Source organism: Cyprinodon tularosa, unplaced genomic scaffold, assembly GCF_016077235.1.
Source record: "Cyprinodon tularosa strain WSP-4 unplaced genomic scaffold, ASM1607723v1 ctg1296, whole genome shotgun sequence".
Classification (NCBI taxonomy): domain Eukaryota; kingdom Metazoa; phylum Chordata; class Actinopteri; order Cyprinodontiformes; family Cyprinodontidae; genus Cyprinodon; species Cyprinodon tularosa.
Window position 1 is genome coordinate 1 of NW_024038110.1, and position 70,200 is coordinate 70,200.

At 44.1% G+C, this 70,200-nt stretch overlaps 5 protein-coding genes across 7 annotated transcripts; 3 read left to right on the forward strand and 2 right to left on the reverse strand.

The window, feature by feature from the left end:
- Window positions 1-408: 408 nt before the first annotated feature.
- Window positions 409-8,036, reverse strand: flvcr1 (FLVCR heme transporter 1). Its single transcript, XM_038276971.1, has 5 exons — window positions 7,129-8,036; window positions 6,262-6,334; window positions 5,957-6,028; window positions 812-952; window positions 409-515 (listed from the first exon to the last, which is right to left on the reverse strand). The coding sequence occupies exons 1-5, from the start codon at window positions 7,804-7,806 to the stop codon at window positions 409-411; spliced, it is 1,071 nt and encodes a 356-aa protein (XP_038132899.1). The 5' UTR covers window positions 7,807-8,036.
- A 2,735-nt stretch (window positions 8,037-10,771) lies between these two features.
- LOC119777978 (spermatogenesis-associated protein 45-like) lies at window positions 10,772-12,507 on the forward strand. Its single transcript, XM_038276985.1, has 2 exons — window positions 10,772-11,080; window positions 12,367-12,507. The coding sequence occupies exons 1-2, from the start codon at window positions 10,840-10,842 to the stop codon at window positions 12,384-12,386; spliced, it is 261 nt and encodes an 86-aa protein (XP_038132913.1). The 5' UTR covers window positions 10,772-10,839; the 3' UTR covers window positions 12,387-12,507.
- A 10,058-nt stretch (window positions 12,508-22,565) lies between these two features.
- Window positions 22,566-26,052, forward strand: nsl1 (NSL1 component of MIS12 kinetochore complex). Its single transcript, XM_038276972.1, has 6 exons — window positions 22,566-22,818; window positions 23,828-23,900; window positions 23,970-24,100; window positions 24,323-24,377; window positions 25,255-25,322; window positions 25,396-26,052. Exons 1-6 carry the CDS (start codon window positions 22,630-22,632, stop codon window positions 25,663-25,665), a joined length of 786 nt encoding a protein of 261 aa, XP_038132900.1. The 5' UTR covers window positions 22,566-22,629; the 3' UTR covers window positions 25,666-26,052.
- A 1,442-nt stretch (window positions 26,053-27,494) lies between these two features.
- On the forward strand, window positions 27,495-32,207 carry batf3 (basic leucine zipper transcription factor, ATF-like 3). Of its 3 annotated transcripts, none has more exons than XM_038276975.1 (4): window positions 27,512-27,821; window positions 27,901-28,005; window positions 31,596-31,628; window positions 31,912-32,207. In XM_038276975.1, the coding sequence occupies exons 1-4, from the start codon at window positions 27,753-27,755 to the stop codon at window positions 32,044-32,046; spliced, it is 342 nt and encodes a 113-aa protein (XP_038132903.1). In that variant the 5' UTR covers window positions 27,512-27,752; the 3' UTR covers window positions 32,047-32,207. The 3 variants fall into 3 exon arrangements, with proteins under 3 accessions (XP_038132904.1, XP_038132903.1, XP_038132901.1); XM_038276973.1 differs by having other exon boundaries at window positions 27,517-27,821; window positions 31,584-31,628; XM_038276976.1 differs by having other exon boundaries at window positions 27,495-28,005; window positions 31,912-31,990.
- Window positions 32,208-38,027: 5,820 nt separating this feature from the next.
- Window positions 38,028-40,508, reverse strand: atf3 (activating transcription factor 3). The gene is made up of 4 exons (XM_038276977.1): window positions 40,354-40,508; window positions 39,645-39,879; window positions 39,460-39,567; window positions 38,028-39,172 (listed from the first exon to the last, which is right to left on the reverse strand). The coding sequence occupies exons 1-4, from the start codon at window positions 40,443-40,445 to the stop codon at window positions 38,900-38,902; spliced, it is 708 nt and encodes a 235-aa protein (XP_038132905.1). The 5' UTR covers window positions 40,446-40,508; the 3' UTR covers window positions 38,028-38,899.
- Window positions 40,509-70,200: the final 29,692 nt, after the last annotated feature.

The window sequence follows — 70,200 nt, forward strand, 5'->3', positions numbered from 1 at the left end:
AGCAGGAGCTGCAGAACCCAAGCAAACATGGCAGCACAGGAGCAGCATAGAACGCAGCATAGAATGTAACATAGAGCGCAGCATAGAGCGTAGCATAGAGCGCAGCATAGAGCGCAGCATAGCGTGTAGCATAGAAAGTCGTCTCTGAAGGAGGAACAGAGTCTCCAGCTTACGGAAGACAAAGAGAAGAAAGCTGTCAGGTTCTGGATGCCCCGCCTCCGGGTCATAACGAGCGCCACGACGGTTCCTGGGATGAAGTCTGACGTTAGCTTCACCTCCCAGGAACATTCAGCCCTGTGGGAACCATTTATCCTAACATTCTGTATTTATCTCCACCAGGGGGCGCAACTCCTTTGATAATGTTGGAAGGGGGGTGGGGTTATTTAAGGTCAATCTGTTGAGGTGTTGCTAAATGTGTTTAAAATGTGTTGGTTTATTTTGCTCTACCTGATAGTAGGACATGATCATCTGGTTGAGCAGCGTGGAGACGGAGTAGAAGGAGCCGGTCAGGATTCCTGCGGGGATGAGAAGACAGCGGCGTAAACCCAGCAGAACATGGGAACGCTCTGGGATCTCCTGCGGAAGCTTGGGAAAGTGTCAGCTCCATGAAGCAGCAGCTTTGAAGGAATAATCCTTCCTTTCATGTGGAGCAGACGGCTTCACTAACGTCGCACTGCAGGTTTTCAGGAATTAATCTTCTACGCTTATCTCTGCCCGATATGTCGGATCCATCCGACCCGTTCAGCCATCAGCCGTTAATCCCTGCCTGAAAGATAAAACCACAGAAGAAGAAGAATGTTCTCCTGCTCACCGTAGCTGACCAGCAGCAGAACAAAGGCCTTGTTCTTTATCAGGTTGATGATGGAGCGTTTGTAGGAGTATGTGTCCAGCAGGGAGCCTGGGAGGACGGCCTGGGCCTGGCTGGGAGGGAGAGGAGGTCTGTCTTTTATCACTGCAGGACAAACACAGTCGGTTCAGAGAAGAAGAATCAGGGAAACCATTGATGGAGGCGAGGCCAAAACGTCCAGCTTAACAGGAGGAGGTATGGCTCCACCATGGGAGTAACTGTGTGATTAAAGCTGGTGGAGGCGCTCTAAGGGTGGAGGCGCTCTACCCTCTAAGGGTGGAGGCGGTCTAAGGGTGGAGGCGCTCTACCCTCTAAGGGTGGAGGCGCTCTAAGGGTGGAGGCGCTCTAAGGGTGGAGGCGCTCTACCCTCTAAGGGTGGAGGCGCTCTAAGGGTGGAGGCGCTCTACCCTCTAAGGGTGGAGGCGCTCTAAGGGTGGAGGCGCTCTACCCTCTAAGGGTGGAGGCGGTCTAAGGGTGGAGGCGCTCTACCCTCTAAGGGTGGAGGCGCTCTACCCTCTAAGGGTGGAGGCGCTGTAAGGGTGGAGGCGCTCTAAGGGTGGAGGTGCTCTAAGGGTGGAGGCGCTCTACCCTCTAAGGGTGGAGGCGCTCTAAGGGTGGAGGCGCTCTAAGGGTGGAGGCGCTCTAAGGGTGGAGGCGCTCTACCCTCTAAGGTTGGAGGCGCTCTAAGGGTGGAGGCGCTCTAAGGGTGGAGGCGCTCTAAGGGTGGAGGCCCTCTAAGGGTGGAGGCCCTCTAAGGGTGGAGGCGCTCTAAGGGTGGAGGCGCTCTAAGGGTGGAGGCGCTCTAAGGGTGGAGGCGCTCTACCCTCTAAGGGTGGAGGCGCTCTACCCTCTAAGGGTGGAGGCACTCTACCCTCTAAGGGTGGAGGCGCTCTACCCTCTAAGGGTGGAGGCGCTCTAAGGGTGGAGGCGCTCTACCCTCTAAGGGTGGAGGCACTCTACCCTCTAAGGGTGGAGGCACTCTACCCTCTAAGGGTTTAGGCGGTCTACGCTCTAAGGGTGGAGGCGCTCTAAGGGTGGAGGCGCTCTACCCTCTAAGGGTGGAGGCGCTCTAAGGGTGGAGGGCTCTACCCTCTAAGGGTGGAGGCACTCTACCCTCTAAGGGTGGAGGCACTCTACCCTCTAAGGGTGGAGGCGCTCTAAGGGTGGAGGCGCTCTAAGGGTGGAGGCGCTCTACCCTCTAAGGTTGGAGGCGCTCTAAGGGTGGAGGCGCTCTACTAAGGTTGGAGGCGCTCTAAGGGTGGAGGCCTCTAAGGGTGGAGGCGCTCTAAGGGTGGAGGCCCTCTAAGGGTGGAGGCCCTCTAAGGGTGGAGGCGCTCTAAGGGTGGAGGCGCTCTAAGGGTGGAGGCGCTCTAAGGGTGGAGGCGCTCTACCCTCTAAGGGTGGAGGCGCTCTACCCTCTAAGGGTGGAGGCACTCTACCCTCTAAGGGTGGAGGCGCTCTACCCTCTAAGGGTGGAGGCGCTCTAAGGGTGGAGGCGCTCTACCCTCTAAGGGTGGAGGCACTCTACCCTCTAAGGGTGGAGGCACTCTACCCTCTAAGGGTTTAGGCGGTCTACGCTCTAAGGGTGGAGGCGCTCTAAGGGTGGAGGCGGTCTACCCTCTAAGGGTGGAGGCGGTCTAAGGGTGGAGGCGCTCTAAGGGTGGAGGCGCTCTACCCTCTAAGGGTGGAGGCGGTCTAAGGGTGGAGGCGCTCTACCCTCTAAGGGTGGAGGCGCTCTAAGGGTGGAGGCGCTCTAAGGGTGGAGGCGCTCTAAGGGTGGAGGCCCTCTAAGGGTGGAGGCGCTCTAAGGGTGGAGGCGCTCTAAGGGTGGAGGCGCTCTACCCTCTAAGGGTGGAGGCGCTCTACCCTCTAAGGGTGGAGGCGCTCTACCCTCTAAGGGTGGAGGCGGTCTAAGGGTGGAGGCGCTCTACCCTCTAAGGGTGGAGGCGCTGTAAGGGTGGAGGCGCTCTAAGGGTGGAGGCGCTCTACCCTCTAAGGGTGGAGGCGCTCTAAGGGTGGAGGCGCTCTACCCTCTAAGGGTGGAGGCGCTCTACCCTCTAAGGGTGGAGGCGCTCTACCCTCTAAGGGTGGAGGCGCTGTAAGGGTGGAGGCGCTCTAAGGGTGGAGGTGCTCTAAGGGTGGAGGCGCTCTACCCTCTAAGGTTGGAGGCGCTCTAAGGGTGGAGGCGCTCTAAGGGTGGAGGCGCTCTAAGGGTGGAGGCGCTCTAAGGGTGGAGGCCCTCTAAGGGTGGAGGCGCTCTAAGGGTGGAGGCGCTCTAAGGGTGGAGGCGCTCTACCCTCTAAGGGTGGAGGCGCTCTAAGGGTGGAGGCGCTCTACCCTCTAAGGGTGGAGGTGCTCTAAGGGTGGAGGCGCTCTAAGGGTGGAGGCGCTCTAAGGGTGGAGGCGCTCTAAGGGTGGAGGCGCTCTAAGGGTGGAGGCCCTCTAAGGGTGGAGGCGCTCTAAGGGTGGAGGCGCTCTAAGGGTGGAGGCGCTCTAAGGGTGGAGGCGCTCTACCCTCTAAGGGTGGAGGCGCTCTAAGGGTGGAGGCGCTCTACCCTCTAAGGGTGGAGGCACTCTACCCTCTAAGGGTTTAGGCGGTCTACGCTCTAAGGGTGGAGGCGCTCTAAGGGTGGAGGCGGTCTACCCTCTAAGGGTGGAGGCGGTCTAAGGGTGGAGGCGCTCTAAGGGTGGAGGCGCTCTACCCTCTAAGGGTGGAGGCGGTCTAAGGGTGGAGGCGCTCTACCCTCTAAGGGTGGAGGCGCTCTAAGGGTGGAGGCGCTCTAAGGGTGGAGGCGCTCTACCCTCTAAGGGTGGAGGCGCTCTAAGGGTGGAGGCGCTCTAAGGGTGGAGGCCCTCTAAGGGTGGAGGCGCTCTAAGGGTGGAGGCGCTCTAAGGGTGGAGGCGCTCTACCCTCTAAGGGTGGAGGCGCTCTACCCTCTAAGGGTGGAGGCGCTCTAAGGGTGGAGGCGCTCTACCCTCTAAGGGTGGAGGCACTCTACCCTCTAAGGGTTTAGGCGGTCTACGCTCTAAGGGTGGAGGCGCTCTAAGGGTGGAGGCGGTCTAAGGGTGGAGGCGCTGTAAGGGTGGAGGTGCTCTACGCTCTAAGGGCGGAGGCGCTCTACACTCTAAGGGCGGAGGCGCTCTGAGCTCTAAGGGCGGAGGCGCTCTACACTCTAAGGGCGGAGGCGCTCTGAGCTCTAAGGGCGGAGGCGCTCTACACTCTAAGGGCGGAGGCGCTCTGAGCTCTAAGGGCGGAGGCGCTCTAAGGGTGGAGGCGCTCTAAGGGTGGAGGCGCTCTACGCTCTAAGGGTGGAGGCGCTCTACCCTCTAAGGGTGGAGGCGCTCTACCCTCTAAGGGCGGAGGCTTTCTAAGGGTGGAGGCGCTCTAAGGGTGGAGGCGCTCTAAGGGTGGAGGCGCTCTAAGGGTGGAGGCGCTCTAAGGGTGGAGGCGCTCTACGCTCTAACGGTGGAGGCGCTCTAAGGGTGGAGGCACTCTACGCTGTAAGGGTGGAGGCGCTCTAAGGGTGGAGGCGCTCTACGCTCTAAGGGTGGAGGCGCTCTAAGGGTGGAGGCGCTCTAAGGGTGGAGGCGCTCTAAGGGTGGAGGCACTCTACGCTGTAAGGGTGGAGGCGCTCTAAGGGTGGAGGCGCTCTACGCTCTAACGGTGGAGGCGCTCTAAGGGTGGAGGCGCTCTAAGGGTGGAGGCGCTCTAAGGGTGGAGGCACTCTACGCTCTAAGGGTGGAGGCGCTCTAAGGGTGGAGGCGCTCTAAGGGTGGAGGCGCTCTAAGGGTGGAGGCACTCTACGCTGTAAGGGTGGAGGCGCTCTACGGGTGGAGGCGCTCTACGCTGTAAGGGTGGAGGCGCTCTACGGGTGGAGGCGCTCTACGCTCTAACGGTGGAGGCACTCTACGCTGTAAGGGTGGAGGCGCTCTAAGGGTGGAGGCACTCTACGCTGTAAGGGTGGAGGCGCTCTACGGGTGGAGGCGCTCTACGCTGTAAGGGTGGAGGCGCTCTACGGGTGGAGGCGCTCTACGCTGTAAGGGTGGAGGCGCTCTACGGGTGGTGCCTGGAGTTTCTCCACCTCTATAGGAAGCTTTCTCAGTTCTAACGTCTGGATCTGCAGTGAGTTTGGTCTCTATAGAGACAAAGCCTGGAATCGCTGGGAAACAAATTGATTGTTTACCGGCTGAAGAGAGGAGGTACTCTGTTCCTCTGTGATGGGGGGGGGGGGGGGGGGGGGGGGGGGATACCTATTATAGGAGACAACCCCCCCCCCTTAACGACCTTCAGAATCATTGACAGGTTTCAGGTATTACAGGCTAACGATGGAACCAAACTACCCATTCATTGGTTTTATTTGCATGTTTCCCAGCGATTCCAGGCTTTGTCTCTATAGAGACCAAACTCACTGCGGATCCAGACATTAGAACTGAGAAAGCTTCCTGGATGGGAAGCGAAACGTCTTCAAATCTTGGAAACCAAGTCCAGTGGATTGATTTTTTTTCTTCTTAAACTTTATTAGAGAAACATCTATTCATTGAATTCTTTCCTGTTGTTGAAAACACGATAGAACCACGATACACTGATATTTAGAGTTATAGATGCAGTCTGATTCTGTCTGATCAGTAAGAAAACATTTGAACCGTTTTTGCTTGAAACGAGTTAAACCCTGCGTGTCAGCGGCGTGGAAACGTTTAGAAGGTTCTGTGCATCAGGAATGTTCTCCATGCTGGATCAGGAAGCAGCACTAACTCAGTGAAAGTGGAGCAGCTGTGCTGCAGCGTTTTCCCTGTTGGTAGCTTTTCCCCTGATACAGAGTGGCGCCTGGAGACCAAAGGAAGGATCCTGGTTTCCAGGGACCACAGAGGCCCTCAGTCTGTCTTTGCATAGCGCCTCCATCCTATTCAAATCAGCCCGGCGCCACCCGCGCCCTCCCTTCTTCCTGTTTAAGAACCAAACATGGAGGATCTCTGGAATATCTGTGTCACCCTGAACACCCAGGATCCTCAGCAGCAGTAAACACCACTTTCCCTGAGTGCAAAGGTCAGCCAGGGGTCAGGAGTTCCAGGCGCCCAGCGTTAGCGCTGCTAGCCTGGGTGCGTGTTTACCTAGAAGGGCGAGGATGAAGAGGCCCGTGGAGACGGCAGCTGTTCCATAGAACATGATGCTGATGTGGTGACCTGCGGGACAGAAAAAATAAAAACATCCAGAAATCTGCAGCTGCTGCTGGAGACGCAGAGGAGCAACTTTATATAAGGAACCACATGACCCTGCAGCTGACTGCATGTCAAACACGCCAACACCTGGTTCATTACTATATTACACGTTAAAAAGACACGAGCTTCACTTCATCGATTTAAACCGTCTGCATGTTTCCCTGCAGACTGGATTCTAATGGGAACCAGTTCATCACCTGTTAGTTCTGGATCATCAGGAGTGGTGGGAACCAGAACCGGCGGCAGGAGGAAGCCGATGGCCGTGCCCAGCTGCATGGAGGAGAGACGGAGAGGAGAACGTTAGAGAACGGCATCTTTTAAAGCCGGAAATTCATTCCTCAACCTTTCCCTGTTTTCCCAATTCAGAATCGGAATGTTCCCCAGTTTCATCTTCTTCCAGGAATTTAAGGAGTTACAGCTGATTTTTATTTTTACTATAATAAATAATGGATGGCAGCATGATGAGTAGAAGACTAAGAAACTCTCAGTAGTTTAAATAAAACCAAAGACTTTAGTGTAGCCAGGGGCGGATTTAGGAAATGTGGGGCCCTAGGCAAAGACAGGCAATGGCCACTAGGCTGCCATTCCCCCCCCTGTTTATAGCTCATATTCGTCATGGGGAGCAGTTTTACAGAAGCTCAGAGTTTCATCACACAGATCAGTCATTTTTAACATCTAAACTACTTCATTATAAAATAATCTAAATAATTTTCATCCTAAAATAAGTTTTTACTGCAGGAAATACAATCTAAGAGCCCCCCCTCCCATAGGCGGTTGTAGGCAGGGGCCAACAGGGGCCAGCGCCCCATGAGAACTGATCCTGGCCCCTCTACACTACAAAAAACTGAAACCTAAGTCTATTTTCTTTAAAATAAGTTTATTTTGTCTCATTTTGAGATTGTAGGTGAGACAATTTACTGATAAGATGATTTCAAGTTAAATTTCTCTATTTCAAGTAGTTTATATGTAATTATCTTATTTTGCTCAAAACAAGTCAGATGATGAGCAGTAGGTAGGTCTGCTGCCTTGCAGCCGGAAGGTTCTGGGTTCAATTCTGGGCTGACCTGGTTCCCCAGCACCGCCGTGGCGCACGCCGTGGACACCTCCCGCGGTCCGAACCACACCGAGGCGATGCGGGACGGCAGGCCGAGGATGAAGACCTGCGCCACGGAGCAGATGACCTGCGCGGTGACGGTGACCCAGAAGCGCGTCGGACTGACGCTCGCGCACTTCAGCCAGGCGCCTGCGCAGTTGAGGCCGGAGCCCAGCAGCCCGGTGAGCCGCAGACCTCTGCGCTCCAGCAGCCAGGTGGCCGGGAAGATGAGCGGGATGTAGGCCACCATGTAGACGATGGACAGCCAGTCCACCCTGTCGTTGGTGACGTTGTAGTAGCGCGTGAAGACGTTGGCGATGATGCTGTAATGGATCCACTGGAAGGCGTTCATCAGGGAGTAAAGGCTGAACACCATCAGCACCGCGAAGCGCCGCCGGTACAGCCTGGTCTGCAGCGCCCTGCCTTCATCCTCCTCCTCCTCTCCTCTTCCTCCTCCGGCGCTCGGAAGCATCGCGGCTCTTTCATCCGGCGGCCCCTCCTGCGCCCCGGGTTCCGGGTCCGGATCCGGGCAGGGATCGGCTGCCGGCCGCGCGCCCTGCGGCTGGGGGCTCTTCTTTTCCGCTATGATGTCGTCAGGTGCGCCGGTGTCCGCGCGCACGTGCTCCTGCACGAGCTCCCCGGCCACCATGACGCTCAGCGCTTCCTGTGAGGCGCCGACAGGTTATCGGCCAATCTCCTCATCGGGGTTCTGCTCCGGTTTCACTCCGGTTCTGCTCCGGCTGGGTTCCTGAGCCGCATGCTGCCGTCCTCCGCCCAGCTGACTCAGCCTTCCGATGCTGAGGAGCCAATAGCAGAGCAGCAGCCAGAGCCGCTCATCTGCTGCAGAAAGCAGATCCTGATAACAACGACCTCCAGCTGCACAGAATAAAGTTCACTGACACTTTTCAAAATAAAAGCTGCATTATTTCACCGGGTTGACCAGGGTGGGGGGGCAAAATGCGACCTAGGGGCCACAGTCAGGGGCGGATCTAGGAAATGTGGGGCCCTAGGCAAATACAGGCAAGGGGCCCCCAATGGAGAGCACATCAAACATAAAACAGCCCCATTCTCCAGATGTAGAAATGTTAATAGAATAGACATCCATTATCTGTTCTAGGTTGTGTCCCTCTCTTCTTGTCCCTTTTCTTCTTGTTTTCCTCTCTATGTTTTGTACTCAGCTGACTTTTCATGCTGTCTCTAAAGGAATGAAAGATTTTTTCCAAGCACTAAGCTCACTTAGCTGATTGCTCCTTCCTGTGTTTCCAAAAAGGCCAAAGTAAATAACCCAGTCCTTCTTTTCACTGTAGACAAGCCATGATCTGCTTATCTGTTCTCCATTTTTCATTTGGATGAAATAATAGCTGCATGAATCATGACAGCAGACAAGATAGAGGAGAGCAGGAGGCGGGGTTACCAATCTACTCGCTCTGGAGAGCAGAGTTCGCTGCTTTTAGATGTTGTCTCCAAAGTCTCCAGTAGCAGAAAAAAGTCTCTAGATTTGGCGCTAGGAGCTTTTAAGAAATCAAAGTGCTAGAGGGGTCTGAAAAGTGGCTAAATATAGCGACTAAAGCGCTAAGTTGGCAACACTGCTCTTTGCACCCTAACCCCAGGAACTTGGGGCCTGCCTAGTATTGCCTAATGGCGGCATTCTGTGGCCCCTGGGGCAGTTTTCCTAAAATATTATCAAACATGGTTTCTTTTTGATGCTCTATTAAACTCTCTGAATGAAACAATCTTTAATGTAGAAACAGTTTTTTTGGCAAATAAGAACATTTTGATATGTCATAATTTAAGACCAGTTTCTATCAGAAGGGAGAAATCAGCCTGTTTCCATTTTTCAATTGATTCTTTTTTTCCAGAGATACGATAAATTCCCCAGATTTGGACCTTAAATGTATTCAGTTCAAATCCAGACTGACTCTAAAGGCTGAAATGCTTCTCCTCCATATGTTCCGCTCATTATCTGCTCTAATCCTAATCACACAGTGACCCAGAGAGGCTGCGCTGCAGCTTACACCCAGACTCACCGCCATAATTAGTCTGTTCATGTTTCTGACTGTCAGCTCTCAGGAAAACGTTAGCATTAATGCTACGTTCAGACCCGACGCTGCTTCATCTCTGATCCACATTCAGGTCAGACGTCCAGTAAAGTGAGTCCAGATGCTTCTGCTGCTCCTGTGTTCGATGCCAGAGAGCAGCTTTGCTATATTAGCTGTGATCAGCGGGTAGAAAGTAGTTAGAATCTATGTTGAAGTGAGAAAGTCCTCCTGAAAACATGGTCTGTGCAGTCAGTTCATCCAGATTACCATCCTGCCTTCAAAGATTATTTCTCTGTGGGAGCCGCTCAGACCCCCACATACCGGCGCTGCGCTGTCACTGGGAATCCCCAGCAGCAGCTGCCTCAGGCCCGCTCGCCTCTCCAGGGTTTTCCCCTCCTGTTGGTGGCGGCTGGAAGTAGATGTTAGCGTTTTTCAGGTCTGTGCTACAAACTGCAGGCAGCAGGATAATAAAAGCCAACATATTCTGCCGGCAGGTTTCTACATTTGAAGTTAATTTAGGCGTTAATAAACTGTTTCAGAGGAGTGATCATAGCGCTCTGCATCAGCAGTGCTGCGTCTGACTCCCTGCCAGCTCCCAGATCAGCTTCTCTCATTGGTTGATGCGGCGCATCCAGCAGGTAAAGTTACATTTTTCCACCTCCAGCAGCTGCTGCTCCTGAAGCGCCTCAGATGCTCCTCAGATGGACCTTTTGCTGCGCCTTGATGCGCGTCAACCATCGCCTTTGCATGTAAACCTGCTGCTTCAATAGCGTGCCGTCAGAATGTAGCACGCCACAGCAGACTGAGTGAAGAGCTGCATTTCTTCTAGAAACAGAAAACCCCCCGATTCTTGTCAGGCATTCATTAGAGAGATAAAAGGCATAGTTTATGTCGTTACCTCAGCAGTGGATTAAATCATCTTCTGATTAATTGTCAGGCTGGTTTTGAAGAAGCAACATCATCCTGTAGATTCTTGACTGTTAAGCAGGTTGGAGCTTTTAATCAGCTGCAGTTTATCTGGAGTAAAAAGATTCATTTTTTAGTCTGGAAGTCATTTAAATACAGAAAGCAGTGATTAGGAGGATGGCCTCCAGCTTGATGATGCTTTCACTCATTCTTTGTTAAAATCAGATTTAGATGCACTGATGAGCCTCAGATCAGATCCTTTAAAAGTTATTTAAAGTATTTAGTTTCAAGACATTTTAGCTGAAATTATAGAAAAGATGATTTATTCCAAACAGCGGTAGTTTGGTAGGAAAAGTAAATCTGTTATTCTCTCTCTACTTCTACCAGAGTGGCTCAGGAACTCATTAATTAAACAGAGTGAGTCAGCACACGGCAATAGAAGATCTCTGGTGAGAGGCTGACATGTGGAAACTTCGTCTGTAAAAAGCATCAAAATTGTCTCACAAGTCATAAAACATATTTTAAAGATGTTTATTAGCATTCTTTGGTGAGCTAAGGATAGAAATAGTACTTTTAGTAACATTATTACATTATTTATGGACGGATATCTGTTCGCGCATGCGCAGGACGGATCGGGTAGCGACAAAGAGTGAATTCTCTGCCTGAATATAGGATCTTTGGACAGCAACTGTTACCATGCCAACGCAGTGGCGACACAATCTAAGCGGCAGCAGAGGATGTCCGGATCAGAGGAGCGGGTTCTGCTGGAGCTCAACATGCGGAGGGAGACCTGGTGCCGCGTGGAAACGGACCCGCGTGGGTTCTGGGAGAGACCCGAACGGAGGCACTACCGGAACCACCTGAGGAGCAGCGCGGTGCTGCTGAGCGCTCTGACCGGCGGAGAGCAGCGCAGCGCGGCCCGCAGCGAGCGGCTGATCCCGGTGAAACTCCCGGAGAGGAAACACTTTGACCAGAGCTGTACGCGTCATCACGTGACGTCACTGACCATATATGGTTGGATGAGTAGTTTTGACATAAACCTACGGAAGAGGATTAGGCCCAATAGAAAAAATAAAAATTTTTTAACTGATTTTTAAATTTTATTTCAGTATAATATGAGAAAAAAGTCAGAATTCTGACTTTAATCTCAGAATATTGGATCTTAATGTAGATGGGCACCATGAAGGTAGAGATGTGGAGCACTCATCTTCACTGACAAAGATCTGAGTTATTTGGGAGGAACAGGAACACATTGGTGGAAAATGACGGAATGAGGCGAGTTTTCCGTCCCTGAGGCTATTTTATTAATGGAAGAACAGTGATTAAAACAAGAGTCTCTAAAAGAGACATGGCTACGGCTTGAATAAGGATAAATAAATTGGCCCATCACATTACATAGCCATTTTAAGGTCAATGAAGTCTATAAATAATGTGATACAACATATTCCATCACAATAAAAGTTAATGTGTTAATGGAGCAGAATAATACAGATGAGCCAAAAGTGATAAATTGATGATGTACATGCAATATACATGGATTTATTACATGTTACATATTAGTCTGAATTACAAGTACATGTCTGTTAATGACACGACATTCATATATATATATATATATATATATATATGAATGAGTCAGATCAGCACATTCTCAAATGAAAAATATACCAAACACTGCAGCCTCGCCGTATTTATGGATTTCTTGGTTAATTCATCCACTGACTGTGAAATTAGCTGTGGAACTTCTTCCTGCAGCCAGAAAGCTGCTGGTTCTTGGAGCCAAATGTTGCACACTGTGTTGGTCTCTGAGGGAGTGGGGAGTACCAAGATGGCAGCAGGTGACTTCACTTTTTTCGGCCAATCAGGAATCCAGGGAATATATATAGATCAGTGATCACAACACTGGAAATATGTAGAACCAACATTAGCAGCGTTATTTCTAACTAATGGAAGAAATATAATCTGACTTTTTTAGGCAATCATTTATAATAAATGCATTTTTATTATGTTCAGTTATGGATGTATGCAAATCTGTTGACCTCCTGGTGACTCAGAGCGTCAGCAGCAGATCCAGTCCAGCTGGTATTTTTCCATCCAACCAAAGTGGGTTAATAATTCAGAGCCTCCAGCTAAATATGGTGATACTGCATCATCTGGTGCTGATTGCTCTGGCCTGGATCACCAGGACGTCAACAAGCTGAGGGTAGAACACAGGTACGTAGAAACTCTAAACATTTATCCGTTTGCTGCTTCCTCTTTTTCAGACACATCTCACCTGCAGTGAAGCAGACGACCAGGAGATAAAGGCAGAACTTTCTGGGTTCGGTCAGAACCGCGGCTCTGACCACAGGTTCTTCTGTGTTTGTTGGCTGGCAGAATAAAGCGACTTCCTGAAACCATCTGCAGACATGTGGAGATGTTTCATTAGATGGCCTGATCCAGGTTCTCCTCTGATGTTCTCCTGGCTGCTCTGGTCCAGCATCAATGGTCTGGTGATTCTAATCAAACAGGTGTGATGAAGGAGCGCGGCGTTCCTCAGGGTCCAACACTCACTAGAAATGTCGGAAGTTATTGGGTTTTACTTTTCATCCAACGCTGGAAACAAAGCTGCTCATAAACGTCACATTTAATCTCTCTGAGAGGAAGATTGTAGATTCAAGGCAGAATAATGAATTAAAACAAAGTTCTGGAAACATGAGGATTTACTGGGAGTCAGGCGATGGTTAGAAGGCGTGAGGATCTCTGTGGCTGGTTCTGAGGCACCAGGTGGAGAACGTCTGCTTCTGGTTTGGTTTAAGGCAGAAATATGAAGAAGAGAAACTCACGTTTGTGGAGGCGGAGCGCAGGAGGGTTGGTTTGCAGACAGATGTGTTCCAGAGGGAGCTGCTGGATCAGCCTGTCCGTCTGTGAGGAAACATCAGAGCATCATCAGCATAGAGAAAACAGGAACCAAACTCATTCCACCCAAAGGGCAGACCTCACACTGGCTGCTCGGTGCATGAAACACGGCGGCCATCTTGGCTAAAATAGCAGAGAATGCCTCAGCTCTGTGCAGAAGGTCTTTGTTCAAACCAGCGGATTGTTCATATGATGTAACAGTGAAGTAAAGTTAAGATATTATTATTACTATACTGTGATTAGAGGATTACTGTATTACTAATGTAGATTGGGTGCAGGTACACCTGAGTTTCTAAAGGTAACTCAGCATTACTAAAGTCTGTATAAACTGATAAAGATGTTTATAGAAATCTGGATCCAAACAGAAAACATCTAATTATGGCAGAACTGGAGGGTCCATCAGAGCAGAACCTGGATCCATATCTACTGAAGAACCAGAACGTTCTACAGAACCTGGGCTGAGGGTCAACAGGATGGATGGATGATGGATGGATGGATGGATGGATGGATGGATGGATGGATGGATGGATGATGGATGGATGGATGGATGGATGGATGGATGGATGATGGATGATGGATGGATGGATGGATGGATGATGGATGATGGATGGATGGATGATGGATGGATGATGGATGGATGGATGATGGATGGATGGATGATGGATGATGGATGGATGATGGATGGATGGATGGATGGATGATGGATGGATGGATGGATGGATGGATGATGGATGGATGGATGATGGATGATGGATGGATGATGGATGGATGGATGGATGGATGGATGATGGATGATGGATGGATGGATGGATGATGGATGGATGGATGGATGATTGATGGATGGATGGATGATGGATGGATGATGGATGGATGGATGGATGGATGGATGGATGATGGATGGATGGATGATGGATGGATGATGGATGGATGGATGATGGATGATGGATGGATGATGGATGGATGGATGGATGGATGATGGATGGATGGATGGATGGATGATGGATGGATGATGGATGGATGGATGATGGATGATGGATGATGGATGATGGATGGATGGATGGATGATGGATGGATGGATGATGGATGATGGATGGATGATGGATGGATGATGGATGATGGATGGATGGATGGATGATGGATGATGGATGGATGATGGATGGATGATGGATGATGGATGGATGATGGATGGATGATGGATGGATGATGGATGGATGGATGGATGAGGATCAGCAGCTCCACAGATCAGAGGGTTAACCTCTTGTTTGGCTCTCATCAAACGCTGCCTGAAGCTCCGCCCCTTTCACCTTCTTCCTCTTCCTCTCTACGCCGTGCAGTGATGATGCAATCAGCGTGTGTTTTTCTTCATCTGTGGATTGTTGGTTTATCAGAGACCAAAGCAGCTCTAAGTTTCTGGGGCCCATCAGGGGCCTCCAGAGCAGGTAACCTGCTCCATGGCTCACGCAGGCAGGTCCATCTGGCGGTCTCTGTCCCGCTGAGAGGAGGCGGACCTCAGATTGAAATCTAACCCCATCTGAAAGCAGAAGACATGAGAACCTTCAGGTTTCTCACCGGGTCCTGGAACACCAGCAGCTGGAGAAAAGCGTGGGAAAGAACGGAGGAACCGTCAGAGCATCAGGTTCTCAGTGGGAACTGATGATCCACTGTGAGTCCATGATGATGACTTTAACCTTCATCTCCCTGGAGGTCAAACTAACATCTGGATCTGGGACCTGTGGACAGGAACACCTCCGTCTGAGTTCCCCGTCAGCACTGAGACGGGGGCACATTTCTGTGGGAAGTGAAACCAGTAAGACTGAACGAATTCTGAACTGGAAACTGGTCTCTGGTTACTCTGGTAGAAACGTTGACGGGTTCACTTCCTGCTTCATCAACACATCGTTAAATCAGACGAGGTGGAGAAATCTGCTCCAACTTTTCCTGTCTGTGAAATCTGAACTGGTTTATAGTGAACACAGACCAGTTTAACAATCAATGCTGGACCTCAGGTCCAGTTTAAAACCCTGATCTAAGACGGTCTGCTTTATTTCTAGGAATTATGCGTCTGGTTTATTATTTAGTAACTGAAAAAACAGCAATATGGTCCAAAAATCAAATAAAAGATTAAACTTAAGCTCTGAAAAAGTCCTGCTGTGTTCAGACTGGCTGCGTTCAGACTGGCTGCGTTCAGACTGGCTGCGTTCAGACTGGCTGCGTTCCGGCGTCAAAGAGTCTGATTTATGTGCAGAGTTTATGGGGGATGGCGAAGAGAGGAACTTCTGCCGCTGGACGCCGGAGCATCAACCAATCAGAAAAGCTGATCCAGGTGTTTTTGGGGCAGAGACACGCGACCTGCAGGCTGTCATCGCTTCTGCAGACTTTCTGCATATGAAAAATAAATAAATATCAGAGTTAAAAAGCTTAAAATAAAGCAGGTAGAATGGATTGTTTTGTAGAAGGATCAGAGAGCAGCTCTGATCATTATTGCTGCACTAAAACATGTTTTATGAATGATGGAGAAACAGTTTATAAAGACCCAAACTAACCAGACATGTTAAAACCTGCAGAATAAAAATATTGGATTACATATTCAGGTTCTGGGAGTTTCTGACCCCTCGGGGTCAGAAACCCCCCGCTGGGTTGCAGGTGGTGGAGGCCAAACATGGAGCCACTAGATCCAGATATCTGTGAGGAAAGAACGCTCTGAATGTTTATGTTCTGATGAGCTATCTCTATAGTTCTGCTGCTATAGGCTTAGACTGCTGGAGGACATAGGGACCCCTTTTTCATCATTCTGCTTCATTCTATCTCTATTCTCCCACTCTGCAGAATCTGTTAGTTCAATCTCTAACGTTCTGCTCTCTCTGCTTTTTCTCATAGTAGCTTCATCTGGTCTGTTCCTGTTTGGCTGTGACTCCATCCTGGAGAGAAATATCAGCTGTGCTGCTGCCATCAACACCTTTGTTTCTAGATGTTGGAGCTTGGCCTGTTTTCCAGTGTTGTCTTGTATCTCGCCCAGAACTTCTGGGGATGTGAAAATTTAAATAGCTTGAAGGAGTTGCCTCATTTATGCTCACATAATCCTCTTGCTGCAGCCAGGTTTCTGTAAATCAACATAAATCAATGTGATTATCACAAATCAAGTCATTAACTAGCAGACTTTTAGAGGAAAGAGATCTTATGTTAAATAAACCACATTTAATCGTTTTAACTTTTTCCCCAATTGGAGTTATTTTAATTTTAATTAGATTATCTGTCACATTTTGGTTGGTGTTTGTGGACCCAAAAGCAGACGCAGGGAGGCAGAGGTGAGGTCTTGTAGGCAGGAATCCAAAAATCCAACTACAAATATAAAGCAAACCAGAGCCATGGAGACTGTATGATCTGGTTGAACTGTAAAGTGCCTTAAGATGACTTGTGTTGTGAATTGGCTCTATATAAATAAACTGAATCGAATTAAATCAGTGGAAACCAAACACGAGGAGCCAGGGAGAGACGAGGCAGGAAGACAACAACATGAAAAGCCAGTAACGACAAGGAGTGACAGCATAGGGAGAGAATATGTAGCTGACTGAGACAAAGGCAGGGTTAACGAGCTGATAAGGAGCAGGTATGAGAGGAGACAATGAGGAAGCCAAGGGGAAACTACAACAAAACAGGAATAAAACCAATAAAACTAGGAAACATGGAGCAAAGTAAAGCACAACAGAACCAAAACCATGACATCATCATGATTTACTGCTTTGGGAATCTTTGCTAATTTATTACATTTTGGTGGTGGTCGTAACAGGGACGTCTGACCAGCTCCACCAATCAGCAACCTGAGTCCCTGAGTCCATAATGAATATATATATATATATATATATATATATATATATATATATATATATATATATATATATATATATATATATATATATATATATATATATATATATATATATATATATATATATATATATATATATATATATATGCTGTGAATTCAATGGCCGTCATATTGGTTCTCAAATTCATCACTTTGACACAGACTGGCTGTTCCATAGCATCAGTAGATTAACTTTAACTTGGAATAAATAAATAGGAACATCACATTGAATAGTCATTATATGTTAATGGAGCAGAACAATAAAAACTGAATGTTAGAACTGTAACTAAACAGTCATATTTTTACATCATTGTTTTTCATTTTAATGTTTTTATCACTGCTGCTTAGCTGCACTTTAAAAAATGAAATAGTCTAGAGAGCTGTTCTAAAGGACATTTCTTTGTTTACACCTGCGTACAAAATAAAATCTAAGTCTAATAATACAGATGTGCTAAAAATGCTAAATTTATGATTTAAATTAAATAAAAATGTATTGATGACATTGTTTTTGTGATTTCATTACATTTCAGGCCTTTTAATGGTGCGTCTCCGTGACAGTGGGGAGTACCAAGATGGCGGCAGCTGTCTTTTTTTTTTTTTTTTTTTCTGTTTGAATCAGAAATACTTTAATGATCCAAGGGGGGAAATAATCTTAGCTTCAAGTTTACAAGCAACATATTGCACACATTCATTATCTAAGGAATAAAATACAACATAAAGAAATACAATAAAACTTTCCACACTAAAAATAAACATAAATATATACACACGTAACTATAAATATATGCTTATATATATTTACAGATCTAAAAATAAGAAGTGATGAGAGCAATGTGCAAAAGAAAGAAAGTTTGCTGACATAAAAACCTATTTTACCAGAAATTAAATCCTTTCAATATTTGGAAATGAGGAAAATGTTTGTGGTGATTGACGCCGCCCGCCGGCAGCTCTCTGCGCCGCCAAACGCGGCGGTGCTGTAACGGAGCAGAGCCCGCAGCAGCCAACCAGGACGCTGACAGCAGGTCACGTGACGCAGAGTGAGTTTTTTTTTTTTTTTTTTCAATGAACTTTATTTAAATGAAATTAGTATACAACAAACAGCATAATGAACAATACAACATTCAAGCAATACAACCAGGGGTGATTAGATAAGAACATGCAAAGACGTACATATCGAGATTGTCCTTTGAGCCTTTTGATTTGTAGAGTCTGTTATTGATTTGACATATAGAGCCATATCTTTAATGAAAAAAGAAAAACAAGGTGTCCTATTAGCAAACTTGCATTTATGAATATAATATTTAGCAAAAAGTATTAGTAAGTTTATTATAAAGAAATGATCAGCAACCTTTCTATGAAATCTATAGAAACAAAATAAAAAATTTTCCCAGCATAAAGAAAAATTGTTTAAAATATGGTCAATAATAAACCTGCTAAATTCAGACCAAAACCTTTGTATAACAGGGCAGAGCCAAAAAAGATGTGTCACAGTTTCTGGATGGCCCTCACAGAAAGTGCAATTAGTGTTTATGTCGCGTTTATATTTTATCATATAATGTTTAGCAGGGTAAATTTTATGGAGAATCTTAAATGACACTTCCTTCACCTTGTTTATAATTAAATATTTATGGGGGATCATCCAAACAGTTTTCCAGTGAATATTTGGGATATAACGGCTCCAATAAAATGTTATGGCTGGATGAGAAACAGTAAGTTCTTGGAACAATCTGCGTATTCTCTCATTGCTTTTCCTAAACTCCATTGAAAAACAGCTTTTTCCCACAGATGATTCGGTTAGAGCAGGGATAAAAGGTGGAACAGACAGAGTATAATTAGTGTTTTTAAACAACATTAAGGTGCCCAAAGGTACAGCCTTAACCACCATGGAGAATTCCTGGATACTAACTGGAAAATTATATATCGAGCAGAATTCATTGTAATTGATTAATCGTCCTTCTTTATTAATCAGCTGAGCCACCAGTAAAATTCCATTTTGAACCCAGGTTTCAAGATAGAGTGACCTGTTTTTAAATAGAATATCTCTGTTGTTCCAGATGGCGGCAGCTGTCTATCAGCAGCCCATTGAATAAGTAGAGCTCACTAATCCTGTTCTTCTTCTTCTTCTTATGGGATTTTATGGCGGTTGGCAGACTTGTGAATTGTGCATTACCGCCACCAACTGATATGGAGTAAAGCAAGAAAACAGGAAACGATTCACCCCCCCCAAAAAAAAAAAAAAAAAAAACCTGTGTAACTTAAACCAACATAATACTAAATCACATTTGCCCATATAATTTTAATTTACTCTAAGTCATCTTAACTCTGCCAGTTTCTGATGGTCCCATCGGTCCTCCCATCATACTTCCAACCATCTCCCAGTTCAAATCTTTAATGTCCAGATATTTTTCTGCAGCCTTCACTATTATTTTGATTTTTTCAGTTTTTTTTGTTGTCTGTGCAGTACAATTAATCACTTCTACCATGAAAAGAACAAAATTTGTCTTTTTAACAATTAGTGAGTCTTCATCAATTTTTAGAGATTTCTCTAGAGGTTTGGAATTTGCTGTGTGTTGACTGTAGGTTTGGGTTTTTCTGACTGAGATGGGATCCTTTTTGCAGCTTCAGCGTAGGTTATTCCGAGCTCAAATTTCATTTTTTTTATTTCCTCAGACCTTTTGCTTGCTTCACAGCCGCGATAAGCAGCAGTATGTTCTCCACCACAATTACAGCATTTTATTTTAGCTTCTTTTCCACATTTTCCGTACTCATGTTCTCCTGCACACCTTCCACACCTCTGTTTCCCTTTACAAACTGCTGCAATGTGACCGAATTTTTGGCATTTGAAACATCTCAATGGTGGAGGATTGTAGATTTTGACATTATAGCTTATGTAACCGATGAATACTTTGCTTGGTAATTGCTCTTCTTCGAATTTAATTAACACCGATAAACTGTCAGATCTTTCTCCGTTTCTTGTTGTTTTTAACCGTTTTACTTCTTTTACTTTTGCACCGCTTATGTTTTCCAGAATCTCTTTTTCAGAAATTTTTAGAGGAACTCCTCCAATGACTCCCCTGCTGATCTTTTTGTTCTCCATTAGGCTGCACTGAACTCTTATCCCGTCAATTTTGTTGATACGTATTGCTTTGCCTTGCTGGGCGCTGTCTCTGCAGTTAATTAGCAGGTCTCCACTGTACAGAATTCTGGCACCTTTGACTTCTCCGACAAGTTTATTGATGGTTTTTGTTAAGTGAACCGGATTCCAATTTGTTAAAGAGTCTGCCTGATTAACGACTTTGAATATGACTTTGAATTCATTTTGTTGTGCTGTGGAATGTATGGAATGATCATCACTGGATTGTTCTGAACTAGATTCCCCTTGAACTGATCTCTGTTTTTTCCGCTTTTTCTCATTTTTTGATGTTGCTATCTTCCAACCTTCATTGTCACTATTTCCCTCTTCCATCCCACAAGAATCGCTTCCTGTTTCCTCACTACTCACGGCCCAAGGCATTTCTCCATAAGCAGCTTCAAAACACGCGCCATGCACCAAACGACCATCCACATGCCGGCCCGCAGCCTGTTCCCCCACACTAATCCTGTTATATTCGACGTATGTAATTATAGATATCTTTGATTTTCGATTTTTTTCTCTCTTTTTAAAGTGTATTGCATAAAGTTAACATCTGTTTACCTCGTGTTAAGGAAGAAAATATTCTAAATAGTTAACTTTGGAAAAAGGTTGGGTGTTTCTCTTCCTCTCCCAGGTGCGCTCAGCGAGCTGCGTGTGGCCCCCAAGGAAAACCAGCAAGATATGCGAACGTCACAGAATCACAGAATTTAATCCAACAAAAAACAGCTTATGAATTAACAACAAAACTGCAGAACAACAGAGACATACATTCAGTTACCTGAGGTAGAGAAAAATAGAAAAGAGAGGCAAAGACGCGTCTTTGGAGAGAGCTGGTGCAAAAGCAAAAAAGTGGCAGCTATCTGAATTTTTGCCCCTGTGCCCAAAATTTTATAATGTAGATAAGTCCTTCCCTTTAGTATAAGGTCGTCCAGCTTGACCAATTGAAAGCTACTTTGGACACTCAGAAAAACTAATTTACGGCCGGGCCCCCACTGGATTCTAAGGTCATCTGGCTGTCATGAGATAAAGTTTAACAGAATCGATGTGGAATGTTGAGGGCCCCTTTCCTGCCATAAATCTCAAGAACAAACTTAAATTCAGTATTTTGGTTCAGGGAAAGGTTATCTTCACAGCTCAATCTTGCTCTTCAATTCAATTTCAATTCAGTTTATTTCTATAGCGCCAAATTCACAACACATGTCATCTCAAGGCACTTTACAGTTCAACCAGATCATACAGTCAAATTGATACAAAGTTTTCTATCTAAGGAAAACCAGCTGATTGCATCGACTCATTGACTCTTCAGCAATCCCTCACACTAAGCATGCTTGTAGCGACAGTGGAGAGGAAAAACTCCCTTTTAACAGGAAGAAACCTCCAGCAGAACCAGGCTCAGTGTGAGCGGCCATCTGCCGAGGCCGACTGGGGTTCAAGGAGACAGAAGCAGAGATACAAAAAGCAGCTGTAAAAGGCGGCCCCGTCCAGGAAACACACAGCCAGGCAGACGAGCTCCAAGGCAGCTCCCATGCCAGAGGACGAAGAAAGCACATCCACTCAGTCACGGTCAGAGAAACAGGACCACACTGGAAAACAGGCCGATCTCCAACATCTATAAACAAGGGTGTTGATAGAAGCAGCACAGCTGATGTTTCTTTCCAGGATGACGTCACAGCCAAACAGGAACAGACGAGGCAAAGCTACTCTGAGGAAAAGCAGAGAGAGCAGAAGGTTAGAGATTGAACTAACAGATTCTGCAGAATAGGAGAACAGAGAGAGAATGAAGCAGAATGATGAACTTGGGGTCACCTATGTCCACCCAAAAGTCTAAGCCTATAGCAGCATAAACTATAGATAGCTCAGATCAACAGAACATAAGATACAATTCCTTTTTCTCACATATAAAACATAATATTCAATCTAACATATTCAATTACCCCATTAAACCTATATCCTGAGCAATTTTCTAATAGTAAACAAAACATTTTCATTCAAACAATTTCAATTTGATTCTGATATTCACACAGATAGTACACTTTCAATAAAAAAAAACATGATATTAATACTTAGAAAAATGTCTTAAAAACTAAATGTTAATGTTTTAACATTCTACATTTTATTCAGTATTACAGCATCTCAGATGTTTATTCTGGAAGACCTTTGATCTTCTGTAAACCAAGGAGACCTCTCCCCTGAGGCTCAACTGTTATTCACCCCCCAGGAGATACTCATTTTAAGGCCTCCTGTGCTTTGAATACTTACCCATTAGTAGTTTTAAATCATTAACACAGCCTTGTTCAAAATTCAGAAATATGGTCAAAATGAAAGTGTTCAACATACCTTTTACACACGCCATAAGATTAACTGTTTTAAAAACTAAAATAATCATTTTTCTTTAACACTCGAAACTTTAAAGAAAAGAAAATAATATTAAGAAAAGTGTTATGATTAACTATATGATTGAGTTTGTCATTGTTACTGTTCCAAATAAAGTTATTTAGAAAATAATAAATAAGTAGCGCTCAATGCTAAGCTAACAGCTAACCGGAAGCTAAACATAGCCACTTCCTGTTGGCGGTGGAAATCAGGCAGAGACCCGGAAGTAGAGGAGAATCCAAACACAGCGGCGCTAAAATGGAGCTAGAACCGAGGCAGAGTTCCCGGGATAAAGACCCGGACTCGGAGCACCGAGTCCGGCTGACATCCAAGCGGAGAGCCACCGAGCTGCTGGATAAAGGCTCCGAGGTTCTGCGGAGCGCTTTGGACGGACAGCCGGAGCTTCCGGAGGAGAGCAGGCGGGCTGCGCTGCAGCAGCTGCGGGCGGTGAGTCCTCATCCCGCCACTGGCTGCAGCCTTAATCCCTGGGATTACCTCCACTCTGCTTCCACTAGATTATAGAGAGAACAGAGAGTTAAAGCAAGATGCTATTAAAGATTAAAAAATATAGCACAAAAAACAAAGAATTGTAATGTCCTGGAATATGTTTCCCTTAGATATAGAAGCACAGTAGAAAGTTAAGGGAAGGATACACTGCAGTTCTATTCAGTTTATTTCTATAGCTCCAATTCACATCATGTCATCTCAGGTCACTTTATAGATCCAGATCAACCAGATCATCCAGTCAGATTGATTCAAAGTTTTCTATCTAAGGAAAACCAGCTGATTGCATCGACTCATTGACTCTTCAGCAATCCCTCACACTAAGCATGCTTGTAGCGACAGTGGAGAGGAAAAACTCCCTTTGAACAGGAAGAAACCTCCAGCAGAACCAGGCTCAGTGTGAGCGGCCATCTGCTGAGGCCCACTGGGGTTCAAGGAGACAGAAGCAGACATAGAAAAAGAAGCATAGATACAAAAGGCAACTGTCAACCAGCTCCACAGGCGGCCCCGTCCAGGAAACACACAGCCAGGCAGACGAGCTCCGAGCCAGCTCCCATGTCAGAGGAAGAAGAGAGCACATCCAGTTAGTCACAGTCAGAGAAACAGGACTACACTGGAAAACAGGCCAAGCTCCCATGCCAGAGGATGAAGAGAGGATATATATACATAAATCATTCATCCCTAGAAGAACAATTTCAATTCCATCATCCAGAAAAATCTGGATATGCTGCTTTTTAATTATAACATAGCAGAATTTTTTTCTGGTAAACTTTTATTTCCCCTTTAAATCTGCAGCTCTTCCTGCTTCTCTCTGTTTAACAAGATGAATGAACCTTAAGATAAATTAGATCTTAAAATGTTTTATTTAAACCAAGCAGCTGCATCCTGATGTTCCTTCACGGCGGGTTTTCTCCAGAACATGGTGACCTTTGTCTCACCTGGATCTTTGCAGAACTTTGAAGCTGCGGTCAAGCTGAACGTGTTGGTGGACGGACAGCCGTGGGACGACGCTCCGGACCTACAAGGTGAGTTCTGTCCCTCCCGGGTTGGACAGACGGGTGAGGACGTCCGTTTAACGCTGGTGTCCTCGACAGACGAAGAGGATCTGGATCTGGAAAGCCTTCTGGACGACACCATCCTGGAGACCACCAAGAGGCGGCGCCTCTACCCCAGAAGGATCCTTCCTCATGTGGTTCAGGCCCTGAAGGCCGAACGGAAAATCCTGGTTGGTTCATATTTCTTCTTTCCTCTGATTGGTTGATGTTTTCTAGAAGGTGAGCAGTCAGTCTGGGCCGGATCCCCAGGAGAACCGGAGGTTTCAGCTTCACATGAAGTGACATTTGGGAGGAATGTGATGGTTCATTCCCAGTAACCCACTGGGTGCAGAAATAAAGGCTGATTTCTGCCTCTTAGTTCTGAAATCTAAGTTCTGCTGTTTGTCTTTCAGGGCTTTTATAAAACCTCCATCCAACCTGAAGACATCCAGAGAGATCCGGATCAAGGTCAGCTCCGCCTCTCGTGTTTCTGATCTTTAAAGAACCTCTAAAATAAATCTTCCACGCAGAGATTCAGAGGAAAGTTTTCTTCTTAGATGTACCTGCAGTGCACACTGCCACCAGCAGAGGGCGCCCTTTACTCTGTTGGAAAACAATTTCTAATTTCTGCTTCATGACCTAAAATAGATCACATTTTTCATAGTTTTTGCTCAAAGTTTAAAGATAAATATTTGTTTTTTCTCTGGGCTCAAAATCCACCAGAGTTTCTCAGTTAGAAAAGTAAATAAAACGTTTCTTTAAAACCAAATGAAGAGAAGAATTTGGTAAATGATGGTCCTGCATTACATCTGGGAACCAGAACTGTTCCGGGTCTATTCCAGGTCTGGTCACGGTCATTCCGGGTCTGTTCCGGGACATTCCGGATCCGTTCCGGGTCTTTCTAAGTCCTCTGCAGGAGGAACTCGAGGAAGCAGACCAGTGAAGTTTCACTGTGGCTGAACTGAAATCCTGAAACGTTTCGGCTCTTTTCTGTTTCGTGACCGGAGCTCAGAAAGCAGCCGTGGCTGCAGGTTACCATGGTAACGGGGCTCAGCAGAGACGGTTGCCCTGATTGGCCGTTTCCTGGGTCACCCAGAACGTCTCTGTGAAGCAGCTGAGGCCTCTGATGTCACTCGCTTTCTGGACATGAAATCATCTGATGATTCTCCTCCGTTTTCCTGGAGGATGGAGGTGGATCTTCTCCTCGCTGCAGACGCAGCATCTAAGCAGAGTTTCCATCATTTCAGCTTTGGATCATTAAAGTCATGAACATCAGCAGAGTTCTGATGAAGCCAGATGGCCTTCAAATGAGGACGTTCCAACTCTTCTTCTGTTGATGTTGCAGAGAGCCTGAGGAGGCACCTGTCCGCTGCAGCTCCTGCCATGGTCAGACAGGCCTTCCAGGTGATGAAGGTGAGTCCTCCACATCCAGGCTGCCTCCATGCTGCAGCAGCAGCTGCTTCATAGTCTCCTTCTGTCCCTGCAGTCCATCAACACTCTGCAGAAGCAGGCTGAAGGTCTCTGCCAGGTCCTCAACATGAAGCCCAGCTCCACCTCCCTGCAGATCAACGGGGAGGTTCTGGGCTCCTCCTGCCAGGCCGGCGCTCTGCCTCCAGCAGGAGGCGCCACGAGGAGCAGGCGGCCCCTGAAGAGGGCCATGAGGGAAGCTGCGGTGGCTGAGGGCTACTGGCCCAGAACCACAGAACCAGAAGGCAGTGTGGGAGAAGATGAAGCGGAGGAACGCTTCCTGTCCTGAAGGCCACAGAACCACAGCCAGCAGGGGGCGCTGCAGGCAGACGGAACCCAGCAGAGTCCTTCATTTGATGGACAGGAGGAAGGTTTCTATGAGCTCCTCTGGTTCCTCCTCGCAGGTTCTGGTTCAGGTCTGCTGGGATCCTCCTCCTCTGTGGACAGATCCTCCTCTCCAGGGATCAGAACAGCTGCAGTCAGAGGAAAGGAGGTGAAATAAAACTGTTCAGATTCATTGTTGGACGAGATTCTATTTTAATGGTTTTAATTTATGGCTCAGTTTTAGTTTTCTCTGGTTTAGGCCAATATCCCATATTATTGCTATTACCCACAATCCTTTGCTGTATTACTCTCAAATGACCCCCCCCCTCCCTGTAATAAACATGTATTGTTATCATGGGCTCAGTTCTGATTGGACCGACCGTCTCAGGATGAAGAAAACATCCGTTCTGTCAGACAGATTCAGAGTTAGCATAATGCTACGACCGCTACATTGAAGCAGCTGCTTTACAGGCAAATTCTGGTTCCATCCTCATTAGAGCCTCATTAGGGCCTCATTAGCATTATTAGAGCCTCCTTAATGCCTCCTTGGACCCTCTAATCCAGCTGCTCTGATCTACTGAGGATTTTTGCAGCTGAATTATTCTTTCAATCTTTTGTTTCAGTGGAGCTAAAATCAGGACATTCACTGAATGACCGAATGTTTGCAGGTTGGCAGCTCTGCTGTGAACCCTCTGTAGGTCGATTCTTAAAGTTCTCCACCTCAGAGGTCCACCTCAGACATGGGCGTAGGTTTGCATAGGGACCATAGGGACATGTCCCTACCAAAGTTTTGAACCGACCTAATTGTCCCGACCAATAATTGGATGTGAGCAACATGTTTATAATTTACAGCAGTAGTTGTTGCAGCAGTGGCTTCTTTTCCTCTCGCAGCTCCTCTGCCTCGTCTCTCCTGTCCCTTTCATGTAGCAGCGCATGGAACTGCTGCGCTGTTTAACTCAACTCTCATTGGTTGTTCTGCCTTAGGTCCCGCCTTCTCTCTCCTTGATTGGCTGTTTTCTAGTCCTGGCGTGCTTGGAGCACAAAATTGAAAATTGATTCACACTAGAATGCTGCGGTTACTACAATAAATATTAGGCTACAAAACTAGTCCCAATAAAAGAAATGAATATCATGTTCACTAAAAAACAAAAACCTTTTTTTTCTTTTATAAAGCGAAATATTCTGAGTCAGCCAGGAGTTCTGAAGACTGCTGGAAAAATGGGCAAATAAAGGCTGTAAGCCATCAACATTTCTGATTCTTATCCACAGCCAACTAGAAAAACTGAGTGTTTCCTTTTTACCGATATTTAGTTGCTGTTACTGTTTTCATTTTTTTATGACTCTTTGAGGAAGTTCAGGTATAATTATTAGCAGGTGTTATTTCTCTTATAGAGTATAACAACAAGAAATGGTGGCTAATCATCTGCTGTTTTTCGTTTAAAAAACATAATTAGGGTTCCACATAATAATAGTTCTATTTTATTGACTATTTATACTTCTAGAAATAGGATAAAGACAAGAACAAACAAAGGAAGAATATAAACATTGATTTTATCAAATTTAGCAAATGAAACCATTTTCAAAGTGGAAAACAGTCCTAATTCCACATTCATCAGAGCCGCTGATACTTCAAACATTGATAAACAGCATCTAATGAGTGTAGAGCTTATAACATTTTTATTAATGGAGCAAAATGATGCTTTTCTCTTTTAACAATGAATTCGTCTTATCAGTACGGATGCTCACATCGAGCATAAAAAAGGGCATATTGCAGCACCAATGACACCCGACCAATAGTGTCCCTACCAAAGTTCAAATCAAACCTTCGCCCTTGACCTCAGAGGTCCAGGTAGGATGTGAGCCCACAGTCAGCTGACTTGTGGGAAGTGAAGAGGCCGCTTCTGGTAAAGATCATGGAAAGTGAAAGGTGATGTGAAACCCCCGCCTGGCCCGACCCGCCCCCCCCCCCCCCGTTCTCCACCTGATGTCCAGAGTCCCTCAGAGACGCGTTGACAGAGCGTCCTCCTGGGTCGTCCATCTGGAAGCTCTGTGATGTCCGGCTGGGATTCCTCCCCCCCCCGGGAGAACACGGGGACGGGTCAGCTCTGTGAGGGACGGACGGTAAGGAAGCCTGGGGGTGTTTGGGGACGGCGCTGCGGCTTGGGTCCAGTAAGCATTGCTGTGTTTGTGGTTGGATCAGTGTCTGAAGGACGAAGGACGGAGGCTGAAGAGGAGAGAGAAGAACCGAGTCGCTGCTCAGAAGAGTCGGAAGAGACAAACCCAGAGAGCCGACCAGCTGCACCAGGTGCTTGAACCCAGAACCAGAACCGGGTCTCGCTCTGCAGGTTTCTGATGGTCTGGATCAGCGGTTCTTTGGTCTCACTGCAGAAAACTGATCCAGGATCTTTGGGCTCCGGCTCTACAGGCGCCGAAACGATCTGCTGAAGATTAACAGCTAAAATAAGATCATGGAGAAGTTTATTTATTATTTTAATCAATTTCATCTCATTCTATCTACCTGCAGAAATCAAAGAATACATTTATTAATAAACATTTATTAATAAACGTTTATAAATAAACATTTATTCATAAAATAGTTAATTAGATTTCCAGTTTCTGTGGCGCTGCTCTGAATGTTTCCCTCAAAATTAAACGATTAAATCTTCTTTGCTTGAAATATGCTGCTGGAGATATTTGATGCTTTTTATAAACAGATCATTTCTGTCACCGACTCAAACAATTATTACAAATTTTATTAATTAATGTTTAATTTCTGCAGTGAGACGAACCTCTGAAGGTTCTTTGGTTTTATGGAAGAGAAGCAAACAGCAGCTCAGGTTCTCCTCATCTGAGGAACCTGGACTTTAAAACTATTTACCCGGAAAACAACATATATTTGACCAAAATGTAAAGTTTAAATCCCTTTTTAAAGGGAGCGTCCGTATCTGATGGTCCCTGAGAGTTTGAGCGAAGCCAATCAAATCATCGATTAATAATATCGGTACGTTTTCCAGGAATAATGTCGCTCTTTTGGTTTTAAAAGCCTTTTATGTTGGAAACGTCTTACGAAGTCCGAAAAAATGCCGTCAGAACTAAGAACGGGAACAGAAACCCAGATTAGCTTAAAAACGATAAAGTCGCGCCTCATTGGGCGCATCAAGTCCAGAGGAAGAAAGATTCTCACAAAAAAAAATTCTTAACATTTTCTGGTGAAACTTCCTGGAAAATATTTCCAGGCTCTTTTTGAATTTATGGGCTGTGTCCTCTGAAGGACGATGATGTCATAGCGCGGCGCCGAGGTCTGGTCGGATTCCAAGAGTCCTCGTTATGCGGCCTTAAAATGCATCCTTCTTTTTGCTCGATTTGAAGGACGGGTTCGATGTATCCTCTCTATCCTCGGTTTTCCCAGGATTCATTGCGAGTCCAAGCGAGCCGGCTGCTCCGTGATAAAAGGGAAAAAGGGAAATGGCGCCAAACAGTGGTGAATATTGGAAGTTCAGTTTAATATAATCCAGCCTGTGAATAGTTCCGTCTGAAATGAATGAAAATAGTTGTTTTAATGGTTATAGAGTCAGATATGTGGCGGTAATGTTTGGTTTATTTAAAGGTTTTAACCTGTTACTGATTAAATGGTTTTGGTTAGATTTACTTATATCTTTCTACCCATTTTATAGAATAGAAAATCCCTTTATTGTCCCACAATGAGCAAATTTACCCATTGACCTTAGAAAATGTCTAAGAATAACACAATAGGGAAGATTTAAAAGATAAACAATAAAATTCTGTAAAGTGTTTTAACAATATAAAACTGGGGAATAAATAACCAATATGCAGCTATGGACATTTTTACAGTAATGTTGAAAATAGCAGCAACATCAGAGATGTGCAGAATGACAGCAGCAGGTTATTTAACTGACTAAGGTTTCTATCATTACATTTGATTTTTATGGTTGGAACATTTATTCCTCTCTGGATTCAGTGAAGTCGTCCTGCAGAAGGATGGACCTGTTTGGATTCACAGCCAAAACTCTTCCAGTCTCCTGATTTTCAAGGACTTGGAAGGATCCAGTCCAGGTTAACCGAGTCCCTGGAGGATGCAGCCCATGAATTCATACACAGCCTGGCTGGTGAGGCTAATAATTGCGTCAATCAGTCTTTCCCAGTAGAAACAAGGTCACATGTGGAACAAAAAAATAGGTTCCTCCTTTTTAACCAAACTACATAAAAAACTTTTCTAAAAGTATTTATTTATGATTGAACTTTCATTTTATTACTAATATGAATTAACTCGTGTTTCTAACTAAATAATAAAATAATCAAATGAGTCAGAAGGCAGCTATAAGGTCAGACACTGATAACGAGCTAGCTTCCGTTAGCTACGTCTCATTAGTTAATGTTTAGCTTCCTCCTGTAAACCAGCACAGAGTTCCACTAAACAGGCTGAATGTTCACTTCAGACGGTGCTGGTAAAATAAGACATTTAATTAGAACATTTAGTGCTGAGAAAAAACACATTAACAGATTAATAGAAATAATGTTTGAAACAAATAAGCCAGTATAAAGAGAAAAGTGTAAGTAGGTCATTATATAAAAAAAAAGCTAAAATCAATCCCCTGGACTTTGTTTCCAGGTTTTATCCAGCAGCCCAACAAAGCCTGGTTTTAGTTTAGAAAACATGCAAATAGAAACGGATGAACGGGTCCCCCCCTTTGGTTAGCATCTGGGTGAACAGGAAATTCTGCAGGACAGGAAGTTCTGCGGGTCAGGACAGGAAGTTCCGACGGTCAGGACAGGAAGTTCAGACGGTCAGGAGAGGAAGTTCTGTAGTTCAGGACAGGAAGTTCTGCGGGTCAGGACAGGAAGTTCCGACGGTCAGATCAGGAAGTTCTGCGGGTTAGGACATGAAGTTCCGACGGTCAGGACAGGAAGTTCAGACGGTCAGGAGAGGAAGTTCTGTAGTTCAGGACAGGAAGTTCTGCGGGTCAGGACAGGAAGTTCCGATGGTCAGATCAGGAAGTTCTGCGGGTTAGGACATGAAGTTCCGACGGACAGGACAGGAAGTTCTGCGGGTCAGGACAGGAAGTTCAGACGGTCAGGAGAGGAAGTTCTGTAGTTCAGGACAGGAAGTTCTGCGGGTCAGGACAGGAAGTTCTGCGGGTCAGGACAGGAAGTTCCGATGGTCAGATCAGGAAGTTCTGCGGGTTAGGACATGAAGTTCCGACGGACAGTACAGGAAGTTCTGCGGGTCAGGACAGGAAGTTCAGACGGTCAGGAGAGGAAGTTCTGTAGTTCAGGACAGGAAGTTCTGCGGGTCAGGACAGGAAGTTCAGACGGTCAGGAGAGGAAGTTCTGTAGTTCAGGACAGGAAGTTCTGCGGGTCAGGACAGGAAGTTCCGACGGTCAGATCAGGAAGTTCTGCGGGTTAGGACATGAAGTTCCGACGGACAGGACAGGAAGTTCTGCGGGTCAGGACAGGAAGTTCCGATGGTCAGATCAGGAAGTTCTGCGGGTTAGGACATGAAGTTCCGACGGACAGGACAGGAAGTTCTGCGGGTCAGGACAGGAAGTTCAGACGGTCAGGAGAGGAAGTTCTGTAGTTCAGGACAGGATGTTTCGCTGGTCAGGACAGGAAGTTCTGCGAGTTAGGACAGGAAGTTCCGACGGTCAGGACAGGAAGTTCTGCAGGTCAGTACAGGAAGTTCTGCAGTGCCAGTAGTGAACGCGCTTCGATCCTGCCTCTAGTTGAGCAATAGGAGACCTTTGCAGTCTGAGACCCAACAGAACCCTTTAAGCTCAGCTCCTAATTTCTTTTTTTAAATGTTTTTTATTTTCTGTAAAAACTAAACTGGTCTGTTTTTGTTTTTCTCGGTTCTTCGCTGTGAGGCCTGTGAACAGCTGGAGCAAAGAAACAGGAAGCTGCAGAGAGAGGTACTCACTCTATCATTTCATTCAGCATTAATGGTTGCCATGGAGACGAACCGTTTGACTAGAATCAGGCCTAAATAAAGCTCAGCCTGAGATCAGCCTTCATCCTTTCCTTGGTCCAAAGTATTTATTCCCTCAACTGAAAAAATAATTAAAGGAATAAAATCTTTGATTTTATGTCAACATTTTTAAACTGAATTAAAGTAGGTTCCGTTTAGCTGATTAGTTTTTTTTAATTTAGAAATGAATCTGATTTAATAGCTGAAACATTGATACTGATTTCCAGGTGGATTCTCTCTCTGAGGAGCAGAACCTTCTCGCTGAAGCTCTCCGAGCTCACGAACCTTTCTGTCCCATCATGCACTGCGCCTTGGCGTCACCCAGCCTCCACCCTGACGGCGCTGCAGCTCCATCCCTGTGAGAACAGCAGCACCTCTGCACCCTGCTGGAGGATTACTGGCCGCTAGGGGGAGCTGTTCTCCTTCATCCATGCTGCCCCCTGCTGGCCGGAGAGGAGCATCACATCTCTGCTGTTTCTGTGACTGAATGTCATCAACAAATAAATGTTTTTATACTATTTAACTCTGAAATATTTCCTTTTTGTTCAATTTGAAAATATGTAACTTAATGACAAAAGAACCACAAAATTAAAAAACATGTCTGTAATTTTGACATAATAATGTTTGGGTTTTTCTCTCAGCTCTTATTGTCATTACTACGGAGGAGGATTAGGGCCACTGAAAAAATAAAAAAGTTAACTGATTTTTAAACATTATTTCAGTTAAAAATCAGAAAAAAAGTCAGAATTCTGACTTTAATCTCAGAATTATGGATCTTAAAGGGAAACTTTAATAATAATTTATTCTTAACGGTACGCCAGCATTCAGAACATGGAGGCCAATCACTGTCCCCCAGACATCCACCGTTAGATTTTTTATATTTTTATCTTTTTAAAACAAATGTTCTGAACATGTTCTGAATGCTGGCGTACCATAAAGAATAAATGATGAACAGTTTAGTTTGTGCCTTCAAGTCGTTGCCCATAGGAAGACGTTACTGGATATAACGGAATATCTTCAGAACGGCTCCAAATGACACTAAACTCATATGGGAGAGTAGAACATGATGGAATAACGGCGAATCAAGGAAACAATGGAAAAAAAAAACGGTGTTCCCATTTAATCTAGATGGGCGCCATGAAGGCAGAGATGTGGAGCTCTCAGCTTCAGTAGTTTGGGAGGAACAGGAAAACTTTGCTGGAAAATGATGGAATGAGTCGAGTTTTTCCGTCCCTGAAGATCCCTGCTGAGGCTGTTTGATTAATGGAAGAACAGAAGGAGATTAAAATCAGAACAGACGTGGCTACGGCTTCATGCTAACATGTTTGTTAGCTGTCAGAATTCAGACAGATATTTGACTTTTTTCTCATATTAAACTGAAATTAAATAAAAAAATCTGTTAACTTTTATAATTTTTTCAGTGGCTCTAATCCTGTTCCATATATTCCACCATCACCAGTTCAGAGGAACCTAATTCCCTCTCTGCATTTAACCCCTCCCCCTGGGGAGCAGCGGGCGGCCATGGTGCGGCGCCCAGGGAGCAGCGTGGGGTTAAGGGTCATTGCTCAGGGAGCCAGAGTGGAGGCAGTGGGACTCGAACCCAGAACCTGTGGAGTACATGGTCTATGCCTGACCGCTAGGCCGCCCCTCCCCTACTGTTTGCTATTAGATCCTGTTATTAAAAAGCAGTTTGCTGTAAACATAATAAAATTGGTTTAATTTATTAACATTATATATCAGAAAACCTTTAATTTCAGGCTTTAAGCAGCAGAGAAAAATTAAACTACTAAATGTTATAAAAAGAAAAATACCAAAAAAAAAAAAGAGAGAATAAAAGAGACAGGAAAGTTTAAGACATTTAAAAAAAGGCTGAGAAGAAGATTAAAATGTTTGAGTGAAACTAACAGAGAAACCAAACCATCATCATCATCATCATCATCATCCAGAGGTCAATCCTCGGTGACTCCGCTCTCTCCACTCGCCTGCAGTGAGAATGAAAAGTTTAGCTAATTCTGAAGAGGAAGACGCTGAAGTTCCTGAATCCAACCGCCGCATCATCTTCTTCTCTTTCACTTCCTCTTCCTCTTCCTGCTGACGTCGGTTTCTCTGAGACTGTGGCTCCGATCCCTGGAAGCAGCGCAGGAGGAGGGATTATCTAAAATGGTTTAATGAACTTTCTTAGAAGAAGTAAAAGCCTCTGCATTCCCATATCTGTCAGTTTTATCTGAAAAATAAACTTTCAACTACCTGAACGGGCGTCTCTCCCTTTAGTCATGTTCAAAAAACAACTGAATTACTGACTGTTTGGTGTTTTTTGAAGCGAATGGCGATCTGACCTTAAATAGTATTTTTGAACATGACTAAATGGATAGACGCCTGTTCAGGTAGTTTAAAGTTTATTTTTCAGATAAAACTAAAGGGATAAACAGGAATAATGTGTATTGATTATGGGTATACTGGTCTGATGGGGTACGCTGATCATAACCGCCACATCGAGAGAGATCCGATTTATGAAGCTAAATTTCCACAGATTGAGCAAAATATCAAAAGTGTTTTTTTTTTATGTAGAGGAAAGAATCACATTCCAGCCACAACATTTCACTGTTTTCATTGTGATTTTAACTCTTCTTCCCACTGTGCCCGCGTACTTGCCAAGGTTGGATTGAAGTGGTTTGACCTTCCCAACATGGCGGATCCAAACACAAACAGATGCTGACAGCAAAAGAAAAAAAAAACTTTTAAATTAGTACTTTAATGTCTTTAAACATGTCTGAATTCTATCGTTCTTTAATTTATTTTAGTCTCAGTTGGTTTATTTTATTGGATTAAACCATGAATTGATCATAAGTATGTTGGCAGCATGTTGGGATTAGCCCCATAATCTGAGTTTGATCAATTATTATTATTATTAAAATCTAGATGTTTGACTGAAGGAGTCCTAGAACGGGACCCTGAAGAACCTCACATCATCTCTAATTTATATCAGGTTAGTTTTCATTTTGCTCCGATTCACATCGAATATAATCTCAAAGTAGATTAGACGATTAATCCGACCATCCAGACCGTTTTCATTTAAGCTCAATAAATTAGAAATTTCACCAACCGTTTGCTCTATGATGCTGAACCGACCCAGCTGCCATTGGAAGATGGTCGCCATGGAAACCAAGGTTTAAATGGATGATAGCTGAGCCTCATCCTGGTTTTAAGAGAGATCCAAGCTTAGATCTGATAAAACCCGCCTTTAATCTGGATTAAGGAAATTATTTCAGTTTGAAACCAAAGTTTTACTGAAGCTGGAATCCTTCAAGCTTTTGATTATTATCAGAGCGGGAAGAAGAAGAAGGTAATCAATAAAGTTTATTATTTGTTTTTAAACAGAAACCAACCATGAAAAAAATAAGATTTGTTTTATAGAATAATACATTAAAGCTTTTTTTAATTTCCACCATTAAATCAGATATGAAGAAAACAGATAAGGATTGTCTGAATTATTATTTTGGGTTTTTAATTAATAAACATTATCAGCTGTTGATCTACTATTAGATCATAAATCCTCTTTGATCTGATTTGATGATTTTTCAATTAAACGTTTATGTCGTTTTCTACAGTAAAAGTTAGTAAAATGTTCTGATTTAGTGGCTTTAAAGTCTGTCTGGGTGGGCGGGGCTGCTTTGATTGTCAGCTGTTGGTTCTGCTTCATCATGAGGCTCCAGGTCAGCAGATGCTTCCTGCTGTCATGATGAACGTTTGCTTCAGTTTCCTCCTTTTCCTCCTGCTGGGTGCATCTTACTGCCGAGGCGTCGCCATCCCTCCCTAACCCTGACTTAGAAGGTCTGAGAAGGTTTGAGCTCAGACTGACCCCCCCATGATGACCACCTGGACCCCCCCGCTGCCACTTCAGCTCCAACTGTTGGTTGTTATAACTTTATATCCAGGTTGGACACCATATTAATGTTCTGAATAACTGTTATGTTCTATTCTCAGCCAGATGGGAGTTTATATTTCTGATACTTTAGATGTTATAATTCCTTCCCTGATAGAGGTGATAAATATCAGATATTATTCAGCTGTTATAAACTGTTTATGACACACAGTCCTACTAACTGTGTGTTAGAACAATAAATGAAAGAGTGATTGGAGCTCTAATCATGGTCAAACTGTTAATTCTGCAAATTAATGGAATAAATTCACAACTTCTGTTCAAAATATAAGATTTTATTAACAAAATTCATTCAGCTCCACGTCAAACATATTTCAGTTTAACACTCTCAACTAAGACTAGTAAAACTCAACTAAACTAAACTGAACTAACTACTATGTACAAAGAGGAAGGGAAACATGGTTGAAAACCAGATTACAGTTTAAAGTGGATTTAAAGTTTGAAACCAAAGTTAATCTGGAATAATTTGGGATCTGATTAAATTAGCTTTTCACTCATTTAGAGAAACTGGTTCCCAATATCCAAAAACCAAAGTCATGGCGAACGGCTGAACATGACCAACAGACAGGAGACCCCCCCCCCCCCCCCACCCCAACAACATCCATCACCTACAGAAAAGTTCATGGAAAACTCCAGACTTTCCCAGAGCAGCCATCATTTCCCATTATCTAATCTAGAAACTACAGATCTACATATTTATGACCCAGATTCCCACTGTGGACAGAAAGTAAGCTAGTTAGTTAGTTAGTTAGTTAGTTAGTTAGTTAATTAGTTAGTTAGGCAGTTAGGCAGTGGCGTTCTTTCCCGCCTCTCCTTGTTTGAAAGCGGAGCAGAATTCCCACTAACTGAGGAAACATTCCTGCTCCTTTAACCTTCATGCTCAGACAAGCTTCTGGAAGCAGCTAATTATCCAACGTTCAGCAGATCTCTGGAACAGAGACAAGCTCCGGTTCCTGGGAACGCCAGTCCAGGACTTGGATTCTTTCCATGATAAACGCACGGATAACAAAGCACCTGGTCAGCAGGTGTGAGAGGAAGGAAGACGCCTGCAGGCTGCAGGCTGGCCGCCATGATAAGGGCTGCAGATGACAGGCAGGCAGCAACAGCCTGATAAGCTGCAGACGCCAACATGTCCAGACTTGATCCCTGATTGGATGATGAAATGTTTCCCTTCTATGAACAAAATTCCTCTTTAGGAAAAAAGTTTCATCATGTTCAGGAAATTCATCTCGTCTTTAAGAAAAGGAATCTAGTGTTAGGATTTCTAGATGGAGAATATGAGGCAGGAAGCGCTGCGTTTGCACAACATGCGACCTGCTAATAATCAGAAACCTTTCTGGGCTTAAATAATCCAGACTGTCTCTAATCCACCGTTAACAAACGCAGGATGTTGAAATGATCCTTAGAGGAATTAAAAACAGTTTGAACAAGTTTGAAGCTCAACTTTTTAACTTAATAATTCATAGTTTGATTCAGCATCTGTTTTATTTTAACTGTGTTTCTATCAGAAACGATCCATGTTTATTCCTCCATCCTGCTGTTTAAAAACACTTTTATAGAAGTTAGAGGATCAACTTCAGCTTTTTACTCCAGTAAAAGTAGCGTTTTAAAACTACTTAAAGTATAAAAGTCAAATTAATCCAGCAAAACTGTTAAAGCCAGAAGCTTTGCTGCTCTGATCTATTAAAGGAAAACTTTTCTATAATTCTGGATGAAAACTTCCTTAAACTTCATTTAGTTTTATAACTAATAACAGCGTCACATTTAACTTTGCATCATCTTTAAAAACTATTTTGGTCTGTGGTGAGCAACAGGTTGGGGCAGCACCGAGTCCAACCACAGAGAAATTAATTATCTGGATGAAACTAATTATTTTGATGTTTTTATTTCCTTTAAATTCCAAAAAGCCGTAATAAAAATGAGCTTAAATGAAACAAAACTAAAGAGTCTATTTTTAAATGTGAGGAGTAGAAAGAAAAAGTTTAAAGAATAATTACTGCGGTAAAGTTTAGATTGATCATATTTCTACTCAAGTAGGAATTTAGTTTAACGGCTTTTATTCTTTTTCATCTTTTTATGTTAAAATTGTTCTTAAATAATCTGAAATGTGAAATTATTGTATAAAAGATGCAATTTTCCTTTGAGAAAGATTCTTGCCTGCATTAAAAGTTTAAATCCCAGATTAATTTCTGGTTAATCTGCATATAATGTTGTTTTAATCTGTTCCGTCTGCTGAAGCCGGAATGTGGCTGAAAATCACATTTAATTCAGAATTAAATATAGAAAAACAATTAATCCAAAACAGAATCTAAAAAATCCGTCGATGTTCAGACGAATCTTTGCTCTTCTTCCTAGTTCAAACCTTAAGGAGTTAAAAAGGTTAAAATAAGAGAATTAAAAGGATTCATGATGCATTTTTTATTGTAAAAAATGATCAAAAAACAGAATTGATCAGGTGAGAAAAGAGGAAGACGGCGGCGGATCAGGGAACGTTTTACAGTTTATTGTTTTTAAGCATATTTCTATCTAATCTGTTAATCTGTCCACCTGTTAATCCCACATTCCTCCAATATGAAGAACAATTAGACAATTTAAACACTTCTGAGCTCAGCTGTTTTAACGCGATTAAAGAAACTTTAGAAAGTCTTTAGTTTTTATTCAGAACAATAAACCTAAAAGGAGCAGATTAGAGGTTTAAATTCAATAAATATTAAAAAACAACCAAAACATTGTTTTGTTGCTAGCTTAACACAGGAGAATAAAGTATAAAAAAATAGAAAACATTTGCATTTAAAGCGTTTTGATCTTTAGAGGAATATTTTAAACATGTAAACAAAGAGCAGCAGCCGGTCTGCAGACGATAAACTGACGGTTTTACGTCTCTGTTCATTTCCAGCAGCAAACATCCTGATTGATGTTTTTAAAGGTTTATTTTCACAGGAGGAAAAAAAAAAAAAGGTAGAAAATCTACAGCCTGTGCAGCTCCTGAGCAGAAAATAGCAGCATTATTGTTTCTAGAAGTTTTTCTACATCAGATCAAACATCTTTAATAAATAAACATTCAAACACCTCATCATGCATCTTAATGACCTTCAAATCACACTTTGGTACAAAAAAACTATCAAACAATGTGTTCTTTCAGTGCTTTAGTGTCGGATCTTGGCCCAGACCGTCAACGTAGAATCAAACAAACTAGAATGTGTAACGGTGAAAGTCCCAGTCCAGCCAGCAGCTTCTGGAACCGTGAGTTCCAGTAAAGTCTTTCCCTCCTGCGATCATAGAGGAGCCGGACAGCGGAGGTCGTCCAGGGTGGGCGCTGCTCCGTGGAGCGAGGAGGAGGAGGCGAGGCTGGCGAGCTGTAGGGTGCTCTCTTTGATGTGCTGGATGTACAGGTTCCTCTCGTCTTCGGGCGTCTGGCCGTTCTGGGCGCGGACGATGCAGGTGGGCCGGTGCAGGTTCAGCATGTAGACCAGCTGCTGCTTCTGCTGCTTCAGCTCCTCGATCTGAGCCTTCAGCTCCGCGTTCACGCCCTCCAGCTTCTCCGACTCCTGCACACAGCGGGGGGGGGGGGGGTCACACAAAGGCTTAGCGTCACGCTGACAGAGATCCACGCAGCTCAGAGTCATCCCAAAAAATTCACTTTGTTTCCAAGTTTGAAGACGTTTCTCTTCCCATCAGGAAGCTTTTAAATTCAAATTGTCAGAAATAGCCTCAAACGAAACGTAATTCTGACTGAATTCCCTGGATGGGAAGAGAAACGTCTCCAAACTTGGAACCAGAGGATTGATTTTGAAGTTTTTTGGAGGTTCATTGTCAAACATCCGGGAGGATTTACCTTCTGCAGAGACTCGGTTTTCTCTTTCTTCTTGTTGCGACATTTCGCAGCAGCGATTTTGTTCCTTTCTCTCCTCCTCTTCCTCCTCTCGTGCTCCTCTGATGTCAGCTGAAGCAAACAGAAGATCCCGTCAGTGACGGCCAACATCCCAACATCCCAACCACACCTAAATCTGTGGAGCTCACCTCTCGCTTGACCCCGGCCCGGTCCGAGCTGGAGCTGGCGCCGTCCGAGCTCACGTCCACGCTCAGCCCGCTGGACAGCCGCTTGGCGTGGATGGACGTCCGCAGCTCCTCCTTCACCAGGGGGGTGAAGCTGGTGAAGTCGTCCAGGGTGAGCGTCCCCGGGGAGGAGAGGCAGGGCACCAGAGCGGAGCAGCTGATGTCGGCCAGAGAGAGACCAGGATGCTGCAGCATCATTCTGCAGGAAACAGATGAAAGGAGATTATTAAAGGATGTAAAACAGAAGGTTTCCCTTTAAGGTGATGATGTCACTGCGTCTTTCTGCTGAGTAATGATGACATCATGTGTTCAGAGTAAACAAAGCTGCCATGAGTCTGTTCCTGGAATCCCACTCAGGAAAAACCAGGAATCACTTCCTGACAGCTGATCAGCGGCAGGAATCGACAGGCAGACCATCATTTTACATTAAATATCTGTTAGAATCATTATGATCAAAAGTCAAAGAGCAAACAGCTGTTTATTCATCATCATAGAAATAGAACTGCTGTTATATAGATATTTCTACATAGATCTGCTCATATTTTCACTTTCATCACAATTTCTGCTCCAAAAAGTCTCCAAAATGAAAATATAATAAAAACTAAAATGATAAAAGCAGTTAAATATGTTGTTCAATAATAACTGATTCCTCCCTCCGTCCCCCCTCCCCTACCTGTTGGTGTTCTGAGGTTCTGGTTCCGGTCCGGTTGAAGGAAAAGACTCGTTTCTTTGCGTCGCTTCGCGCTTCTGTCGCTCCGGTTGCATCACCTGCTGTATATAAGCCTCTAGGGGGCGGGGCCTGTGACGACATGGATCCTACTCACGATTCCAGGAGGGGGGAGGGGGGAGGGGGGGTGACATCATCCTATTTATAGCCGCTGATTGTGTGATGATGCAACCCAGCAACCCCGGGCTGATCTGCCATAACAGGAGCGGCTTCCCTCCTCCTCCTCCCTCCTCCTCCTCCTCCTCCTCCCTCCTCCTCCTCCTCCTCCTCCCTCCTCCCTCCTCCTCCTCCCTCCTCCCTCCTCCTCCTCCTCCCTCCTCCCTCCTCCCTCCTCCTCCCCTCCCTCCTCCCTCCCCCCCCCCCCCCCCCCCCCCTTCCCAGTTAATCACTGGTTTTGGTTCCTTTTTCTTTGTTTTCCTTTCTTCCTTTTTCAGATTTTTCATCTCAGAATTCAGAGAATAAAAAAAGGAAATTCTGAGGTTTCCTGGTTTTCCAGGATCAATCGTTCCCAGTCCGGATCAAAGAGTTTGGTTCTAAACTAAAATGATGGATAATTAAACTCTGATGTTGAATCATCAGGAGGATCATCTGCTTCCTAAACACTTTAGATAGAAATAATCTGATAGTGGAAGAACCGATAATCCGGCTTCATCCAGGAAGTCTAGATATACAGGGGCGGATTTAGGAAATATGGGGCCCAAGGCAAAGACATGCAGGGGGCCCTATGAATGTAGTCGCCAAAGTCTCCAGTAGCAGAAAAAAGTCGCTAGATTTGGCACAAGGCCCCTTTTTTGAAATGAAAGTGCTAGAGGAGCCTGAAAAGCCTCTTTGCATATTTTTTTTCAAATGGTTTGCTGCTGTCCTCTTAGCCAAAGGATCAAAAAGATAATTAAAGTGCACAAGTAAGGAATAACTGTGTTAACAGAGTTTTATGGGGCCCCCAGGAACTTGGGGCCCTAGGCAACTGCCTAATATTGCCTAATGGTAAATCCCCCCCCTGACTGTAGAACCAAGTTATGTAGAACCTTCCTCTGCTGTGAGCACAAACAACTGCAATACCAGTTCAGCCCCACTGTCTGAGGGCCCCACTGTCTGAGGGCCCCTCAGTTTCCTCCTCATTGGTTTCTGTTTTTTTTCAGCTCACAGCTTCTGTTGCTCATCCAGAAACTTCCAGTTTCAGCAGAAGTGGAACCAGCTTTCGTTTTTCTCAGAACGGCGAGGCGTTCAGGGTTCAGAGGGAGAAGAAGCGATGAGCGAAGCGTTACTGGAATACGATGGAAGCTGCTGCTGTGGTTTCCAGGGAAGCCGGGTCGCATTCCGTCCCTTCCTGAAAACATTCCCCTCCCCGTCATAAATCCGGGATATCACGGCTCGGAACGCCGGCCGTAAAGGTTAATGATCTGCCGGACGGCGTTCACCTGTCCACGGTGACACCGTGATCTGGCGCCGTAGAGGACAGATAAGACTTAGTGAACCAAACCGACTCAGAGGACGCCGCTTCTAAGCTGCTGGAGGACTGAAGGTCCCACCAGCGTCTGGAGGCTCTGATGAAGGAGAGAGAAAAGCTCCTACAAAATAAAACCTCTAAAGATCCTTTTTCCTCTGATTCCCCAAAATAAAATCCACTCAGGTCGTCCCGCCGCAGAAGATCCCAGATGTTCTGGTTCCTCAGAGGTTCACTGGGAAAAACCATCAGGAAGACCGAGGAACACGGATCAGGGAGGAGGTTCTAGGACAGATCATCTGGACATGGACGTCCACTTAGAAGAGGAGAGCATCAGTTAGGGAGGAGGAGGCTGTGGAGGAGCTGCAGAGGTCCGTAGCTCAGGTGGAAGGATCTGTCCACAGAAGGAATATATGAGAGAAGGTGACGCCCTCTGAGGAGACCAGCACTGAACTTTGGGCCTTCAAAATAAAACATCTGGATGGAGAAAAAACTCACCTCAGTTTCCACATTTTTCCTGTGAAAAAGATAAATGCATGTTTTTCTTTTTCCCTTCATGGATCTAAAAACGACTCGGTTCTTTATGGTTCAGCAGGTTTTGGAAAATATGTGGGTTTTTTTGCATTTTCTGTGATTTTTAGCATCATTCAGTCAAATTTTCTATATTTTGAAATCTGACCGATCCTCTGACTCATATCATGGACACGGTGCTCATCTGGTGAAATAAAAATATTCATTTGTTTATAAAAACAGCTCATTTGAAGCGGTGCGATCTGAAGAATGTAGAATAAAAGGGGCCCGATGATGGAGCCGTGGGGAACCTCAGATCCATGAAAACCAGTTAAACTCAGAACCAGAACGTTTCCTATTGGCTCCTCCAGACAGGAAGTCATCATCAAATCAGTTCTGATAAAAATCAGGCACAAAAAAAAACATTATACTTCCTTATATTTGTTAATTATCACAGAATATAAATATTTATTTCTGATTAATAAAAAAATTAAAAAATACAAATATTTATTTATGCTTCATTTGTTGTCTTGTGGCGCGTTTGATCTCCTCACAAGGCAGACGTTTATTTCTAAAGGAGATAAAAAAGGAAACAAAGAAAAGACAAAAGAGAAAGAAAACCGCGGACTCTGTAACGGTGGACTCGTGATCATGGACTCGGTAACCATGGACTCGGTAACAGTGGACTCGGTAACCGTGGACTCGGTAACCATGGATTCAGTAACCAAGGCTCTGTAACCATAGACTCTGTAACGGTGGACTCGTAATCATGGACTCGGTAACCATGGATTCAGTAACCAAGGCTCTGTAACCATGGACTCGGTAACCGTGGACTCGGTAACCGTGGACTCGGTAACTGTGGACTCGTGATCATGGACTAGGTAACCATGGATATAGTAACCATGGATTCAGTAACAGTGGACTCGGTAACAGTGGACTCGTAATCATGGACTCAGTAACAGTGGACTCGGTAACTGTGGACTCGTGATCATGGACTCGGTAACCATGGACTCAGTAACCAAGGCTCTGTAACCATGGACTCAGTAACCGTGGACTCGGTAACCGTGGACTCGGTAACCGTGGACTCGGTAACTGTGGACTCGGTAACAGTGGACTCGGTAACCGTGGACTCGGTAACCGTGGACTCGGTAACTGTGGACTCGTGATCATGGACTAGGTAACCATGGATATAGTAACCATGGATTCAGTAACAGTGGACTCAGTAACAGTGGACTCGTAATCATGGACTCGGTAACCATGGACTCAGTAACAGTGGACTCGGTAACTGTGGACTCGTGATCATGGACTCGGTAACCATGGACTCAGTAACCAAGGCTCTGTAACCATGGACTCAGTAACCGTGGACTCGGTAACCGTGGACTCGGTAACTGTGGACTCGGTAACCGTGGACTCGGTAACAGTGGACTCGGTAACTGTGGACTCGTGATCATGGACTAGGTAACCATGGATATAGTAACCATGGATTCAGTAACAGTGGACTCGGTAACAGTGGACTCGTAATCATGGACTCGGTAACCATGGACTCAGTAACAGTGGACTCGGTAACTGTGGACTCGTGATCATGGACTCGGTAACCATGGACTCAGTAACCAAGGCTCTGTAACCATGGACTCAGTAACCGTGGACTCGGTAACCGTGGACTCGGTAACTGTGGACTCGGTAACCATGGACTCAGTAACAGTGGACTCGGTAACTGTGGACTCGGTAACCATGGACTCAGTAACAGTGGACTCGTGATCATGGACTAGGTAACCGTGGACTCGGTAACCGTGGACTCGGTAACTGTGGACTCGTGATCATGGACTAGGTAACCGTGGACTCGGTAACCGTGGACTCGGTAACCGTGGACTCGGTAACCATGGACTCAGTAACAGTGGACTCGGTAACCGTGGACTCGGTAACCATGGACTCAGTAACAGTGGACTCGGTAACCGTGGACTCGGTAACCATGGACTCAGTAACAGTGGACTCGGTAACCGTGGACTCGGTAACCATGGACTCGGTAATGGTGGACTCGGTAACCGCAGACTCGGTAACCATGGATTCAGTAACCAAGGCTCTGTAACCATAGACTCTGTAACGGTGGACTCGTAATCATGGACTCTGTAACCATGGACTCAGTAACAGTGGACTCGGTAACTGTGGACTCGTGATCATGGACTCAGTAACAGTGGACCCGGTAACCATGGACTCAGTAACAGTGGACTCGGTAACAGTGGACTCGGTAACCATGGACTCAGTAACAGTGGACTCGGTAACTGTGGACTCGGTAACCATGGACTCAGTAACAGTGGACTCGGTAACTGTGGACTCGGTAACCATGGACTCAGTAACAGTGGACTCGGTAACCATGGACTCAGTAACAGTGGACTCGGTAACTGTGGACTCGGTAACCATGGACTCAGTAACAGTGGACTCGGTAACTGTGGACTCGGTAACCATGGACTCAGTAACAGTGGACTCTGTAACTGTGGACTCGGTAACCATGGACTCAGTAACAGTGGACTCGGTAACCATGGACTCAGTAACAGTGGACTCGGTAACTGTGGACTCGGTAACCATGGACTCAGTAACAGTGGACTCGGTAACCATGGACTCAGTAACAGTGGACTCGGTAACTGTGGACTCGGTAACTGTGGACTCGGTAACTGTGGACTCGGTAACCATGGACTCAGTAACAGTGGACTCGGTAACCATGGACTCAGTAACAGTGGACTCGGTAACCATGGACTCAGTAACAGTGGACTCGGTAACCATGGACTCAGTAACAGTGGACTCGGTAACCATGGACTCAGTAACAGTGGACTCGGTAACCATGGACTCAGTAACAGTGGACTCGGTAACTGTGGACTCGGTAACTGTGGACTCGGTAACCATGGACTCAGTAACAGTGGACTCAGTAACAGTGGACTCAGTAACAGTGGACTCGGTAACAGTGGACTCGGTAACTGTGGACTCAGTAACAGTGGACTCGGTAACTGTGGACTCGGTAACTGTGGACTCGGTAACCATGGACTCAGTAACAGTGGACTCAGTAACAGTGGACTCAGTAACAGTGGACTCAGTAACAGTGGACTCAGTAACCATGGATTCGGTAACCATGGACTCGGTAACCATGGACTCAGTAACAGTGGACTCGGTAACTGTGGACTCGGTAACCATGGACTCAGTAACAGTGGACTCAGTAACAGTGGACTCAGTAACAGTGGACTCAGTAACCATGGACTCGGTAACCATGGACTCGGTAACCATGGACTCAGTAACAGTGGACTCGGTAACCATGGACTCAGTAACAGTGGACTCGGTAACCATGGACTCAGTAACAGTGGACTCGGTAACCATGGACTCAGTAACAGTGGACTCGGTAACCATGGACTCAGTAACAGTGGACTCGGTAACCATGGACTCAGTAACAGTGGACTCGGTAACCATGGACTCAGTAACAGTGGACTCGGTAACCATGGACTCAGTAACAGTGGACTCAGTAACAGTGGACTCGGTAACCATGGACTCAGTAACAGTGGACTCGGTAACAGTGGACTCAGTAACCATGGACTCGGTAACCATGGACTCGGTAACCATGGACTCAGTAACAGTGGACTCGGTAACCATGGACTCAGTAACAGTGGACTCGGTAACCATGGACTCAGTAACAGTGGACTCGGTAACCATGGACTCAGTAACAGTGGACTCGGTAACCATGGACTCAGTAACAGTGGACTCGGTAACCATGGACTCAGTAACAGTGGACTCGGTAACCATGGACTCAGTAACAGTGGACTCGGTAACCATGGACTCAGTAACAGTGGACTCAGTAACAGTGGACTCGGTAACCATGGACTCAGTAACAGTGGACTCGGTAACTGTGGACTCGGTAACCATGGACTCAGTAACAGTGGACTCAGTAACAGTGGACTCGGTAACTGTGGACTCGGTAACCATGGACTCAGTAACAGTGGACTCGGTAACCATGGACTCAGTAACAGTGGACTCGGTAACCATGGACTCGGTAACAGTGGACTCGGTAACCATGGACTCAGTAACAGTGGACTCGGTAACTGTGGACTCGGTAACTGTGGACTCGGTAACCATGGACTCAGTAACAGTGGACTCAGTAACAGTGGACTCGGTAACAGTGGACTCGGTAACTGTGGACTCAGTAACAGTGGACTCGGTAACTGTGGACTCGGTAACTGTGGACTCGGTAACCATGGACTCAGTAACAGTGGACTCGGTAACTGTGGACTCGGTAACCATGGACTCAGTAACAGTGGACTCGGTAACCATGGACTCGGTAACAGTGGACTCGGTAACTGTGGACTCGGTAACTGTGGACTCGGTAACCATGGACTCAGTAACAGTGGACTCAGTAACAGTGGACTCGGTAACTGTGGACTCGGTAACCATGGACTCAGTAACAGTGGACTCGGTAACTGTGGACTCGGTAACCATGGACTCAGTAACAGTGGACTCGGTAACTGTGGACTCGGTAACCATGGACTCAGTAACAGTGGACTCGGTAACTGTGGACTCGGTAACCATGGACTCAGTAACAGTGGACTCGGTAACTGTGGACTCGGTAACTGTGGACTCGGTAACCATGGACTCAGTAACAGTGGACTCGGTAACTGTGGACTCGGTAACCATGGACTCAGTAACAGTGGACTCGGTAACTGTGGACTCGGTAACCATGGACTCAGTAACAGTGGACTCGGTAACCATGGACTCGGTAACCATGGACTCAGTAACCATGGATTCGGTAACCATGGACTCAGTAACAGTGGACTCGGTAACTGTGGACTCGGTAACCATGGACTCAGTAACAGTGGACTCAGTAACAGTGGACTCAGTAACAGTGGACTCGGTAACTGTGGACTCGGTAACCATGGACTCAGTAACAGTGGACTCGGTAACCATGGACTCGGTGTCTGTGGGGAGAAAGTCTCTGACAGAGTTTCCAAACGGTCTGCTGCTCCAGCCCCTCCCCTCTGCTCCCCTAAATGAATCCTGGCTGCTGATCTCGTCTCTGATGGTTCGACCCACATTCCACTTCTAGGTGAGGCATTTCTAGCTGGTTTATCTACACCTGAAGCTCTTCTCCTCCTCTCTGGCCGTTCCTCCAGAAGTGAGGAGAACCTTTGACCTGAGGAGCAGAAGCAGCTCCTGAGGTTCTACAGGCGGCGGCGTGGAAGCCAGAGGATAGCCCCGCCCCCTGAGTCCTGCTCCTGACGCCCTGCAGGGTTTGGAACCTGGAACATTTGATCCTCGGCCAAAGTTTAGAGGATCTCTGCACTGATCCAGCCTGAACCTTAGAACACAGAAGCTGGAGCTGAAACCTCTTCAGCCTGAGGTCAGAGGTCAATGCTGGGTTTCCTTCCACCTTTTGAACCTTTAGTTGATGATTGAGCGGGTTCAGCTGAAGAGGCCGGAATCAGGAGGGACTCCATCAGTTTCATTATGAGGACAGGAGGACAGGACATGAGGACACAGATTCTGAGAAACGAGTCACTTTCTGGGAAAGAGAAACTAAAAGCAGAGCAGTTTGGGTTTGACTGGGTTTGACTCCTGCTCCACCTCAGCAGGAAATTCCTCCTGCAAAGCTGCAGCTCCTTTAAAGCTTTCATTCATTCATTCATTCATTCATTCATTCATTCATTCGTTCGTTCGTTCATTCGTTCGTTCGTTCGTTCGTTCGTTCGTTCGTTCGTTCGTTCGTTCGTTCGTTCGTTCGTTCGTTCGTTCGTTCGTTCGTTCGTTCGTTCGTTCGTTCGTTCATTCATTCGTTCGTTCGTTCGTTCGTTCGTTCGTTCGTTCGTTCATTCATTCATTCATTCATTCATTCGTTCGTTCGTTCGTTCGTTCGTTCGTTCGTTCATTCATTCATTCATTCATTCATTCATTCATTCATTCTTTCATTCATTCATTCATTCATTCATTCATTCATTCGTTCGTTCGTTCATTCATTCATTCATTCATTCATTCATTCATTCATTCATTCATTCATTCATTCATTCGTTCATTTCTGGTCTGGTTTTTCCCTGAAGGTGAAATTTAATTAGCAGGATCATCTTTGGGTGTTTTTAATATTAAATCTAATATGTTTCCCTCTTCTAGCTGCGCATTAAAACTCAGCCAGTTTTAGTCCGTGAGGCAGACACCCTGTCTACTTTTAAGGCTAGGCTTAAAACTTTCCTTTTTGATAAAGCTTCTAGTTAGAGTGGCTCAGGTTATCCTGATCTATCTCTATAGTTCTGCTGCTATAGGCTTAGACTGCTGGAGGACATAGGGACCCCTTTTTCATCATTCTGCTTCATTCTATCTCTATTCTCCCACTCTGCAGAATCTGTTAGTTCAATCTCTAACGTTCTGCTCTCTCTGCTTTTTCTCATAGTAGCTTCATCTGGTCTGTTCCTGTTTGGCTGTGACTCCATCCTGGAGAGAAATATCAGCTGTGCTGCTGCCATCAACACCTTTGTTTCTAGATGTTGGAGCTTGGCCTGTTTTCCAGTGTAGTCCTGTTTCTCTGACTGTGACTAACTGGATGTGCTCTCTTCATCCTCTGACATGGGAGCTGGCTCGGAGCTCGTCTGCCTGGCTGTGTGTTTCCTGGACGGGGCCGCCTGTGGAGCTGGTTGACAGTTGCCTTTTGTATCTATGCTTCTTTTTCTATGTCTGCTTCTGTCTCCTTGAACCCCAGTGGGCCTCAGCAGATGGCCGCTCACACTGAGCCTGGTTCTGCTGGAGGTTTCTTCCTGTTCAAAGGGAGTTTTTCCTCTCCACTGTCGCTACAAGCATGCTTAGTGTGAGGGATTGCTGAAGAGTCAATGAGTCGATGCAATCAGCTGGTTTTCCTTAGATAGAAAACTTTGAATCAATCTGACTGGATGATCTGGTGAACTGGAAAGTGACCTGAGATGACATGATGGGAATTGGAGCTATAGAAATAAACTGAATAGAATTAACTATTAACTATCTGAGTGTCAAAGTTAACTGAAGGATTTGAGGCTAATTCTCCAGTGTCCCTCAGCATGATGCGTCCCCCTCCATGCTGGACAGCAGGTTGGGTTCATCCAGGTGGAGAAACAGAAACAATCCGCCTGAAATTTTCTTCATTTTTTCCTTTCTTGTAAAATCCTGGTTTTCCGGCTGATGGGATCGGAGCTCCACTGAGCGCAGCTTTAAAGGCTCTGCTAATGAAATAAAAGCTGCTGCTGATGGTGGTGATGATGATGATGATGATGATGATAAGTGCCTTCCTCCTGCCGCTGAGCCTTCCCGCTTCCCTGCCAGCTGCCCGGCAAACCGACAGGAGGACTGGAAGCTGCATTTCCCGGAAAGGACGATGGTGACATCATCACCTGCTGCAGGGAATACCAGGTGAGGAAGAGGAGGGAGAGCCTTCGCTCCGCAGCTGATCAATATAAAACAAAAAGCAGCAAATATTTCTATTTAATCAGCATTTAATATTTATTCTTTATTATAAATAACGAATTATCAGGAAAATAAAAACTGGTTAAAATCACTGATAAAATGATGAAATAAATTTGTGGATTAAAGTTTTCTGCCTGATTAATCTCATTAAATAATAAAAAGTTTCCTGCCTACATTTTAAAAATAAAATTATATTTAAAAAGGAAAAAATGAGGAAATGTACCTTTGATCTGTTTGATCTGTCACTGTCCTCTAATCATCATTATTATCATTATTATTATTCCTATTATTAATTTTATTATATTTATTATTATAATAACACTAAACTCTGATGATTATTCAGCATAAAATATCTAAATATCGCTATATTGTAAGTTTAGGTGAATATTGCAGAATGAAAATGAATCTTTATTTCTGTCTTTTAATAGATTAATAGATTATAATCCATTAATCTGCTCCGTCCTGCTGGAGCTGGGTGACGTCATCCTTTCCGGGAAGCTGCAGCTGCTCCTCCTCATCATCGTAGTCCTTCTCCTTCATCCCGGGGAATCCGGGAATCCTCCTCTTCCTCTCCTGCTTCTGCAGAACAGGCGGGGGGGGGGTCAGCTACGGAAGCTGGGATGGGGGGTGGGGGGGGGGGGGGGGTGGGGGGGTCAGCTACGGAAGCTGGGAGGGGGGGGCTTCCAGCGGATCCGGTAAAACGCGTCCAGCTGTGACCCGCAGACCGAGCCGCTGCTTGTTTCCCTCTCAGAGGCTTCTATGCTCATTAAATTCACCTTTTAAAGACATTTTATCATAAAAGCTTCTGATCTGAATCATTATTTACAGAAACTCAAACTTTCCTCATTTATTCTCCTGCAGCTCTTTAATGCTCTGGAATAAACTTTCTACTTTCTGAATAAAATAAAAACCAGCGGTTCTGAGTTTAATCTGATGATGAATCAATACTGATCAAAACAAACCAGCAGGAAATGATCGTCTTTAATCCCAGTAAAGTCAAATCAGAGCAGATTCCCATCAGATGAAGCTGCACACATTTATTAATTAGGTCCAATTAAAATCATTAAATAATCTTTAACGACAGACAGTCAGAGACAAACTGTCCCAAATAAAACCTAAAAACTAATAATTGATAAAAAACTAAAACCTTCTGCTTTATTAAAACAATAAATAAATAGAACTTTATTGATCTACTAAAGGAGAAATTCACTCATTGAACCCGTCCTTGGTGAGCAGTGGGCTGCCATGGTGTGGCGCTCAGGGAGCAACCAGGGTTAACGGTCCTGCTCAGGGACCCAGAGTGGCAGTGGGTTTCAAACTCACAACCTCAGGATTCCATGCTCTAATAGTGATGGGAGGAGGAAACTCTTATTGATGATATTTTGCAACATTTTGTATTAATTTTTTATTGAAATAGCAGCTTTAAAACGTCAAAGTAGGAAATTCCACATGATGGATCACTGCTCGCAGTTCGCAGCACTGCTGCCCTGCAGCAAGGAGGTTCTGGGTTCGATTCCCAGTCCAGGGTCTCTCAATGCATGCGTGGGTTCTCTCTGGGTACTCCGGCTTCCTCCCACAGTCCGGAAGCTCGACTGTTGGTAACTGGAAGGAAGGAAGGAAGGAAGGAAGGAAGGAAGGAAGGAAGGAAGGAAGGAAGGAAGGAAGGAAGGAAGGAAGGAAGGAAGGACCTTGGACCTGGAATCAAATTGTCCAGACTGAACAGAAATGATGAAGCAGTAATGAGGTGGATGACATCATCATCATCATCATCATCATTAAAGGAAGGAGAACCGCTTCCTGCTGGTCTAACGGGTTCCTTCCATTGAGCTGAGCTCTGAAAGGTTCGGGTTCACACCCAGCCTGCTTTGCACGGCGGGGGCGGCGGCATGCCAGCTTCTCCTGCAGCAGGAACCAGAAGGAGAGGTGAGAGCAGGAGACTCCAGGTCTGCTTCAGGACCACCTGAGGACCGTTCTGGACCTCTGTGGGTCACAGAGTTCAGGAAGCGCTCTGAGCAGAGCTGTAGGTCTGAAGAAGATGGTTTGTTTCTGAAGGCGGTTCTGTGGGAACAGAATGAAAGGCCCCGCCCACACATCTTCTCAGGTGATTAGTTGATATTTAATGACCCCAAACAGCCTCCAGGTTCCTGGAAGGTGTGTCTCTTCCTGCTCCTCAGGAACAAAGATCCTTTATTCTTCCAGAAAGTTCATCTGGAGGTTCTGTGACTTTTTAAGATCCAAGGAACCGGATGCAGAAGCACCGCTGCCTCGCTGCTCCAGGGAAAGTTCTGCTTCTGCTGAGGACATCTGAATAAGAACCTCAGGATGTTTCCTCTGGATCAGATCGTTTTCTTTTGATGATTTTTAAATTTTTCATAATAAAATGTTGAAATAAGAACATCTGAGGAACAGATCCCATCCAGGTCCAGCTAGAATCAGAACATCTTGGTTCTCATCCCATGATGGTGGTTCTGGAGGTGGACCCGCTGTAGGGTGCTGGTCACTGGCCCACCACGCTCTGGCTATCTGAGCTTCAAAGTGTTTCCTATCTTTGGATTCGGAACCAAACTGTTAACAGGATGTTTAGAGTTTTCCAGTAATTTGGTTTGAGTCATGATCTGCCCTGATAGCTGACCATAATTATTCACCTCATTCACCTGTCTAACTCTGCCCGGTCTCTGATTAACACTCATCTCATCTACCTGCTCATTCTGCTTCATATTCGGCTCAGCCCAGCTATCGGGGCAAGATCATCGTTTGGTTTTGGTTATTCCAGAGTTTTTGTTCCCGTCCCCGAAGGCCAGTGGTCTGAGAGGGTTTTGGTGTTTGTCTTGTCGTCTCCTGATCGTGTCCTGGCTCCTAGGTGGAGACCAGTTTAAAGTTCTGCAGTTATCCTGATTCTATGTCTTTTCTCTGTCCCTCAGCCACTCAGCCTGTCTGTCTCTATCTGAGCGTGTCTGTCTGAGCTCGCTGCTGGATTCCTGGAACCCTGGATCTATCTGTTCCTGTGTGGATCGGAACCTCGGACTCCTGGATTCCAGAACTGTTCCTCACTGATCTGTATCCCTGACCTGGATCGGATTCCTGCCGCTCACTGAGGCTGCTGGGAAACTCTGTGCAGCTTGTTTGGCAGAACATCAGCTGGATCCTGCCTTCCTGGGAGAGGATGGACTGAACTGATAAACCAGAGTGTCAGTGATTGGGTGGTGCACAAACAGAAACTTTGGCTCTATCCTGGTTCTGTCCTGGTTCTGTCATGGTTCTGTCATGGCTCTTGCCTGGTTCTGGCCTGGTTCTGTCCTGGTTCTGTCATGGTTCTGTCCTGGTTCTGTCATGGTTCTGTCCTGGTTCTGTCCTGGTTCTGTCATGGTTCTGTCCTGGTTCTGGCCTGGTTCTGTCCTGGTTCTGTCATGGCTCTTGCCTGGTTCTGGTCCTTCTCTGGCCTGGTTCTGTCCTGGTTCTGTCATGGTTCTGTCATGGTTCTGTCCTGGTTCTGTCATGGCTCTTGCCTGGTTCTGGTCCTTCTCTGGCCTGGTTCGGTCCTGGTTCTGGCCTGGTTCTGTCATGGCTCTTGCCTGGTTCTGGTCCTTCTCTGGCCTGGTTCTGGCCTGGTTCTGTCCTGGTTCTGTCATGGCTCTTGCCTGGTTCTGGCCCTTCTCTGGCCTGGTTCTGGCCTGGTTCTGTCATGGTTCTGTCCTGGTTCTGTCATGGCTCTTGCCTGGTTCTGGCCTGGTTCTGTCATGGTTCTGTCATGGTTCTGTCATGGCTCTTGCCTGGTTCTGGTCCTTCTCTGGCCTGGTTCTGGCCTGGTTCTGTCATGGTTCTGTCATGGTTCTGTCCTGGTTCTGTCATGGCTCTTGCCTGGTTCTGGTCCTTCTCTGGCCTGGTTCTGGCCTGGTTCTGTCATGGCTCTTGCCTGGTTCTGGCCCTTCTCTGGCCTGGTTCTGGCCTGGTTCTGTCATGGTTCTGTCATGGTTCTGTCCTGGTTCTGTCATGGCTCTTGCCTGGTTGTGGTCCTTCTCTGGCCTGGTTCTGTCCTGGTTCTGTCATGGCTCTTGCCTGGTTCTGGCCCTTCTCTGGCCTGGTTCTGGCCTGGTTCTGTCATGGTTCTGTCATGGTTCTGTCCTGGTTCTGTCATGGCTCTTGCCTGGTTCTGGCCTGGTTCTGTCATGGTTCTGTCATGGTTCTGTCCTGGTTCTGTCATGGCTCTTGCCTGGTTCTGGTCCTTCTCTGGCCTGGTTCTGGCCTGGTTCTGTCATGGCTCTTGCCTGGTTCTGGTCCTTCTCTGGCCTGGTTCTGGCCTGGTTCTGTCATGGCTCTTGCCTGGTTCTGGCCCTTCTCTGGCCTGGTTCTGGCCTGGTTCTGTCATGGTTCTGTCATGGTTCTGTCCTGGTTCTGTCATGGCTCTTGCCTGGTTCTGGTCCTTCTCTGGCCTGGTTCTGTCCTGGTTCTGTCATGGCTCTTGCCTGGTTCTGGTCCTTCTCTGGCCTGGTTCTGGCCTGGTTCTGTCATGGTTCTGTCATGGTTCTGTCCTGGTTCTGTCATGGCTCTTGCCTGGTTCTGGCCCTTCTCTGGCCTGGTTCTGGCCTGGTTCTGTCATGGTTCTGTCATGGTTCTGTCCTGGTTCTGTCATGGCTCTTGCCTGGTTCTGGCCTGGTTCTGTCATGGTTCTGTCATGGTTCTGTCCTGGTTCTGTCATGGCTCTTGCCTGGTTCTGGTCCTTCTCTGGCCTGGTTCGGTCCTGGTTCTGGCCTGGTTCTAGCCTGGCTCTGTCCTGGATAATAAGAGGATAATCTGTCTGGACCTTCCATCCATCCAGAACTTTCCGGGGCTCGGAAAAGCCAGCTAACGTCTCTGCAGATCCCCCTCATCCTGGATACAAGCTGCTCAGACTCTGACCTCCAGGGCGGCGCCACTGAGACTATTCAATAAAAACCTGAGGTGTTTATTCTGGTCGTACAAACGGACCCGTTCCTCTGAACATTTTAGCACCTCCAAGTTTTTCATGTTTACATCTAATGTGTGTTTGCTGTTTGCTCAGGATCCTATTAATGATGCAGCAGGTTCTGGTTCTGATGTCACGATAAAGCAGAGGTCTTCAAAGGGGGGTCCCTATGAAGGGGGTCCCACTCTACCTCGCCGTTAGTTTGGGGTCCTAGACCCGGGAAATGCTAAAGACCCACTAAAGCATCAGAGATGTCCGGACATATTCCAGCCAATTAGCTGAAGGGGATCTGAGATCAGCCAATCAGAGTCCTTCCTTTGTGCTGTCATTGAATCTTTGAACATATTTAAATAAAGGTATGACAAACCTGAAAGCAAGGTCAAAGGTCAAGTCCTGACCTCCCCGCTGAGAGTTTATCTAAGAAATCAGGTGAATTTATAAACTCCTGTTTTAGCTCCTGTTGCTCAATAACTGAAGGAAGAAGGAAGTGGGATAAAAAAAGTCCAAACATGACAGAAAGTTCAGCGAATCAAGAAGGGAAAATACAGCAGAGGAAAAAAATAATTTTAGATCTTAGAGAGAATAAAGTTCTGCTGTTTCCCATGATGCACCTGCAGGCCTCCACCAGCAGGAACCATTGCTCTGCCGGATCCTCCGCAGACGGTCGCGGGTCGCTCTGCTTCCGGATCTCAGAGCCCGAATCAAACCTCCTGAAAGGTCAAAAGTTCCCTGAAGCTGCGGATTCCGCCTGACAACCACCTGAAAATGAAGATCAGCCGGTTTACATTCCAGCTTCGTCATCGCCGGTGGTTTCCACAGCTGGAGATGTAAAGAGCTGACTGTAAAAACAATTAATGTGTGACTGATTTATTTTTATGACGTGGTGTAATCTCTGGTTTACATGGGGCCGGGCTCCTACCTGCCGCCCCATTTCCTCCATGATGACTCAGGAAACTTCAGGGAGTTTCAGGAGCCTAACTAAAAAAAACTCTGAAGTTATTTAGAAACCAGACTGAAATATTTCCATGTTCTTATTTATGGATTTATGTTTCCTCAGATGATCTCAGAGCTAGAGGCTGTTAAAGGAAGCAGCCTGCAGTCAAAATAAACCATCTTCACTATTAATTATTACTCTGATGGCCCTTCACAATAAAAGCCTTTTTCAGAGTTTGTATTATTAACAATTGCAAATTTAAAAAAAAATATAAAGCAACACTGTGTAACCTTTAGCCATTAGTGCTGCTATCAAGTAGCTAATGAAGGCCACTGGCAGCGCTGCAGTGTAGCTAAATGGATCAGTGTGGTTCTGGTTCTGATAGCAGAGCTTTGGACCAGCAAGTCATTCAGTCTGCGGTAGATTAAATCCTCCATCAGAGAAGCAGAAAGATGATCAGCTACCGGTCAGAGCTAACTGTTAGCCTAGTTAGCTCTAATAATAACTATTAGCCTAGTTAGCTCCAACAACTGTTAGCTTAGCTCTCACAACAAGTGTTAGCCTAGTTAGCTCTAACAACAACTGTTAGCCTAGTTAGCTTCAACAACTGTTAGCTTAGCTCTCACAACAACTGTTAGCCTAGTTAGTTGTAACAATTCTGTTAGCATAGTTAGCTATAACTATAACAGTTAGCCTAGTTAGTTCTAACAACTGTTACCCTAGTTACTTCTAATAATAACTATTAGCCTAGTTAGCTCTAACAATTACTGTTAGCTTAGTTAGCTCCAACAACAACTGTTAGCGTAGTTAGCTCCAAATATAACTGTTAACGTAGTTAGCTCTAACATTAACTGTTAGCTTAGTTAGCTCTAACAACAACTGTTAGCTTAGTTAGCTCTAACATTAACTGTTAGCTTAGTTAGCTCTAACATTAACTGTTAGCTTAGTTAGCTCTAACAACAACTGTTAGCGTAGTTAGCGCTAACATTAACTGTTAGCTTAGTTAGCTCTAACATTAACTGTTAGCTTAGTTAGCTCTAACATTAACTGTTAGCTTAGTTAGCTCTAACAACAACTGTTAGCGTAGTTAGCGCTAACATTAACTGTTAGCTTAGTTAGCTCTAACATTAACTGTTAGCTTAGTTAGCTCTAACATTAACTGTTAGCTTAGTTAGCTCTAACAACAACTGTTAGCGTAGTTAGCGCTAACATTAACTGTTAGCTTAGTTAGCTCTAACATTAACTGTTAGCTTAGTTAGCTCTAACATTAACTGTTAGCTTAGTTAGCTCTAACAACAACTGTTAGCGTAGTTAGCTCTAACATTAACTGTTAGCTTAGTTAGCTCTAACATTAACTGTTAGCTTAGTTAGCTCTAACAACAACTGATAGCTTAGTTAGCTCTAATATTAACTGTTAGCTTAGTTAGCTCTAACATTAACTGTTAGCTTAGTTAGCTCTAACATTAACTGTTAGCTTAGTTAGCTCTAACAACAACTGTTAGCGTAGTTAGCGCTAACATTAACTGTTAGCTTAGTTAGCTCTAACATTAACTGTTAGCTTAGTTAGCTCTAACATTAACTGTTAGCTTAGTTAGCTCTAACAACAACTGTTAGCGTAGTTAGCGCTAATATTAACTGTTAGCTTAGTTAGCTCTAACATTAACTGTTAGCTTAGTTAGCTCTAACATTAACTGTTAGCTTAGTTAGCTCTAACAACAACTGTTAGCGTAGTTAGCGCTAACATTAACTGTTAGCTTAGTTAGCTCTAACATTAACTGTTAGCTTAGTTAGCTCTAACATTAACTGTTAGCTTAGTTAGCTCTAACAACAACTGTTAGCGTAGTTAGCGCTAACATTAACTGTTAGCTTAGTTAGCTCTAACATTAACTGTTAGCTTAGTTAGCCCTGCTGTTTAAGGGAAGCTTAAAGTGGGGCTACGGTTAGGGTTACTCAGCAAAAGTTACTCAGGAAGTTCATTATTGTTCATTAAGGTTCATTATTAACTAAAGGCTTCAAATAATTATGAAAAAGGTGGAAATAGATTTTCTTGCCCTTTTCACAATAAAAGTTGTTTTTTTTTTAAGATTTGGTTTAATAAGACGCTGGATTCAGGTTCCTAACAGACTTAAAACAGTCAAACTGATTAATGTAGCAGCAAACATTTATAAACGCATGTTACCATCAATTAGTAGTTATGATTATTATTATTATGGAATAATAATCAGAGGATCCGTCATCCAGCCTGAACTTGCTGCTTGTTTTTCTCCCAGATGTTTGTCTGAAGCTTCAGGCTGACTCACCGGTTCATTATTAACTCTGGAGGTAAAAGCCTCCAATCAAGCTTTGACCTCCTTTCCTCACTCTGCCCAGGCAGCTCCAGTGTTTATGTTTATAAGGCTGTTGCCATGGTGACAGCCCAGTCAAGCCCTCGCCGGTCGTCTTCCCAGTCTGGCGCATGCAGACTGCACTTTTTAAAGGTCCTATCAGCCTTTTCTCTCCAGTTTCATTCAAACAGGAGAGAAAATTTTAAAATTGGAATTAAAATCAAATTATTTCTTCTGTAAAACGAGATGCAGCTGAACTAGAATGACCAACTTTAATCAGATGACTTCATGTTTTGTTTTTGGTGCAGCTTTATTCTGTGCTTGCGCTCTAACAGGGCGTACCAATGCAGTCTGTGTTGCACGTTACTGAGCTTTTTGCAGCAACCGTCTGCAGACGTCAGACGGCAAAAGAGGCCCGGCTGAACATCCAGGAATCTATAAACTGGTCCAGTTCCAGTTTAACCAGAAGAATAATCAGCCATGACCTTCACCTTCATTTATTTTGCTATTTTTATGTTTATCAATTTTCATTTTAGTTTTGCCGTCTATTTTGTCCTCTCTGTGTCCTTCTTTATTCCTTAGCTTCTTATTTGTCCATTAAGTTTGTGTTCTAGTCTCCTCTCCTGTTAATCAGCCCCCCTCCCTCAGCTCCCCTGCTTACAGACTGGTGCAGCTGCTCCATAATCAACATAGCAGAACCCTGGAGGTCTCTGTGTTCCTCCAACAGGTTTCTGTGGGTTCATGTTTGCTCTAACCCCCCCCCCCCCCCCCCCCATGAAGAGAACCTGAAAAAGAGGAGTTTTTATAATTATATATTTGATATATACCGGTAATTATGAAAAAATACATTTAGCATTATGAAATCCCCCCCAAAAAATGAAAAAAAACTTTGTAAATAAGTATATTTCAAAAATCCTTTAAAAAGTTTGAAACAAAAGGTGATTTATTTTTTACTAAAACAATAGTAAAATATTAAATTAATTTCTGATATAAATTTATTAAATGTTTTTGTTCAAACATTCATTTATAAAACTAGCAAAAATAATGGAGATGAATTGACTCCATAGAGCAGCAGAGCAGAAACACTTTCTGTTAAAGGAAACATTTCAGTCAGAGATGATGGCAGATTGAAAACTATAAAACAATAAAAAGCCGTTTAACTTCGCCTCATTACGCTTTATTTAGTCTTTAAGGTTTAAAGCAGATTCTTCTGAGGTGAACACCAGCCCCCCCCCCCGGGCCCCCGTCGTCAGAGCTGCTATATTAAGGTCATGTTGTAATGGGGGCCGTTTGGCTCCAGCCGCTCAAACACGCTATTTTAATCTGCAGGGCCGTCTTTATTTAACCCCATCGAGTGGTGGGGGGGGGCTGAATGCAGACATCATGCTGCTGGTTTGGTGTGAATGAGGGGGGGGGAGGTATGCTACTACGTAAGGAACATCCTGGGCATGTGTCACAAACTGCTGCTGGGATGACTTTAGAAATGAGGCTCATTGATGACGGGTTGAAGTGTTACAGCAAAGCTCGGTGTTTCCACCAGGAACTTTTCTCTCTACGGTTCCTTCCTGACGGAGGTCACTCATTACAAACTCTTTATAACTTTATAACATTAATGTTATAATTATTGAACCAACGATGACCCGTCAAAGAAGGATTCCTCCAAACCAATGTGGGCGGATCCAGGAATCCTCTGAGGTTCATCAGTGACGTCACACACTTCTCCAAACTCCGAGGTTAGTGAACCAGAATCCAATACTGGAAACTTTTCCCTCAGCTTCTTCCTGGTCACCTAACGGTCCAATCTGCTCCCAAAGTTCTGGGAATCTCTCCCAACCTGCAGCAGCTTCAAATAAACGGTTTGAACGTCTCTGGTTGTTCTGCTTGAATTCTCTCTTCTGTTTTCAGGTAATTACAGAAGCAATTAGTTAGGCTGCTGCCATAAACGACTTCCATTATAGATGATGGGAGTTGGACCTGTTTTTCAGTTTTTAGTCCCGTTTCTCTCCCAGACATGGCTAGAAAACATTTAAACGAGTCATCAGGCAGAGACTGGTCAGAATTTGGATTTTTGTTTTTTTTTATGAGCTTTTTATCACCCACCTTGCTAACATCACTAACGTGACTCCTTGGTTACCGACAGAAACATCGTTTATTCATTTTTAACTTTTTATTAATAGTTGATGAATTTATAAACTACACCTAAACTGGTTATAACAGGTATGAAGCCCACTGATGGTTAGGATAAGTCCAACATGACAAGGCAAGTTAAATAAAGAAGATGTTTGTTTTTTATAAATGTTTCTAAACAAACAGGAATGAACTGATCCTCTGAGCCCCTCCCAGTTTGTTTTTCTTGACTCCTAAACCCTTAAACTCATTCCAGGTGTGTTTCATGACATCACAAAGGTCATGTGGACAGGGTGGGAAATAGAAACGATGAGTCGCTGCTCCTCCGCTTCAGATTTCTGCATCGTCACCTGATTTCATTTTCAGATTCTGTTTGCTAAGGTCATATACGCCGGGGGGGGTTGAATTTACCATTAGGCAATACTAGGCAGCTCCTGGGGGCCCCAAGTTCCTGGGGGCCCCATAAAACTCTTTTTACATGTATGGTTAATACAAATATTCCTTATTTGTGCACATTAATTATGTTTTTGATAAAAAACAGAGAATGGGGCTGGTTTTGCTTGGGCCCCCAGATTTCCTAAATCCGCCCCTGATAATATAAATGGTTTTTGTCTCAGTAATAAATTGTGTAAAACTTCTAAAAAGGACCGTTTGGGTTTGATGCCTGAAACTGAGAGGAAAGCAGCAGAAAGTTGAGAGAAAGTGGAACTTTTAAGACTTTCTATTGAAACGTGAATAAAAAAGCAGCTGACTGCCAGGAAGGTAAAGGATGACTCAGCACCTTTCCTCATTAATATGATGTAATATCAGCTCAGGCTCATGTAACTCACACCATCCTGCACAACTAAAGCAACAACAGCTTTAGCTTCAAAATAGTTTCTATTTGGCTTTAAGCTTTTCTTAGAATAATGTCACAGGAACTGTAGAAATATTAGAATTTATGGTCAATTAAAATGATTTTACAGCCGTTTAGTTAAATCAACATTGTCCAATATTTAATTAAATCACATCTCTGAGAGCTTCTGTCCAAACTCTGTAAAACAGGATTAAAGGATTAAATGAAACTTTGACTCTTTAGTTGTGGCTCATTTTATTATAAATATAGATATAGATATTATAGATATAAACTAAATCCTGTGGGGAGACTTTATTATATGCTTTACTTTCCTCCACATATATTTGTTTCTCAATTTTCCATAGAAATAATTTATATTTACCTTTTTTTCATATAAATGTTTATTTTCTTTAAAGAGGAGGAAAAAGTTCAGCAGCTGGAAAAGTGGGAGGGGCTAAAATGATCGATCAGAAGCTTTAGTCTGAACTTCTCTGGACCAATGGAAGAGCTCAGGTGAGGTGACATCATCCCCTGGTCAGCAGTGTGACCTCAGCTTCCATCATCATGAATCCCTAATGACCCCCCCCCACCCCCCCACCCCCATCAGCATCCAATCACCCCCTGCTTGGGGTTTTTAGGGACTGAAACCCGAAAAAGGCCTCATCCAAACAAGAAAACCCAAAGGGAATTTTCCCCCCAAATTTCAGACACACAACCGGGGCAGGGGGGGGGGCCAATGACCCGAGCAGCAAAGGGAGGTCAGAGGGAAAGGGCCCGAGGGAGGGCCCAAGGGGGGAGGGGTCAGAAGGGGGGTCACAGAAATGGGGGCTGCCCCGGGGAAGTGAGGAGAGGGGGGAAAAAAAAGGGAGATGAAAACAACGGAGGGAAAGAAACAAAAATGATCCCCCAGGTTTTTTTAAAAAGGGTTTGGGTGCGGGAGCCAAGAGTAAACGCTGAGTTTTATCATTATCACCATCAGCAGCAGGTTCACAGCAGAGCTCAAGCAAACCCGCTGGAGGGGATAAAAGATCAAAGTTTCCCTCCCCCATCCACCATCATCCATCCCCCTCCAAACCCTCCATCCCTCCATCATCCCATCCCCCCATCCATCATCCAACCATCCACATCCAAACCTTACCATCCATCCATCATTTCCCTCCCTCATCATCCATCCACCCATCCATCCCTCCATCCATCATCCATCCCTTCCATCCATCCATCCCTCCCTCCATCCAAACCTCCATCCATCCATCATCCCCCATCCATCATCCCTCCATCCATTATCCATCCATCCCATCCCATCATCCATCCATCCACATCCATCCATCCCTCTCCCTCCATCCATCCATTCCCCCTATCCATCCATTTCCCTCCATCCCTCCCTCCATCATCCCCTCCAAACCCCATCCATCCATCCATCACCATCCATCCACCTTTCCATCCCTCCCTCCAACCACCCCTTCCACCATCCAAAACATCCCCAAAAAATTAATTTAAAAAATTAAAATTCTTTTCCTAAACCATCCATCTTTCCCTCATCCTCCACCATCCAAACCAAACCATCCCATCATCCATCCATCCATCCCCCACCACCACCTCCACCCTTTATCCCTCCTTCCCTTCCTTTTCCATCACCATCCAAACCACCCCCCTTCCCCTCTCCATCCATCCATCCATTTTTCCTTAAACCAGCCATCCAACTTTCCCCCATCCAAACCCTCCTCCATTTTCCAAACCAAACCATCCAAACCATCATCCTTCCATCAACATTCCCCCCACCATCCACCTTTCCCCCTTTCCCTTTCCATCCCTCCATCCCCATCCACATCCCCTCCATCCATCCCTCCATCCCTCATCCATCCATCCATCCACCTTTCCCCAAACCATTTCCCCCATCCATCCATCCATCCTTTTCATCCATCCATCCTTCCATCCATCCCCCAAACCATTTTATCCCCTCCACCATCCATTTATCCATCCCCCATCAACCATCCCTCCCCTTCCCTCCCTCCCTCCCCCCATCCATCCCTCCCATCCATCCATCATCCCCCTCCACCAATTTATCCTTAACCATCCACCCCTCTCCATCCATCCATCATCCATTTTCCCTCCCTCCTCCATCCATTTATCCACCATCCATTCCCTCCCCTCCATCATCCATCCCTTTCCCTCCCTTTATCCAAGGGCCCTCCCTCCATCCATCCCTCCATCCCTTTCCCTCCATCCCCTCCCTCCATCCATCCATCCCTCCATCCATCACCCCACCAAAAATGCCCCTTTCCAAAAACATCCCCCCACCACCAAAACCATAAATTTCCAAACCATCCATCCTCATCCCTCCCTCCATCCCTCCATCCCCCCATCCCTTCCCTCATCCATCCCTCCATCCATCCTCCATCCCTCCCTCCATCCATCCATCATCCAACCCGCCCTCCATTCCCTCCCCTTACCATCCATCCATCCCCCATCCTCCACCCTCCCTCCATCCCTCCATCCCTCCATCCACCCTCCTTTCCAAAACCATCATCCATCCCATCCATCATCCATCCATCCCCTCATTTCCCTCCATCACCCCAAACCACCACCATCCATCCATCAAACCAACCCTCCCTCATCCATCCCCTCCACCCTCCAACCCCTCCATCCATCCCTCCCTTTCCCGCATCCATCCCTCCATCCCTCCATCCCTCCTCCAAACCCTTCCATCCCTCCATCATCCCTCCATCCCTTTCCCTCCCTCCCTCCATCCCTCCATCCATCCCCCCATCCATCCATCATCCCACCCCATCCCTCCATCCATCCATCATCCATCCCTCTCCCTCCATCCCTCCTCCAAACCATTCCCTCCATCATCCATCCATTTTAATCCCTCCACCATCCTTTATCCCTCCTCCATCCATCCTTTCCCTCCATCCCCTCCCTCCATCCCCCCATCCATCCACCATCCATCCCTTTCCCCACCATCCATCATCCATCCCATCCATCCATCCAAACCCCCATCCATATTTCCCCTCCATCCCTTTTCCCCTCCATCCCTCCCTCCATCCTTCCCCCCATCATCCCATCCATCCATCCAATCCAACCCCTCATCATCCCCATCCCTCCATCCATCCCATCCCTCCATCCATACCCTTTCCAACCACCACCAACCAAACCCATCCAACCTTCCCTTCCCTCCTTCCTCCACCATCATACAAATTTTAAGGGGCCATCCCTCCTCCATTCCCCCCCAAAAACCCAAAACCTACCTCATCCAAACCAAAACCCTCCCTTCCTTTTCCCTCCCCATCCATCATCCACCTCCCCCCATCCAAACACCCTCCTTCCCCTCATCCATTTCCCTCCATCCATTTCCCTCATTCCCTAAACCTTTTCCCTCCCTCCCCTCATCCATCCCCTCCCTCCCTCCCCCCTTGCCTCCCTCATCCAAACCCCCATCCATCCCTTTCCATTTTCCATCCTTTCCTTCCCCATTTCCATCCTTTCCCCCACCATCCCTCCATCCCTCCTTTTAAACCATCCAAACCACCTTCCCTCCATCCATCCCCTCCATCCCCACCATCCATCCCATCCATAAACCCTCCATCCAAACCCCCCTCCATCCATCCATCCAAACCATTTATCCCATCCCCTCATCCATCCATCCCTCCATCCATCCATCTTCAATTTCCTTTCCATCCCTCCCCCATCCATCCACCATCCTTTCCCTTTATCCTTACCATCCTTTCCCTCATCCATCCATCCCCTTTATCCATCCCCCATCCTTCCATCCATCCATCATTTTCCCTCCATCATCCATCCATCTTTCCCTCCCTCCCTTCCCCATCCATCCATCCATCCATTCCACATCCATCCCTCCATCCATCCCTCCATCCAACCAAACCATCCATCCTTTTCCCTCCAAACCCTCCATCTCCATTCATCCACCCATCCATCCCCTCATCCATCCACCATCCCTTCCCTCCAACCATTTCCCCATCCAAACATCCATCCATCCATCCATCCCTCAACCATCCCCTCCATTTATCCATCCATCATCCATCCATCCCATCCACATCCATCATCCATTAACCATCCATCATCCATCCATCCATCCATCCATCCATTCATCCATCATCCCCTCCATCCCACACCACCATACCCAAACCATCCCCATCCATCCATCATCCTCCTCCATCCATCATCCCTTCCCTCACCATTTTCCCTCATCCCTCCAAAACCATCCATCATCCATCCATCCATTTCCCTCCCCTCATCCATCCCCTCATCCCCATCACCCCTCCTCCATCCATCATTTCCCCCATCCATCATTCCCTCCCTCATCCATCCATCCATCCATCAAACCATCTTTTCCCTCTTTCCCTCCATCATCCTTTCCCCCATCCACAATCCTTTCCCTCATCTATCCATCCCCTCCACCATTTCCCTCATTTCCCCCTTTCCCTCCCCCATCCATCCCTCCCCTCCCTCAACCCTCCACCATCATCCATTTCCCTCCCTCCATCCATCCCTCCATCCATCCCCAACCACCATCATCCCCCTCCATCCCTCCATCCATCCCCATCCATCCCTCCATCCCATCCATCCCTCCCTCCATCCATCCCTCCATCCATCATCCATCCATCCATCCAAACCCTCCACCCCATTTCCCCCTCATCCTCCATCCCCCAACCATCCATCCCCCAACCCACCACCCACCCCCATCCATCCATCCAAAACAGGCCATCCCTCCTCCCATCCATTTCCCTCCATCCCTCCATCCCTCCCAACCATCCATCCATCCATCATCCATCCAATCCATCCCTCCTTTCCCTTTCCATCCCTCCATCCATCCCCTCATCCAACCGGGGTACAACCCATCCATTTATTTCCCCTTTCCCCCATCCAACCATCCATCCCTCCTCCAAAATTTTCCTCCCATCCATCCATCCCTCCACCATCATCCATTCCCCTCTACATCCATCCATCCATCCTCCCATTTCCATCCATCCCAACCATCATCCATCCTTTTCCATCCATCATAACCATCATCCAACCATCCATCCATCCCTCCAACCATCCAAACCATCCTCCCATTTCCCTCCTCCTTCCCCTCCCTCCATCCATCATCCCCATCCCTCCATCCACCCCCATCATTCCACAAACATTTTCCACCACCATCCAACATCCATCCAAACCCATCCCCTCCATCCTCCCCCACCACCATTCCAAACCACGCCCTCCCTTCCCTCCCTTTCCCTCCATCCATCCCTCATCCCATCCATTCCCCTTCCATCCATCCCTCCATTTATCCAACCCACATCCATCCATTTAACCCACCATTTTCCCTCCACATCCCTCCATTTCCCTCCCTCCATCCTCCATCCACCTTCCCTCCACCAAACCATCCTCCATCCATTTTAAACCGCATCCATCCATCCCCTCCTTTCCCTCATCCCCCCCATCCTCCATCATCCATCCATCCCTCCCATCCCTTCCCTCCATCCATCCATCCATCCATCACCATCCCTTCCCTCCATCCATCATCCATCCACCATCCCTCCATCCATCCCTCCATCCCTCCATCCATCCCTACCCTCCATGCCATTTCCCCTTTTCCATCCCTCATCCATACCCATCCCTCCATCCATCCCTCACCATCCCTCCATCATCCCTCCATCCCTTTCCCTCCATCCCTCCAAACCATCCAAACCATACCCATCATCCAACCCCTTCCCTCCATCCATTTCCCTCCATCCATCATCCATCCATCATCCCCTCCATCCTCCATCATCCAAAATTTCCCCCCCCATCTCCTCCACATCCAACCATCCCCTTCCCATCCATCCCTCCTCCCTCCAACCATCATACCATCCCTCCATCCCTCCATCCATCCATCCATCCATCCATCCATCCCTCCATCCTTTCCCTCATCCATCCATCCATCCATCCATCCCCAACCCCTCCTCTCCATTTTCGCCCAAACCCAGGCCATCCCTCCCCTCCAAAAAATCCCCCATCCATCACCATTCCCATCCATCCCCCATCCCCTTTCCCTCCATCCATCTTCCATCCATCCCTCCATCCCCTTTCCCCCCCCTCCACATCCATCCATCCATCCATCCATCCAAACCCCACCATCCACCATCATCCCTCCATCCATCATCACTCCTCTCCATTATCCATCCCCAACCCTTTCCCCTCCCCCAATCCTGCCACCATCAAAGAAAAATGGGGGGCGGGAAAAATGATAGAAAGTTTTCCTAAAGGAAGAAATTAAAAATTTAAAAATTAAAAACAAAAAAAAAAATTAAAAGAAAGAATTTAAAAAATTAATGAAATAATTAAAGTGAGAATTAATTAAATTAAAGAAAATTTTACTTATTAATTCCCGTTTAAATTTAATTTTTTGAAATTAAAAAAATAAAAAAAATATTAAAAATATAATAAAAAAATTTTAATTTAAATTTCCAAATTTTTAAAAATAAAAAAATTTTATCAAAAAATATTTTTAAAAATTATTAAAAAAATTTTTATTATTTTAAAATTAAAAAAGCCATTATAAAAATTAAAAACCCTTAAAAAAGTATTTAATTAAAAATTTAATTCCAATTAAGACATAATTAAAATTAAAAATTAAAACAAAAATATTAAAAATTAAAAGGGGAAGAACGCATTATAATTAAAAAAATAATTTAAAATAAATTTTTAAAATAAATTGGGAGAAAAATTTAAAAAATAAAAATATTTTAAAAATTAATTTAAAAATTAAAAAATCCCTTAAAAATTTATATAAAAATAAAATTAAACCTAAAAAAGATTAAATTTAAAAATCCCTATATAAAGAAAATTAAAATTAAAAATTATTAAAAAAAATTAAAACTTAAAAATATAATTAAAAAAAATTTAAAAATATATAAAATAAAAATATAAAAAAATATCCAATTCCAAAAATTAAAAAATTAAACCCTAAAAATTAAAAATAAAAATTATTAATTTTTAAAAATATAAAAATTAAAAATAAAAACATTTTTTAAAATTAAACCCAACCAATCAAAAATAATTAAAAAAATTAAAATTATAAAAACAAAAAATAAAATTAAAAATTTAACCAGCCAAAAATAAAATAATTAAAACCCCTTAAAAATAATTAAAAATTATGTTAAAAAATTCCAAAACCAAAAAATTAAAAAACTTTATTAAGGATTTATAAAAATAAAAATAAGTTAAAAAATGGAAAAATTAAAAATTAAAATTACCAAAATTAAAAATTAAAATAAAAAATAAAAATTAAAAAAAAATTAATTCCCTTTAAAAAATTAAAAAAATAAAAACCAAAAATAAAATGAAAAATAAAATAAAAATTTAAAATTAAATAAAATTCCCTTATAATAAAAATTAAAATAAAAATAAAAATAAAAATTAAAAATTCCAAAAATAAAATCCCTAAATTAAATTTTGAAAAATATTAAAAATATGAAAATAAAATTTAAAAATAAAAATTATTAAAAATAAAATTTAAAAATATAAAAAATAAAAATTTTATGTATAAAAATTAAAAATAAAATTAAAAATATCCAAAAATTAAAAATATAAAATAAAAATTATTAAAAAATAAAAAATCCATTAAAATCCAAAAATAAAAATAATTAAAAATATATTATATAAAAATTAAAATATAATTAATTCCAAAAATATATAAAAATAAAAAAATTATATTAAAAATTAAAATAATTAAAAATAAAATAAAAATTAAAAAATATTAATATAAATTATAATAATTCCATAATTAAAATTAAAAATAAAATTAAAAAATATGGGAAAACAATTAAAAATGGGAAAATAAAAATAAAAAATTAAGTAAAAAAATAAAATTCCCTAAAAATGATATAAAATATAAAGGAGAAAATTTAATAAAAATAAAAATTAAAATAAAATAAAAATATGATTATAAAATAATATAAATATTAAAAATTATTAATCCCTATAAAAATAATAAAAATAAAAATACAAAGTGGAAAAATTTAAAGATAAAAATAAAAATATTAAAGGGTTAAAATTATCCAAAATCCAAAAATATAAAAAAATAAAATAATAATTAAAACCAAAAATAATAAAATCCAAAAATAAAAATAAATATCCAAAAATAAAAATTAAATAAAATATAATATAAAAATATAAAGAAAAATTATATTAAAAATATAAAAATTAAAAAATATGAAAAATAAAGGAGAAGAAAAATAAAATTTAAAAATAAAAATAAAAATTATTTAATTAAAGGAAGATTAAAAATTTAAAAAATAAATAAAAATATAAAAAATTATATTTTAATATCCCCTAAAAATAATCAAAATTAAAATTTCCTCATATAATATAAAATCCATAAAAATTTAATAAAATTAAAAAATAAAATTTAAAAACCAAAAAATTATTAAAAATAAAAAATAAAAATACCATTTATAAAAATATAAAAATTATAAAAATTCCCAAAATTCCCTATAAAAATAAAAAATAAAAATTATATTAATTCCAAAAATAATTAAAATAAAAATAATTATATAAAAATTAAAATTAAAATTAAAAATATTAAAAGGCCCTAAAAATGATAATAAAATTTAAATAAAATTAGAAAAATAAAAATTTAAAAGAAAATAAAAATAAAATAAAAATATAAAAAAATAAAATAAAAATAAAAATAAAATTAAAAATATTTAAAAATATAAATTAAAAATAAAAATATAAAAATAAAAATAAAATAAAATAAAAAATATAATATAAATTTAAAATTTAAAATTATAAAAAAAAAATAAAAAATAAAAATTATAAAAAAAAAATATAAAAATAAAAATTATAAAAAATAATAAAAAATAAAAATTAAAATTTAAAAATATAAAAATAAAAATAAATAAAAAGAAAATAAAAATATATATTAAGGTGGGGGGTGATGTTAAAAATATAAAGAAAAATAATAATCATAAAATTAAAACCATAAAAATAAACCCTAATAAAAATATATAAAAATTATAAAAATATATAAAAAATAAAATAAAAATAAAAATAAAAATATAAACAAAAATTATATAAAAATTTAAAAATGGAAAAAAGCCCCCCAAAAATAAAAATAAAATATAAAATAATTAAAAATATAATTAAAAATAAAATAAAATTAAAATAAAAAAAATTTAAAATAAAATATAAAAAATAAAATTATATAAAAATTTAAAAATAATTAAAAAAATAAAAATA

Coding starts and splice junctions, on each gene's coding strand:
- batf3 (XM_038276973.1), top strand. CDS start 27,753: ATGTCCGGCTGGGATTCCTCCCCCCCCCGGGAGAACACGGGGACGGGT. Junction 27,822..27,900: donor AGCTCTGTGAGGGACGGACG/GTAAGGAAGCCT, acceptor TGGTTGGATCAG/TGTCTGAAGGACGAAGGACG. Junction 28,006..31,583: donor GAGCCGACCAGCTGCACCAG/GTGCTTGAACCC, acceptor CTTCGCTGTGAG/GCCTGTGAACAGCTGGAGCA.
- nsl1 (XM_038276972.1), top strand. CDS start 22,630: ATGGAGCTAGAACCGAGGCAGAGTTCCCGGGATAAAGACCCGGACTCG. Junction 24,378..25,254: donor CCAGAGAGATCCGGATCAAG/GTCAGCTCCGCC, acceptor TTGATGTTGCAG/AGAGCCTGAGGAGGCACCTG. Junction 25,323..25,395: donor AGGCCTTCCAGGTGATGAAG/GTGAGTCCTCCA, acceptor CTGTCCCTGCAG/TCCATCAACACTCTGCAGAA.
- flvcr1 (XM_038276971.1), bottom strand. CDS start 7,806: ATGGTGGCCGGGGAGCTCGTGCAGGAGCACGTGCGCGCGGACACCGGC. Junction 6,029..6,261: donor TGATGATCCAGAACTAACAG/GTGATGAACTGG, acceptor TCTGTCCCGCAG/GTCACCACATCAGCATCATG. Junction 953..5,956: donor CTTCATCCTCGCCCTTCTAG/GTAAACACGCAC, acceptor TTTGTCCTGCAG/TGATAAAAGACAGACCTCCT.
- LOC119777978 (XM_038276985.1), top strand. CDS start 10,840: ATGTCCGGATCAGAGGAGCGGGTTCTGCTGGAGCTCAACATGCGGAGG. Junction 11,081..12,366: donor GAAACACTTTGACCAGAGCT/GTACGCGTCATC, acceptor CCTCTTTTTCAG/ACACATCTCACCTGCAGTGA.
- atf3 (XM_038276977.1), bottom strand. CDS start 40,445: ATGCAACCGGAGCGACAGAAGCGCGAAGCGACGCAAAGAAACGAGTCT. Junction 39,568..39,644: donor GGGCCGGGGTCAAGCGAGAG/GTGAGCTCCACA, acceptor TGTTTGCTTCAG/CTGACATCAGAGGAGCACGA. Junction 39,173..39,459: donor AAACCGAGTCTCTGCAGAAG/GTAAATCCTCCC, acceptor CGCTGTGTGCAG/GAGTCGGAGAAGCTGGAGGG.